Here is a 62,848-nt window from a genome sequence, read left to right as displayed (position 1 = left end):
AAGTGTCCGAAATGTGATTTCGAAAGATATCGAGTAGATCTCCACGGGACAAAAATTCCACAAAAGGTTTTGCGACATTTTCCTCTGCTTCCTCGCATCAAGCATTTCTTCGAATGTAAGTCCATGGCCGCCCTAGCATCATGGCATGAGGAGAATAAATCTTCGGATGGTGTGCTACGAATTCCTGCAGATTGCGTAGCCTGGAAACATATAGATGGAACATGGTCGGATTTTGCCAGGGAAGCTCGAAATTTGCGCTTAGGCTTGGCTATGGATGGCGTAAATCCATTTGGTCAAAGATCAACATCTTATAGTGTATGGCTTGTTGTCATCGTCAACTACAACATTCCCCCGTGGTTGACTACAAAGAAGGGGCACCTATGGCTAAGCTTGATTGTGCCAGGGCGATATAAAGTGGGAAATATGGATGTGTATCTTCATCCACTATTGGAAGAGCTACAACAATTGTGGATTGGCATAGAGGTGGTGGATATGAGCCGACACACAGGACGACGGAATGCTTTGATCAGAGGCATTCTAATGTGGACCATGCATGACTATCCCGGGCTAACAGAATGCTCAGGTGATCTATTGACACTCCTCACTCAGACGCTGTAAATCTTGTTTTTTCCCATAGTTGATCTATTATCATGTGTATACATGCAGGGCTTCAAACAAGCGGATACAGAGCATGTGTCACATGTGGACCTAGACTGAATGCACGTAGGGCACCCTCACTGAAGAAGCAAATCCACGAAGGTCATCAAGCGTATCTTCCAGAGAATCATGTGTTACGCGACAGCTTTTTGGGAAGAGAGCCACCAAGGATGTCTACACAAGCATGGTTAGAGCAGAAGGAGATGTGCGATGACGGATTGCCTCCAGGGATGAAGAGACTATCTCTATGGTACGAGTTACCATACTGGCCCCGACTCATGATCAATCACTTGCTCGATCCAATGCACATATTCAAGAATGTGGGTAATCTACTATGGGACCATCTGACCGGCAAGAAAGATACTTTGGGAGCCAGAGTTGACCTTAGAAATGTGGATCGTATGGAGCAATATTGGCCACAAACAGCGTCTGATGGATCGATAAAACTCCCTAAAGCACCATGGATTTTCACAGGAGCCCAAGAACGCAAAGTAAAAGAGACCATTCGATCTTTGCGGACCCCCACTGGCGTAATGCACTCGCTCCGACCGTGTTTTAATAAAGAAGGAAAGCTTACCGGTTTGAAGTCACACGATTGGCATAAAATTTGTCAGGTACGTCCATAGTGGACTTTAATATCATTGCATAAAATGTGGACTTTAATATCATTGCTGCACATACTTTACAGTTTATTTTACCGGTTGCCATTGAGGGATGTTTGTCTCTCGACATCCGTAACACAATCTACAAACTTGCAAAGCTGGTGCAATGGATCTCACAAAAGGAGATCAACGTAGACTCCATACCATTCGCCAAACTAAATGCTGCGGAGCTTTGTGTGCATGTTTGAGAAACATTTTCCTACTACCATGCTAACCATTCAGGTGCATCTTATTGTTCACATAGTTGATGAGGTGGAAATAGCTGGCACAGTTCATTCCAGATGGATGTTCTTCTTAGAACGTTTCATGAAAACGCTTAAGGGATATGTGCGTCAAAAGGCACGTCCGGAGGGTAGCATGGCAGAAGGTTGGTTGGTATCAGAGTCCCTAGTGTACATTGGAGAGTGGCTAGACGGATTTGATAAAGCCCGGGACACGCTATGGCGAACCATAGATGATGAGCGCATATCTGGGATTGTCATGTGCAATCTCGGTTTTGAGAAGAAGATGACGGAAGATCTAGAGGCTAAAATCAACCGATTTTGCATGCTTCACAATCCAGTGATGCAAAAGTGGATTTCACAATATGAGGATGCAAAGCAAGAGCGACAAAGGGCACGAATCGAGTGGAGACGGGGAAGATGACCACCGATGCACTATCCAGCGGTTCTGGAGAGCCTACCAACCTTCATGAGCTTAAGATGGTTGCACAACCCTCCCCTTCTTTGCCCGCCCCCACACCAGCCACAGCATCGCCATCTACGCCAGGTTTTGCACGGCTGACTGTTCCTAGAAGCTACACACCTCTACCTACTCCGCCAGGAGCCACCCCACTCGACACTCCTCGCTTCGGGGCCCAGACACTGGTGGAGACACCTGATGTCCGTACCCCCATCGACACGCCGCTAGAGACCCCTGCTGGGACACCCAGGTTCACGTGTCACCGGCCAGAGGGCTTGTCTTACTCCGTCGACTTCAGCGGCGGCATCATCATGGATGATGACGGCAAGAAGGTGATCTCGCGCATGCGTGGTCTTTGCTCTCAGCTGTTTAGACACTACATACTAAACAAATGGAGTGAAGTACCAAGTGATTGAAAAAACAGAGTCATCAGCATACTTCATGATGAGTTTCCCGTTCCAACACGGGATCAACGCTTCAATGAAGACCTGATGAAGATTCGAATGCGCGAATACTGCAAACACAAGCGTTCCGAAGTGCAAAAAGCAATCAAGAATGGGTGGAACAGGCCAGATTGACTGGCCAAAGAAGATTGGAAGAATGCGAAGAAAGCAGCACGCGAGAATCCCGACAAGTGGAAGCAACAAAAGGATGCAGCCAGAGCGCGAGTAGAGGCAGGGAGCTCGCACCACTTGGGGAGCGGTGGATGGGCATCATTTGAGGCCGATTTTGTAAGTGTTTTCGCATTGCTCTTTATGTTCGATAGTTTAGGGTTTATGAGTTTTTTAATTCTAACATAATGAAATCTTTGTATGTTTTGACAGTGGTCGATGACAGGACGTGATCCCACACCGTACGAGCGCGAGTACGCAGGCAGGAAGGGCTTAAACGCCCTGGTGGACATTCTCAGTTCTCGCGGCGGCATGGTTAGTATTAGGGTTTACTCTTTTCTATTTTTCGTATTGTTTTATAAATGTTGTTATATGTTTATACTTACTGAAAGCTGTCTTCTTGTCTTTTTTTGCAGAATCCGACAGGTAAGCCGCTTGGACGCGATGAGACGTCTGACTAGACGACGTCAGTTTAGCCGTAGCTAGATAGCGTTAGTTTAGGGTTTCTCATAGCTTATGTATCATGAGACGGATTCTATACGTCTTTTTGAACCATGTATATTATTACATTTGTCACCGCAGTTCCGTTTGCCAATCAATTCTTTATGCCTATGATGTTGTACAATTGTCATTATTACATTTGCCAATCAATTCATTTTGCCTATGATGTGTACAATTGTCAATTTTGCAAACAATGCGTCTTGTGGGTGACTATTTTGGGTCTATTATCTACCCTTGCACTTTTTTTAAAAAGTGAATCAAGTACAATATGGTTGATGGGTGGCAGGGCATTCAATGCCCTGCCACCAAATAAAAATTCTCTCGGGCGTCGCTATAACCGTCGCTATTTATGGCTCTGTAGCGTCGCTATGAGCATCGCTATAGTCTTCTGTGTAAACGTCGCTATAACCGTCGCTATGAGCGTCGCTATATAGCGATGCATATAGCGACGCTTATAGCGACGCTCTCGTAGCGACGCTCGTAGCGACGATTTTAGCGACGTTGGGGGTTATAAAAACCCAGTGTATTTCCGTCGCTAACAGCGTCACAAGAGCACACAACCTCTTGTAGTGTAAACTTAAGCAGGAACATAACTTGAACACATATTGTGGGAGGCTCACTCAAGTTTACTTTTTATATATGTTTATAAACTCGACCATGGGTCACAATGTGCACGTGGATGAGGTGGAATCACCTGTATTCAAGGAACATTTCTAAAACCCCTTAGCGGTGAGTTTTTTACCAATAAGAAAGACCCTTTTCCTAATCAATCTATGAATTTCTTTTGAAGATCATCTTTTCAACACCCTTATGTATGTGAAAATATGACAAAATATAAAATAAAATAACCCCTATTGTTGAACCCACGTGATAGGCATTGTTTTAATAGTGGTGGTAACCTCCCTCGGAGATAGCACAAAAGGATTTTAAGGGCAAGCCATCAGGTTGTGAGGTTCGCATGACCCTGCTCAATCAATGATCCCAACGTGGGGTGATTATAGAATCCTCATAGGAGACTATAGCGATCCCATGGGATTAAGGGCATGTGCGCAAGCACTAGAATGATGATCCCACCTTGGGGTGATTATAGACCCCAAATAGGAGACTAGATTGACCCTTGGATTTACCCCATGGAACATAAGGCTTGTGTGTGTGTGTGTGTGTGTGTGTGAGAGAGAGAGAGAGAGAGAGAGAGAGAGAGAGAGAGAGAGAGTCACTATATTGATCAAAGGCTGTGCACATGGAGAGAAAATTTACAGTGGCAAAAACAAGGAATCTTCCACGGGTTCCTTCAAGCAATTTAAAGTAGGATTTACAACACAATTAGACGATGGGCTAGCTTCAAAGCTATGAATGTGTGTGTGTGTGAAAGAGAGAGAGAGAGAGAGAGAGAGAGAGAGAGAGAGAGAGAGAGAGGGTCCTTATGGTGAGAGGTTCTGTGTGCATAGAAGGATGTGAAACACTTTGCTAAGTTCGGCGGATGTGAAAAATTTGCCACAAAAGAGCCCTCATGTGGGAACCCTTTCAAAGATGTTTTGATTACTTGATTGGGGACCTCATAAAGCCAAGAAGGGACATGATGTCCAAAGCTTGTGTTGTGTTGTGTTGGATGTGTAGTCAAATCAGCTTGTGTAGCCCAACTCATCACGTCTTGTTCTCTATAACTAGTAGATCTAAGGGTTTCTCCAACAAGGCAAAAGCAATACTCGCGAGTCCCTTATAGCTTGCCCTTTGTAACTGTATTGTGAGGAGAGTCCTCCATGTAGCATCATTGATCCCTTGAGGATATGATAAGTTTGTTTAATATGCGAACCTATTTGTTTTACATGCTTGTGTTGACATCCACTACATTTGCACACCCAAGCCCATTTCATAGCGTCCCTCTCTTTCCCTATTTAAGCTTGCCTTGCACTCATTCCCCGAATTCTACTCTCTCTCCTCTCTCTCTCTCTCTCACAGACACACACACACACAGTTGGCTTATACTCTCTACTAGTGGCTTCCACTACTCTCTCTTCTATTACACTCAAATTGACTCAATTATAGTGTCCAAACTCTTAATTTAATGCCCTAAATTGAGCTCTATTGGCCCAATATATAGCCATATTTAATATGTATGCTCTCTTGGTGGGCAATCTTAATATGTATGCTCCACAGCACCCCCTATTGATCGCTCGGCAAATCAATGCTCATAATGTAGCTAGAATTTTCCCATTTCTGATCGATCTCGCCCAAGTTAATGCTCTAAATTGAGTTGTGATTGGCTCTTTTAGGCCCTAAGTAGCTACTCAGCAAATCAATGCTCAAGATTTTTGCGCCATTTGCGGTCGATTTTGTCCCAAATTCTCCCTTGTTATCCTATACATTTCTCTGAGTATATTTGGTGTTGAGCTAATTCCTGTAACACTCAATTCGGCGAGATTTTTTCCCTGCTGTTTTGCATCTAGCAAAGGCTCTGCAATTTTGGTATGAGTATGGCCTCCATGGTCCAAACGTGTGCTCCCCCCAATGTGGATCAGCATATGGAAGGCTCTTCTGCAGCATTCATTTTCCCCGGTCAACTTGCTTTTGATTGCAGCCCTTTACTAATCAACACTACTGATCAAAGCGCAAACTCATTCACATGGCAGCCCACCAAGATCAGCTGCAGCAGTCCTCCACTTGAGGGCCCATTCACACCCATCACCTCCAGCTCGCACGCAGAGCTTCACGGTGATCCTCATGATGATGATACCGACTACTCCCTCATGCACGCCATAGCTAGCGGCATCACTTACTCAGATCTACTTTCGCTCAATGCTAATTCGCAGCTTTCCGCAGATTTGGACATGGATTATATGCCTCAAGCAGAACAAGTGCAGTTGGGTAATTCACTCAGGACACTTAGTATGTGCAGCGGCGGCTATGGTGGCATCGAACAAGCTCTGCAGCCGGCCGCAGCTGCACCTGCAGAAAATAGCCAAATGCAGAAAGCTTGCAACTATCGCGATGACGTTAAGCTCAGTCATCTGACTAGAACACTCACTTTTCCTCTTGCAAGTCGAGCTCGTCCGGCAAGCAGCATTGGCGGCGCAAGGGCGCCATTGCTTCTTGGAGGCTCTGATGCGCAGAAGCCTAATCATACGATTAATCGTGGAAGGTTTTTGGATAATAGAAATACATGCAGGCAGATTATTAGTAGTTCGGCGGCCACGACAACAACGTCTTGCAGTGGTGGGCAACCTGCAGACGGACAAAGTAAAGCAAAGGCAAGTTTTATACTTCAAGAAGATTTAGAAATTTTCTCATGTAGGAAAATGGAGTCTTTGGAAAATGGAGTCTTTTTCAGTGTTTTTCATACAATGCATAACATCATGAGCTTCTGCTCGAAAGGCACCGCATACCTAGCTGGGTACGATTGGGGACAGGGGACCGTCGGCCTGCCCTAGATTGGGGACAGGGACCATTGGCCCGCTAGAGGTGGGCCTGCAGTCCCCAATCATACCCAACTAGGTATGCAGTGCCTCCCTCACATAAGCTCATGATGTTGAGGTAAGTCACAATGTGAGAATCATTGTGAGAATCTGTCCAAAACTTCTCTAAATTTTGTCCTTTCATGCACTTTTCTCATAAGGTCGTGATCATGCCAGGCTTAGTTATGAGTGATTTGAGCTTATAACTAAGCCTCATCCTTGGTGACATGTCACACAAAGCATTAAATGAATAAGTATGCCTACCTATTTTGGCATAGCTGTGAAATTCAAGGCACAATTGGGAGGTTGAATGAATTATAACTAAGCCTCGTGCGATCATACAACCTGCTTAGTTATTCATTTATTACTCTCTCTGAGCATAGTTGGCATAGTTATCTATAATTGATAATAACTAAGCCTCGCATGACCATAGCCTACTAAGGCCATAGAGCTGGGCCGTACTCAAGGTGAGTAGGGGCGGTAGGAACTTTGCTAAATCTTGGTCACACCCAAGGATTGGGGGATGCCTATTCACAAGAGGTTTCCAGTTGAACGTGGAATCCACCATCAAGTGCCAATGACCAAATTAAGCATCCACATGAATATTTTTCTTTCTTTTCTTCTTGAGTAATAGCTTAATACCTTTATTTTTGCACGGAATAGTGTAGCGCTTGCAGGGTTACGAGAAGCCCAATGATTTTGCTACAAGGAAAAAATTCATGTGCTATAAAGAAAAGGGGTAATTTAATTCATGAAAAAAAGTGTAAATCCACATTTTTAAAAATACCTCTTGAACTCAAATGCTATAAATGATTTTGGAAGAGGAGAATAAGAACTTCTCTTGTCAAGTAACTTGATTTCTCTAGAACTTTAGAGAAATCAAGTTTTTATCATTAAATTTCTCTAAATTTTGTATGTTTTCTCACCTTCATATTCAAATACTGGAGGTAAATTTGTAGGTGGGAGTATCAAGTCATAGCTAGAAAGCTTCAATTTTGGGGGGGGGGGGGGGGGGGAGAGAGAGAGAGAGAGAGAACTAATGTTTGAATGCTTTGAGAAATAGCTAAAGATTTTCTTTTTCTTTTTTGTCATAGGGTGTAAAATCAGAGTCATTTGAGATGACACCTTCTCAAAATCAACAAGAACATTCCTTGCCCATAAGCACCACAAAAGGAGCAAAGCAAAGTAGAAAACGTTCTGCAATCGTAGGTTCTTCTATAACAAGCGTAAAAACTCAATGTATAGAGACTCCCCCAGATGTTGTACATGTCAGAGCTCGTCGAGGGCAAGCTACTGATAGCCACAGTCTAGCTGAAAGGGTAAATTTTTATTCTCTAACTTCATTTTGTATTCAACTTTTTAGTTTATGTAATCTGGTTATTAATCTTTGCTAATTAAGGATTGCAACATTGTTTATTTTGTTGTATATAGGGTTACTGTACAAAATGGAAGTTTTATTTGATGTGGTCAATGATTTTCAACCTAAATATAAACCTTACAATCTACAAATAAAGTATTAGGGAGCTTTTTGATAGTTTTATCTCACTTATATCTGCTAAACACTATGTCTCTTATCGTACACGATGAAATTATCTTTTATCTTGTTCGATAGATTGAAAGATAATTTTTTGTTGTATTGGCTTAGGTCCGACGTGAAAAGATAAGCCAACGGATGAAGGTTCTTCAGGAAATTGTTCCAGGATGCCATAAGGTATTAAGTTTCTAGATATTTTGGGTGCAAATGCATTTTCCAGTGTTTATAGTATTTATAAAGAATAAAAAATTTCTTTGCAATTTTCTTTGAAATCTTGGTTAGAATTTAACTTGTGTTATATCTGGGGGGTTCATCGTTCAATACTCTCTTATATAACGTGCATTCGTAAGATATTAAAAGAAACCTTTTTTTTAACATGTTTGAATGAATAAAATGATTTAGTTTTTAAAAAATAAAATTGAATATAAAAATCTCTTATTTTAATGTATCTCTGTTACATTGCCTTAAATTTTTGACTTTAAAACCCCTCCTTTCAAACTCACGTTATACATTCATATGATGAGAAGTGCCCCCCCCCCCCCGCCACCCACACACACACACACACACACACACCCACCCAAAGTGTTATATACCTTTTGATAATAAATATTATATTATAAGTAACAAAGCACTCCATATGATATTTTGAAAATAAGCACTTTCATGATGCTCATGCTTGTCAATATCATGGGATACTCAGGCCTCCACTGTTTTTTTTTAGGTTCTTGGGAAAGCTATGATGCTAGATGAGATCATAAATTATGTCAAATCTTTACAAAGGCAAATAGAGGTAAAGTCTCCCTTTGCTGACTACAACACAATATTTTTGTCCTTTTTATTGTTTTTCACAGGATTTTAGTTTTCATAATCTCCTAAAAAGCTTTGTAATCTACATGTAGCAGTTTCTATCCATGAAGCTAGCGGCCGCAAATCACTCGGGAATAGCATCCATGATTATAGATAAGGTATATCTTTCATTTGCATGTGCATGTGTGTGAGTGTGTGAGTGAGAGAGTGTGTGTGTGAGTGAGAGTGAGTGAGTGAGTGAGTGTGAGAGAGAGAGAGAGAGAGAGAGAGAGAGAGAGATCATTTTCCTATAGGATGATTGCATGTTGAAGAGAAAGATGACAGCGTCTCACTATGCTTGACTTGCTCTCTTTGTAGGGAAACTATAGGTCCTCAAATGTGGAGATTTTTGGAGATCTAAGTACTTCACAACACCAACTCATGCAATTAGAGCCTTTGATTTCATCCTTGATGCAATGAAAAACAAGATAATTCTATGTATTGAGCGAAGCCTAATAAGCATGATTATTCCACCATCATGCATTAATCTTCATAAAATACAACTGAGTGTACATACTTTCGTCATAATGTAAGCAATGAAACAATACTATAAATTCAACAATATTTTCATAGTTCTTGGATCCCAAATAATCAACACCTATTAGAGAGTTTTTTTTTTAAAAAGAAGTTATTTTCTTTTTCTTCAAGAAAAGGCATTTGTTTGAACAAATGGTTCTAAAATCGGGCACGGCAAACCTTTACGACTAATCCATAGCTAATTCACATGTAATATTGAAATATTTTTCTCTCAAATTGGTGGTGCCAATTTTGCACTTGGTGTTTATTAAAAGCAATCAAGGGGAATAAACTGAACTATTTCTATGCATAATGATGTGGTTGCATACGAGCTATTCTGTAAGACTCGACGGTTTTCAAAAGTATCCTATGAGCATTTTCGATAGGAATGAAGCACAAGGCAGCAAGCATGGATTGAAAGTGTGTTGTGAATGCAAAACAAAGTAGTGAGCATTGGTTTGCTTTGTATGGTTTGATGTTTTTTTCGTACTCTAAAACAATGTTGGAATCACCCCAAAAAGAAAGGACTTTTGATATGCATGAACCTTTGGTGAGTTGCTATTAAAAATAAATAAAATTAATTTTGACATGCTTCGAAATACATACTAAGGGCATGGTCATGCGAGGCTTAGTTAGAACTAAGTCCTGACATCCTGTGGCAGGAGCTCAACGCCATGACCGTCTGTAGGTAGAGAGAGGAACAACAAAGTGCAAGCAAGAGAGAGAAAGATGGCACTGACCGACAGTGGGTGGGCATAGTTGTGTGACTATGCCTTTTTAGGCATAGTTAGCCTACTATGCCGATGGATGCATGCGAAAAGCTACCGACTGTTAGACCTTGCCGGCTCAAGTTACAAGAAACTAAGCTCCACGTGACCATAGCCTGATAAACCATTCATTAGCTCGCTCTAGAGTAGCTAGCCTTTATTTTTTCTCTCCTTCCGCCATTTTTCTTCTTTCCTAGAAGGCATCTCACAACTTTTCCCTTAATCAAACTCCATATCCAAAATATGGTCGACCTACCTCTCTCCAACTTTCACTTTTCAATACATAGTATCTTTTCAAAATGCTTCAACATCTCGAGTTAGCTTCAAAAGCACCCCTAATCCCTAGGATTTGACCCTAGCACGTAGACACTAAAAAGACAAGTTTAACCACTAGGTTATTCGCCTTGGCTGCCCTTAGGACTCCCTTAAGCACTAAAAAAAACAAACCCCCCCCCCCCCCCCCCCAAAAAAAAAAAAAAAAGATTAATTAATGGTTTGTAAAAAAGTCGTTTTGGCTAACTACTACTTTGCCTTTCACCTATACGTTTTGATCAATATCTTGTTAGATTCTTACTAAAAGCAATGCATGCAAAAAGATATGTAAATGTCAACAAATGTTAGTTCACTTGGAAGAGTCATAGCCTACGAGTTCAAACGTGGTAGGTTCAACACCCCTTGAGTGCTCGAAGACATGTTATAGTTTGAAGGGGCGTTTTCCATGTGTTTGGTCAACCTTATCGGATCGAAAAGACTCACCTTAAGAGTTGGGTGTGTGTGTTGTGATTTCAAAGTTATAGTTGATTCTCAGGAAAAAAAAAAAAGATATGTAGAGGAAAAAAAAAACATACACAAACATATTTACAGGAGACCAAGACCATCATTTTTTGGATGTTTTGACTTGTCATAAGTCAAGTAGTATGGGTGACTCAACACTTTCTAATCCTACAAGTCATGGAATAGAATTAGGGAAATGGTTTTTGTAACTATTTGTCAGATAGTTCACTGCAGAGTCATGTTAATATACCAAGTGAACTCCATAAGTGGGGTTTTATATTTTTAATAATGTAAGAAATTTAATAGAGATACATTAATAAAATTATTTGTTTGTTTGCAAAACTCATATTTTGTGAGTGAATTGTATTAATCCCAACACCAAAATTACAAGACAACCTTAAGCTCAGGCCGAGCCATGAGGTTCTAACAAATACAAATTGGATGACTACAGCCTCTCACCGAGGCTAATCATAACCAACTTGACAATGTAGGTGAACTATAGATAATGGATTTTACGTGTTGCACGTTGACAACACGGCTTGCCGTGTTACCATATACATGTGGTAGTGATGTGTGTCAACACATTAGGACCGCCAGGGCAATTTTTCCCTCTTTAGGAGGTTTTTTCCCCCGTGCATTGTATATACGCCCATCACTCTAGGGCTATCCATCTTTCCATTGTACACTAAGTAACACACTCTCTATTGTGTTTCTTGAGCTTCCTTCGTCTTCTCCAAGCTGTGTGTGTTTCTCTGCAACCCTAATTCCAACAATTGGTATTAGAGCAGGTCACGCACGTCCTCCCGGGCTTAGTTGCTAGCTGCTCCAGCACACGCCTGCTCACTTTCTCCGATTTCAATGAGCTTTGGCGAGCGCTCTCAATGCCTTGTATGGGTTGAATATATTGACCTCCCTTCATTTTTGTGGCCTTGTATCAAGGAGATCATTGCCACTTTAGGCTAGGTTCTATATGCTCCTACCATCAACTCACCCAACAGGAACAAAGCTTATCTTCTCTGGAACACCCAAAATCCAATTCCTGAAACAATGGACATCACTATACCAAAAATAGGGCGGGTAGTGCTGTACTTGAAATGGAGCTCCCTTGCTGGAGAATGTTTTCATTGCAATAAATTAGGGCACTTATCCAAAAATTGCCCATGTGTCTCTTAAAACACTGCAAATCTAATCCCCTCTTATCCTTGAAGTAAAAGTAAGGCCCCTCGGGAGCAAATATTTGGAAAATCACCCACAACTATCCACAATATCAGTGAAAATCCCTCTCCTCAAGTACCACCCTCAACATCTCCTGCTTATGCACATCCTCAAGGCATGGTTGCTAATAAGGGGATATCTAGACCCCTCTTTAATGCAGGGAGCGAGGCAAGGGATTCTAATGCCAAAAATAATCAAGGGTCTTCATCTGATAATCCTCATGAGTCATGGGGGTGTCAAGATTATGGATAAAGGAAAAAGACCCATAGATGCTGAGGGCTTTCAGTCTGTATCTGCCAGGAAAACATTCAGACCTAGACAACAGTCTTCAGGATCTGCTAGCCCTGATGTTTTTGATATACTGCATGATATGCCATCACCTGACACATTACCTGCAATTAAAGATGCAGGTCATACTACTGAAAAAAATCAACATAAAAAAGATGTACCTGCCATAAACAAATGGATTCAATATGGACGACATTGATGAGGGGTCTCAAGATATAGGCCACACAAAGGGTTCTAAACACTCCATAATGAGAATAGCTACTCTCAATGCTAAAGGCTTGAATTGTCCCACTAGGATGGCAATGTTGCACTTTTGGATCATGCAACAACATTTATATATAGTGCTTGTGCAGGAGCATAAATGGCACAAGAGAGAGGGATAAACCTTTCACTTTAAAATATCCTCATGCTTTTATGGGGGGAAGAAAAACGAGTATTCTGGTCCTCTGCATGTAGTCAATTTTGTATGCTTCTAACAATATGAAAGAGAGGGTCATACTTTGGGAATGGATTGAGGACATGCATCCAGGTAATGGTATTGTGGGTGGTGACTTCAACATGGTCACCAGGGGGATGGCACACAAACACACACACACGCGCACGCGCACGCACAGGCGAGCATGCGCAAACGCACATGAGCTTGCACACGCGCAAACACCCATGCATGATAGTCCGAGTTAGTGTTAGTGTACATGCATACATCACGAGGAGGATTAATGTAATCGTGTATGTGAGCTATGATCAAAGTCAAATTGATAGGTATACACATTCACCCTGCCCAAACAGGCTTCATTGGTGACAGATCTATTTATGATAACCTACTTACAGTCCAATTGGGTATAGAGCATGCTGTAAATTCCAAGGACAGGGTTATGTTTCAAATTGATTTGTCAAATTGATATTTCTTTAATATTTTACACCTTTGGGTCCATCTCCCATTCCACAGAGGCTAGAGAGAGAGAGAGAGAGAGAGAGAGAGAGTGGCGGTACATCGTAGGCTAGAGAGAGAGAAAGATAGAGAGAGGGGCCGTACATCGTGGGCAAGAGAGATGCAATGTTCTATGGTTATCTTGCAATCTGTAACATTTAATGGCCTAAAATCTTATGTGTAGCGGAAATTAGCATGAACATAGTGGGCATTTCATTAGAATAGATTCCTAATGAGAATTACAAGAGTGCTTGGGTGGAGAGAGCAACAAAAAGCATAACACCTAGTTAGATAGCATCGACAATACTTTCAAAAGAGAGAGATATTAAGCTATTGACAACAGTTGAGGACCGGATTTGCATGGAGCCGGTCCCCCCTCCAAAAGGCTTTGTATTATGGTTTCTCCCATCAAGAGAGACATTGTACAATACAATTCTTTGTGTTCCTTCAAGACTAGCTAGTGCAATGAAGATGGAAGCTTCATACACCAAGCAAAACACTTAATCAAACACAACTTGAATTATCCCCGTTCTCAGACCCAAGACCTCACACACCTTCGAAGATGGTGAGAGCTAGCAGGGTATGAGAGTAGATTGAGAGGAAAAAGAAGTATCTTACGAGAAAGATGTACATCTCCTCACATAATCACTCATATTAGCATAGCTTAGCTTAGTAATTAGCTTGGTAGAGAAGATGAGCATGCATTGAAGCTTGGCTCTTGGTTGGATTTGCATCCACATGCCAAGAGAGTGTTGATGTAGGCTTCTATCTCACAAGCTTGGAGTAGGTGATGAGCTCTCCATTAAAGCTTGGGAGGAGATAGAGTATTCTTCCTTCACACATGGTCAAGTGTGAGTGTGTGTGTGTCAATGCCAAGCAAAAATCAGCCCCCCCTCTCTCTTGGGCGAGCCCTAGCTGCTAAATAGGTCTGGCTTTTGCCTCATTGGACCTCCCCAGGTCAAGCCAATAGGAATTAAGCAGCATAAGTGATAGCCTTCTGACATGTGTCCCCCTTTCCCCTTTTGTGAGAGCTTCAGGTAATTAAATAATTAAACTAAACTCTCATTGTTTCCCTTTGCCTCCTGGCCAATAGGAATCAGGCAAGCCATGGGGCTCCTAAATGCTCATTGGACCCCTTGGGAGACTGCCCAATAGTCTTCTAGGAGACTTAATTCTCATTGGTTTCTTTTATTAAATGTTTTTAAATTAATTAAACTAGATTTACTCTAGCTTAATTCTCATTGGTCCACTTCAAGGGTCTTCCAATAGGAATTGGGCACACCTTGTGGGCATCTGGCCTAGGGAGCTGACATGTGTCCCTCATTCCCTTTGTGTAAAGGGAGCCTGTGTGTGTGTGTGTGTGTGTGGCTTTCTCTCTCATCTCCTACCTTTGGGGCTCGCCCCCTCCCATGTAGGGATGTGCAAAGACTTTTAGGGCACACACTAAGCATCCAATTTTCCCTAGGGTTGACCTTTGGACACAACCTTTGAATTTTGGAACCTTAGCATTTTGGAAGTCTTAATGGGCTGAACCTTAGGGTCTTTTTGGCCCATTGTTTCACATGGCTCTTTTGCAGATGGCCCCCCCTTTGGATCCCTATTTTCCCTCCTTTGGATCCCTACTGTGGCCGGTCTGCTAGCTTAACCAATATTCTAGCTTTTTCTCCTTGGCACTTCCCCACATTAAATGATCAGTTTAATATGAGAAAATCATTTAGGAGAATTAGATATTGATTATTATGACATTACCTCTCTCTTGAAATCATAGTCGTCCTCGACTATGGTGTAGAGAAGATAAAGCATATGCATGAGTCCTTTTCTTAGCGGGTAGAGGATCCCTATGTTACCCTACGACATCATTCCATAATGGATGACTAGTCCATTTGGCGCTTGAGAGCCTGAGGCTGCCGCAAGCATGTCTGCACATTAGTCCTATCAGTCTTCCATAGTAGAGTGACAAGCTCTACTTGGTGTTTGGGAGACGTCGTCTCCGCAAACTTGATCTAAGCATGCATACTACTTCATTTTTGTGCACAAATAAAGAAAAAGAGAGTCTTATAAGACAAAAATTTTTGTTCATTTTTAACATTTTGTACATTTGCTTACTCTTGGGAAGCATTGTAAGCATTGACAAGGTTTAGGTTATCCTTTAATTGTATGCCTTGCATCCATCTAGCATCTTCAAAAGGATAATTCTTAAACTTAATAAGATATCGTCGGATAGTCTTACCGCCTCTTAATACCTTGTCTTCATGTCGGAGAATGGACTCGGGCTGCAGCACCTCCTCGTGGTCCTCGATCTCCGGTGGGTCTTCAATAGTTGGTTCTTGAGGTGGCTCTCCTTTGTAAGGCTTTAAGAGGCTCACATGAAAAGCATTGTGTATGAGCCAATGATTGGGCAACTTAAGTTGATAGGCCATCTCATTGATTGGCCTAAGAATCTGGAAGGGACCATAGTACCTTTTTGCTAGTTTAGCATAGTACTTTTGGTGGCCCGTAGGATTCTTGCCCGTCGTGTGCCTTAATCGAGCCTTGGGAAACTTTAACAAGACCCAATCGTTTTCTTTAAAGGCTTGGGCTCTTCTGTGCTTGTCAGCAGCAGCCTTTTGCCTTTGCTGTGAGATAGAGATAGCATCCTTAATCTTTTGGAAAGATTCTTGTAGGTCTCGGCTATACTCATCTGCAGCGAAGATCTTCCCATGTACCTTAAGTAGCAAGGGACTTTTTGATCTTCCCTCAATTACCTCGAAAGGTGCTTTTCCTGTGGAAGTATGTACAGTGTTATTGTAAGCATACTCTACTAAAGGTAAGTACTTCTCCCATTGGGATCTTTGATCTACTTCCGTTACATAGGCTTTTAGTAGATCAAGAATGGTTAGGTTAGCTATTTCACTTTGGCCATCAGTTTGTGGATGATAGGCCGAAGAGAAGTTTAGCCTTGTTCCTAAATTCTCAAAGAGACCCTTCCAGAAATTACTGGTCATTCTAGGATCTCTATCCGACACTATGGACATTGGCAAGCCATGGTACTTGAAAATTTGTGAAATGAAGAGGGTTGCCATTTGATGGGCTTTGATAGTCTTTTTGACAGGTATAAAATGAGCTTGTTTACTGAACCTGTCTACTATTGTCCATATTCCCGTATTCCCATGGATAGACTTAGGCAATCCAAAGATAAAATCCATGGATATGCTCTCCCAAGGTGAATTAGGGATTGGCAAGGGTTGAAGCAATCCAAGTTGCTTCCCTCTATCAAATTTTGTCTTTTGACATACCACACATTTGGAAACATACTCGTGTATGTTCACTCTCATGGTAGGCCAATAGAAATATGTTTCAATTCCCTTTAGGGTAGACTGAATCCCTCTATGCCCCGCATATGGGGGAGCATGAGATTCATACATTACTTTCTCACGTAGTGAGTTAGTAACGCATAGTCTATTGCCATAGAGAAGATAACCATCTTGTAAAGTAAATGGTTCTTCTTTCTTCCCTAATGCAAGGGCTGAAATCACATCTCTAAAATCGGGATCAATAGCATACTCATCTATCATTGAAGATAGATCATTGTGAGTTGCTATGGAAACCGCATTCACTCTCGGTCGTCTTGAGAGTGCATCGGCTACTTGATTATGCTTGCCAGCAATGTGAGCAATATGAAAATGAAATTGCGAAAGGAAATTTGCCCACCTCATTTGTTTGTCGGAGAGCTTGGTCTGCGTCATGAAGTACTTAAGACTTTGGTGATCCGTTCGCAGAATGAAAGGAGTCCCCAATAAATAGTGCTTCCATGAGTCTAAGGCATGTAGAACTGCAAGGAGTTCTTTTTCGTATATGCCTAGAGCTTGCTCAACAGGGTCGAGCCTTCGACTCTCATAGCCTATGGCGTGCCCTTCTTGGAGCAAAACAGCCCCAAGGCAATCACCACAAGCATCACATTGGACCTCAAATGGTTTTGAGAGATTCGGTAGTGTAAGCACAGGTTGAGAGATAAGCTTTTCTTTAAGCTTTTCGAAAGCATTGTTCTCCTTAGCAGACCACGTATACCTAACATTTTTCTTTGTTAGGTCATGTAATGGTCCCGCAATTTGTGAGAACTTTTCTATGAAGCGTCTATAGTATGCACACATACCTATAAAGCTTCTTAGTTCATGAAGATTCCTTGGTTTAGGCCATCCTTTTATTACCTCTAACTTAGATGGATCCATTTCGATTCCATCTTGAGAGATAATGTGACCTAAATATTGAATCTCTTGCAAGAAAAATTCACTTTTCTTTCGATTAACATAAAGTTTATTCTCTCTTAAAACTTGAAATATTACCTGGAGGTGTTGCTTGTGTTCCTCCAATGAATTAGAGTAGATGATAATATCATCAAAGAACACTCCAGTGAAGGTTCGATGAGGCCTGAACAGCTTCTCCATCAAGCGGTTGAATGTGGCTGGTGCATTAGTCAAGCCAAAAGGCATGACAATGTATTCGTAAAGACCAAATGTAGTACGAAATGCGGTCTTTACAATGTCTTGATCAACTATCCTTATTTGATGATAGCCACTTTTTAGGTCAATCCTACTGAAGTAGGTCGATCCTTGTAGCTTATCAAATAGGTCTTCTACCCGTGGAACGGGAAACCTATTCTTGATAGTGATCCTATTTAGTGCTCTATAGTCGACACACATACGATATGTGCCGTCTTTCTTTTGCACTAATAGCACAGGTGAGCAAAATGGAGATGAGCTAGGCCTAACCATGCCCTTCTCAACTAACTCATGCACTTGCCGCATAATCTCCTCTTGTTGAGCTTGAGAAACTCTATAAGGAGGTTTGTTAGGCGGTGAACTTCCTGGAAGAAGTTCAATTGCATGGTCGTCATTACCTCGTTTAGGAGGTAGCTCACAAGGGATGTCGTCAATAAAGACATCTTGAAACCCCTTGAGAAAATTGGATAACTCTAATTCCTTTTGGTTGCTTTTATTTTCTTTTGCTAAAGCATTAGGTTCATTTTGAGAATCTTTAACAAAAATCATGTACACGGAAATAGAGCTCTTTATTGACTTGTTGAAAGCTGGTGTATGTACAATGGGGATGGTGTTACCCATCTCCTTAGCATCTATATACATGTCCTTTTCCCTGAACTTAAAGGAGATTCTCCTTTCAGGAAATTTAACATGGGCAGCCAGGCGGTCAAACCATGGTGCCCCTAGGATTACATCCTCATGCTTGAGAGGAGAGATAAAGAAGTCCTCTTTGTCCACATAGCCTTGGACATGAAGCCTCAATTTCCCGATTAAGGGAGTGACTGAAGCTTCTTGCCCCTTGAAGGCACTGTCTGCGGGTAGGATATCTCCCATCTCGTAGGATTGTATGCCTAGCTTGGTGGCTAACGTAGAAACAGGGTCAAAGAGAATAAAAGCATCATGTTCTCTTACCTTTCCCCAAGCATGGCATAGAGGAGATCCTTTGTGGTGAGTTTGATGAATCTCCTCCTCTTGGATTTCAACCAAAGAAGCTCTAGGAGGATCTTGGCGGTTGTTCTTTTGGGGACAAGCGCGGTACGCATGCCCTTGTTCGCCGCACTTGAAACACCGGTTATCTTTACGATAACGCTCAAGCTCTTCAGGAGAGAGTTTATTCTTTCCTTTGTAAACTCCCTTCTCTTTAGCTTTGTTGGAATTGCCCTTAGGAGACTTTTGGACATTGTCCTTCCCCTTAGGCTCATTGGAACCCTTGTTTTCCGGGGGCTTATTATTTCTTTTACCCCCCGTTTGGAAATTGATTCGCGAGGCCACCATAGTATGGTGTATTACCGCCGATATGGTACGTGGCCTTTGGGAGTTGACATACTCCGCCATTTCTTCGGTTAAGCCCGCACAAAATTGTTGCTTTTGCTCTCCAAAATCCAACTTTTTGAAGACAGTGGCTTTGAGTTGTAGGTCCCAAAACTTGTCTACATATTTGTGGATGGATTCATTGGGAGAGAGCTTTAAGCTTCGCCATTCGGTGAGTACTTTGTCTTTGGCATCGGTGGCCAAAAACTGCTTCATAATGGAAGCTCTTAAAGCCTTCCATGTTCGTGGAGCTTCACCGTTGGCTCGTAGGCTAGACCACCATTGTCTGGCGGACTTTTGAAAGTGCATAGCTACATGGCGTAGCTTAGAGGACTCCGTGAAGCCCTCATCTCCAAACGCCGCATCGAATTGTTGGATAAAGGCCAAAACTTTGTCTGTAGCACCGAAGGTGCCATCATAGGTAAGGAAAGAGATGCTCTTCCCTCCCTCTTTGAATTTCTTCAACTTGGACGACCTCTTCCATGCGGCATAGGATTTCCTATGGCCTCTTCTTTTCGATGGTTCAAAAGTTGCACCATCACTTTCTTCAGAAGATGAAGAATTTGAAGAAGGTGGAGAAGAGGGTGACCTCTTTCTCACCTTTTTCTTGTCTTGATCTTTGTCGTCTTCACGATAGCTTTCATAAGAGGAAGAGGATGAAGAAGATGGAGAAGAGGGTGTCCTCTTTCTCGCCTTTTTCTTCTCTTGCTTTTTATCATCCCTCTTTGAATTATGGCGTGGAGAAGAGTGTGATGGTCTTCTCCGCTTTGGTGGTGATGGAGAGCGTTTAGCCCGCCGTCTTCGTGGAGCCATCTCCGCCGAGGTGGCGGGAGACTCGCTTCTTTCTCGTTCCTTCGGTGGAGGCTCTTGAGTTCTCCTTTGGGAAGGAGATGCATCATCAAGAAGTAAGTTCTTGAGCCCTTCATATGGATTCTCTTCTTCTTCCCGAATCGGAGAGAGACCTCTTTTGGTAGTCTCACAAGGAGGCTTCCTAGGTGTTCTCTCGTCATGGTGATGAGCTTGGAGAATCCCGTGAGCACGGAGCTGCCGTTGCACTTCACTTTGGAGAGATGGATTGCCCATGGCTTGTTGAAGCCTAGAAACAAGATAGTTAACAAGCATTGAAGCATCATTAGTAGCTTGCTCATGAGCAAAATCAAAGTTATCAACATTAATTTCACTCTCTTACTATTGTCAGCCATTCTAACAACTTTTAGGTGTAAACTTTTTAGGTGTACTTTGGCACTTCAAGCCCTAGTTGCTACTCCTCTTTACCCCTTTAGAAAAAGCACTCAAGCTACTGTACCCGCGGCTCGAATACCATTAATTGCAAGGAATAGAAGAGAGGGTCTTTCGACACCAAACAGCACCGGCTCCTGTCAAGCTTCTAATAGCTCAATAGTGGTTAAGCCATAGGCAAGCCCCGTAGGACTCCACTATTAAGACCATAGCTCTCGACGGTGATGCCCCGTTAACTGCACAAAGGCAGGCGCACTGCAAGGCTGAAAAATCCCTATTCTACTTACTCACAGGCAATTAATAATACCAACCATTTGTAGCTAGCTTGAGGACCTCCCTTCTTGAGCAAGAAAAGAGAAACCTTGAGCTCTGATACCAATGTAACATTTAATGGCCTAAAATCTTATGTGTAGCGGAAATTAGCATGAACATAGTGGGCATTTCATTAGAATAGATTCCTAATGAGAATTACAAGAGTGCTTGGGTGGAGAGAGCAACAAAAAGCATAACACCTAGTTAGATAGCATCGACAATACTTTCAAAAGAGAGAGATATTAAGCTATTGACAACAGTTGAGGACCGGATTTGCATGGAGCCGGTCCCCCCTCCAAAAGGCTTTGTATTATGGTTTCTCCCATCAAGAGAGACATTGTACAATACAATTCTTTGTGTTCCTTCAAGACTAGCTAGTGCAATGAAGATGGAAGCTTCATACACCAAGCAAAACACTTAATCAAACACAACTTGAATTATCCCCGTTCTCAGACCCAAGACCTCACACACCTTCGAAGATGGTGAGAGCTAGCAGGGTATGAGAGTAGATTGAGAGGAAAAAGAAGTATCTTACGAGAAAGATGTACATCTCCTCACATAATCACTCATATTAGCATAGCTTAGCTTAGTAATTAGCTTGGTAGAGAAGATGAGCATGCATTGAAGCTTGGCTCTTGGTTGGATTTGCATCCACATGCCAAGAGAGTGTTGATGTAGGCTTCTATCTCACAAGCTTGGAGTAGGTGATGAGCTCTCCATTAAAGCTTGGGAGGAGATAGAGTATTCTTCCTTCACACATGGTCAAGTGTGAGTGTGTGTGTGTCAATGCCAAGCAAAAATCAGCCCCCCCTCTCTCTTGGGCGAGCCCTAGCTGCTAAATAGGTCTGGCTTTTGCCTCATTGGACCTCCCCAGGTCAAGCCAATAGGAATTAAGCAGCATAAGTGATAGCCTTCTGACATGTGTCCCCCTTTCCCCTTTTGTGAGAGCTTCAGGTAATTAAATAATTAAACTAAACTCTCATTGGACCCCTTTGCCTCCTGGCCAATAGGAATCAGGCAAGCCATGGGGCTCCTAAATGCTCATTGGACCCCTTGGGAGACTGCCCAATAGTCTTCTAGGAGACTTAATTCTCATTGGTTTCTTTTATTAAATGTTTTTAAATTAATTAAACTAGATTTACTCTAGCTTAATTCTCATTGGTCCACTTCAAGGGTCTTCCAATAGGAATTGGGCACACCTTGTGGGCATCTGGCCTAGGGAGCTGACATGTGTCCCTCATTCCCTTTGTGTAAAGGGAGCCTGTGTGTGTGTGTGTGTGTGTGGCTTTCTCTCTCATCTCCTACCTTTGGGGCTCGCCCCCTCCCATGTAGGGATGTGCAAAGACTTTTAGGGCACACACTAAGCATCCAATTTTCCCTAGGGTTGACCTTTGGACACAACCTTTGAATTTTGGAACCTTAGCATTTTGGAAGTCTTAATGGGCTGAACCTTAGGGTCTTTTTGGCCCATTGTTTCACATGGCTCTTTTGCAGATGGCCCCCCCTTTGGATCCCTATTTTCCCTCCTTTGGATCCCTACTGTGGCCTGGTCTGCTAGCTTAACCAATATTCTAGCTTTTTCTCCTTGGCACTTCCCCACATTAAATGATCAGTTTAATATGAGAAAATCATTTAGGAGAATTAGATATTGATTATTATGACATTACCTCTCTCTTGAAATCATAGTCGTCCTCGACTATGGTGTAGAGAAGATAAAGCATATGCATGAGTCCTTTTCTTAGCGGGTAGAGGATCCCTATGTTACCCTACGACATCATTCCATAATGGATGACTAGTCCATTTGGCGCTTGAGAGCCTGAGGCTGCCGCAAGCATGTCTGCACATTAGTCCTATCAGTCTTCCATAGTAGAGTGACAAGCTCTACTTGGTGTTTGGGAGACGTCGTCTCCGCAAACTTGATCTAAGCATGCATACTACTTCATTTTTGTGCACAAATAAAGAAAAAGAGAGTCTTATAAGACAAAAATTTTTGTTCATTTTTAACATTTTGTACATTTGCTTACTCTTGGGAAGCATTGTAAGCATTGACAAGGTTTAGGTTATCCTTTAATTGTATGCCTTGCATCCATCTAGCATCTTCAAAAGGATAATTCTTAAACTTAATAAGATATCGTCGGATAGTCTTACCGCCTCTTAATACCTTGTCTTCATGTCGGAGAATGGACTCGGGCTGCAGCACCTCCTCGTGGTCCTCGATCTCCGGTGGGTCTTCAATAGTTGGTTCTTGAGGTGGCTCTCCTTTGTAAGGCTTTAAGAGGCTCACATGAAAAGCATTGTGTATGAGCCAATGATTGGGCAACTTAAGTTGATAGGCCATCTCATTGATTGGCCTAAGAATCTGGAAGGGACCATAGTACCTTTTTGCTAGTTTAGCATAGTACTTTTGGTGGCCCGTAGGATTCTTGCCCGTCGTGTGCCTTAATCGAGCCTTGGGAAACTTTAACAAGACCCAATCGTTTTCTTTAAAGGCTTGGGCTCTTCTGTGCTTGTCAGCAGCAGCCTTTTGCCTTTGCTGTGAGATAGAGATAGCATCCTTAATCTTTTGGAAAGATTCTTGTAGGTCTCGGCTATACTCATCTGCAGCGAAGATCTTCCCATGTACCTTAAGTAGCAAGGGACTTTTTGATCTTCCCTCAATTACCTCGAAAGGTGCTTTTCCTGTGGAAGTATGTACAGTGTTATTGTAAGCATACTCTACTAAAGGTAAGTACTTCTCCCATTGGGATCTTTGATCTACTTCCGTTACATAGGCTTTTAGTAGATCAAGAATGGTTAGGTTAGCTATTTCACTTTGGCCATCAGTTTGTGGATGATAGGCCGAAGAGAAGTTTAGCCTTGTATGAAGAGTGACCCACCGGATTTCTCCCAAGCCGTAATACATTGGCGTTGTAGAAAAGCTTCATTCACTTGAGAGTCAATTGAAGCATCATGTAGCAAGTGTAATGCATCCCAACTCCCAAACCACTTCTTTATGTCTTGTATCCATCCCGTGCTCAAGATCTTGCTTTTATGCGTCTTTTGAGCTTTTTTGCTTGCTTCCCATGCAATTATAGGAAGTTGATGTGAGGGGTTTTGACGCATCTTTATCATGTACTCCACAACCCTTTCCATGCCCATAACCTCAATTGGAAGAGATCCCGACTCAAGAAGTAGGAGCATATATGGTGTTTGTGTCTTAACTTGAAAGTTTGTAAGAAAACGCTTTTGGACATTCTCAAACTCTTTCCAAGTAGACTTTGAGATGCTCCCACCCCACACTTCAACTCCATAAAGAAGAACCGGTGTCACCAATGCATCAAGAAGATACTTCTTGAGAACCCAACACTTGATGTTTCCCGCATTACACATGTTCTCAAATGCATAATATGCTCTCTTTCCCGCTTCCAAATGATGCATAGCACATTCATGCCACTTGTGATTGGATGGAACCTCAAGGCCAAGGTACTTAAAGCTCTCAACAACTTCAAGTGTCTCGTTGTTGTACACAATGAATGGCTTCTCCTTATGGTTGGTTTTCACAAGCATAACCTTTGATTTGGATTCATTTACAATCAGCCCACTATGCAAGCAAAATTTCTCAAGGACAACCATAAGCTTTTGTGCATCTTCTAAAGTGTGTGCTAGAAGCACTACATCATCCGCATACAACAAAAGCATGATTACCGCATTGCAAATAGTGACCTCTTCAATGCCTTCTTCTTGCATAAAGTCAAGTACCATTTGTTCCAATTGATCGATGCATAGACCAAAGAGAGTTGGTGACAATGGACATCCTTGTTTAACCCCAATAGTGCTTACAAAAATTTCTGAAATTTCTCTTCCCATGCGCAATTGACAAATCACCTTCTCATAGATGCATGTGAGAGAGAGAGAGAGAGAGAGAGAGAGAGAGAGAGAGAGGGAAATGACAATCACCGTTACTTGAATGCTTCCAGATTTGATCACTCGAGTCCATACTTACTCTCTTTCCCAATCACTTTGTGGAATGTTAATGGCCACCCTTATATCCACAATCCTCCAACATCGAGTTTCATTAATGAAGCTCAGCATAGACCATACAACATGTTTCATTTTCTACCATGCATGATGTTTGACCTTTAAGACCCCTTATACAATCTATCCATCTCTCTCTCTCTCTCTCTCTAAATGAGAATGCCATGCACCTTATCCTGCTTGGAGACCTTGCCAAACAAATTGCCCCTAAGGATACCAAGACTAACTTACCAACAATATAACCTTTCGTACAAGTGCTTATTTAAACACAATTAGAATCTAGGAAATGTCTCGCCTTTCTCGATGTTGAAACTATTATGTGTCATATGAGAAGATTAGAGAGTGGATGACATCCATGAAAAAAAGAGAGCATTGACTTCTTTAGGACAAAGATTCTGTCGTGCTAGTTAGCAGATGTTAAAGATACCTCCAAGGGTTTTTCTCAGGAACTAAAAGCAAAACACAGCTAGGATGCCATTACAAAATTGATAGCAGATGATCGCTCTGATCTCTCTCTCTCTCTCTCTCTCTCTCACACACACACACACACACACACATACACACATTGAGAGAGTGACGATGATGATTATTCTAGCTTTTAATTTACTTCCCTATACATTTAATTCTATTTTTGTACCTATACATTGTGTCAAATCCACCAAGATTGCCGTGGTTCTCTCTCGTATGTCATTTTGGAATTTTGCAAACGTTCAATATAACATTTCATCTCTCTCTCTCTCTCTCTCTCTCTCTCTCTCTCTCTCTCTCACACACACACACACACACACACACACACACACACACGCATAGGCGATCATGCGCAAATGCACGTGAGCTCGCACAAGCGAGCATGCGCAAATGCACGTGAGCTCGCACACGCACAAATACCCATGCATAATATATACGATGAGTTAGTGTTAGTGTAAAATAGGACTTGGAAAATAATACAATTTCAAAGGTTAGGAGGTTTAGGGTCAGCAATTCACGAACTCTATGCATTTCAAAGGTTAGGAGATGATTCTCACCATTGGGTAGGCGGGACTAATCCAGTTCATACCAGCTATGACCCTTGAATTTGGCGCGCAAACTGAGGGTTTTGGTGAAATAGAGTTTCTATATTCAAAGCCGGCAATGGCTGTAGATGATCTCCAAGCCCAGCTCAAGCGTCTCGAAGCTGCATTAGCTATTTGCGCTATTCGTCTTTTTATATTGATCACTTGCCTGCCGGCCGTCATACTGTGCCTATTGATCATCCACAGCTCCCTGCAGCAAGGTCCGCCATACTGTGCGTACTCCATAGCTGCCTGCAGCAACATGCCCGGCCATCGGGAGTGATTACAACAGCCCGGCCTAGCTGCTAGCTGCATTAGTTACTGTCGAAGGTGGCAAGACAGTCGATGCAGCTGCTCGGGTACACAGCCTAGCTGCGAGCGCCATAACCTTGAGATCTCTCATAGGGTACACATCCTAGCTAGCTGCGGGCGCCATTATTCGATCTGATTTGCAGCAGCACCGTTTTATAGCAGAAGCGCAATCAGAAGTTGAGTTTTACAGCTACGGCTAGTGTAATCAGAAGCGCAGTTTTACAACTACCAGTGCAATCAAAAGCGCACTAGTACTGTACGCGTTCGCTGCTCGACGTACCCGTACTAGAATTTCCATGCTCTAGTGATCTGCAGCACAGTACACGTGCAGAGACGTGGCGCAGTACCTTAGCCGGAGCCCTTCTTGGCAAGTTTCAATTTGGCAGTATAACGTGTGCAACTCCAGAAGCTCCAGCACATAGATCCTTATGAGCGAGCTTAGCAACTAAAGCTACACAAATTTGGTAAATAGCCCAAATAACATTTCTTTTAATATATCTTTAGTTACTGCTTTCCTTTGGTTTTATGGCAATGTGTGACTTTTTATGCTGCTATGTGAAGGATGGCATCCAATATGTTCTCATTGTAGATCATTTTTTTTGTACGCAGAGAATCGACTTACTGCAACGTACATGCATTTTTCAAATTGAGAGAAATGACGACGATTCTAATAGTTCAATCGTGATCAGCGGGTTGTTTCATCGGCCAAGACGAGCTTCTTTGCGCCGTTTTTTTTGTCGGGTAGCTACATTTTAACTATCTACTTTGATCTATGGCTCTCTCCTTTGCACTCATGCACATAGTTTGCACATCGATCTCACATAGTTTTCACAACGATCTCAGTTTAGCAAGAAAATATATGAACGCAAATGTTTTTTTTAAAAAAAACGACTTAGCAAAAAATCATATCGATGTGCAAAATCATTTTAATTTATCATATTATCCTTTTTACCTTTTTAGAAGAGAGACATGGATGGATACAAGTTTATGGAATGGATGAAATCTATCATAGGCTTACACAGTGACGACCATTGGCAATGTTTTTGGGTTTTTCCATATGCTTAGCCCGTATGCCCTATCAACTACCTCATTTTCTGTGCTAATTTTTCCGATTTAATGCAGTGCTAGGCTTCATTATGGCTGAGTCTTAATGTATGCTCATGTGTGTGCGCGTGTGGTGTGTGGTGTGTTTGGGAGCATACATTAGTACCTAGTTCTACTCCCACTATTGGGCATTGACGACGTTAGTGGGGATGTGGTGGTATTTATTCAATATTATGCATGATGTGGTGGTATATAGTCAATACTATGCATGATGTATAGTTTTTTGTCGTATAGCGGACATGCAAACTTCACAATGTGAAGTTTCATTTTAGTTACAATTAGTTGATATTGTGATAATTCTCTGGATCTTTTGTTGCCCTATCAACTACTTCATTTTTGTGCTAATTTTTCCGATTTAATGTTTCTTTTAGTGCTAGGCTTCATTATGGTTGAGCCTGAAAGTATGTGCATGTGTGCGCATGCGCGTGCACGTGTGGTGTGTGTTGTGTTTGGGAGCATATGTTAGTACTTAGTTCTACACACACTATTGGGCACTCACGACACTAGTGGGGATGTCGTGGTATTTAACATATTTTAAGCATCTTTGGTGCTAGGTTGTTGTGAATCATGAAGTATGTGTACGCATGTATAAAACCCTAAACGCAAAACAAATACATGGGGCATAGACATCATGCATTTTGACAACATTTTATTAATAAAATAGTTTTGAATGCACGGTGCTCATTCTTGCAAACATGCATATGTAGGTTATGGCTCGACAGGAAGTAGTAGAAGAACTGGTTGCTGAGTTAGCCTGTCATTTTGAAGGAATGATCGTTTGGCGAGAGAAACACTTTTATGTGTTTGGGAGAGAAAGGCCACAGATACGCATTTCAAGAATAGTTATAGATGACACTAGGTGGTGGCCCGAGAATATGGCTTTAGTGCTTTTGAAAGAAACCTTAAATCCACTTGATTATTACAAAGTAGTTTTCCATGGTGAAAATTGTTTATCTCCAAGGATTTTAAGTGATAGGCTTGCTGTGATTAAAAGCCTTATTCTGAGCAAGAAATTGTGTCTTGCGTGAATGTATTCATCATCTATGTTAAAAGATCCAACAAGTGTGTTCACATCAGTCTTTTATTGTACGTGACTCTCCAACTATTGAAGTTGCACAATGCTGCAAAGTTATATATGATTTGTATCTGCAACTTATAGTACTTGGTACTACGACCTTTGACACTAGCATCATGTACATGCAGTCCATTGCTCTAATTTTCTTGCAAATTATTACTCTGGCAGACATACACGCATATTGGAAATGAAAGCTCATTCGCATATTGACACACACATGTTATTAATAAAATAGTTTTTGAATGCACGGTGCTCATTCTCGTAAATGTCTAATTTGTATCTGTGACTTAAGGGCACATTGTACTACAACCTTTGCCACCAGCATCATGTGCAAATGTGTTTTTTTGGGTCACTATAGTCCGTGTAACCATGGCTCATGACATTTAGGTGATACATGCATACATGGCTTCCACCTCCAAGAATTTCAAGTGTGCATGCACGTATAAATGTGCATTTACACTGGAAGGGTATCAAATACTGAGCACAAGCACATTTTTTCACCATAGAAAATAGGAGGCACTCCATAAAGTTCACCCAGATGTCCATTACGATAGAAATTTTGGAGCCCTTCAGGGTCAATCACCTAATGTGAATGAGCTTGATAGTACACCACCACTCCAGAGTGCATCCGACAATGACACCACACGAAGAATGTGGTGTACATGTTATGCATTTTGCCAGGGTGGAAAATATGTTGGGAAAACGACATTTTTCAGGCATGCACAACTAAGGAGTGTTACAGGCAGTCTAGCAAGTGAGCTTGGGTTTGTAAATCGAGATGATGTGGACGTAAGACACTTTGACGACAATATACCAAACGTGGAACCATCAAATGCTTCTTTGAATGTGGAAGAGGGATTTGAAGAGGGCATAGAGGTGAGATTGACAAGTACAACTGGAGCAGGTGAAGACTGCCAACAACCTTCTTGTCCGGATCATGCACCACTTGCAATTGCAACTTTATCAAAGATCATTCAATTCCAGACATTATGGGATGAATATCAGGTTCCCATTAGTGGTCAAGACGGAATGCTTCGTCTACTATTCGGTGACATGGGTGGGGCAAAAATAGGCAAGCATGACTCCACTAGGGAGGATCCAAGCCTAAGCAAAATCTTGGGTCGACTTGAACATGATTGGGATGGTTTTTTGTCTGATAACTATAGGGTGCCTGCTTGCTGGGAGAAATTGCAATCGCTATTTCAAGGGCTTGGTATGTTACAACCTCTTTGATATAGAGTCTGCATGGGTGAAGAAGGGAATCGCAATGAGCCAGAGCTCCTACGCCCAAGCAAGGAGGACAATTATGAAGGATGTAGTGTGGAAATTTGTGCATGCATCACTAATAGTAGAAAAAGGAAAGCGAAGCGTGATTGCTTGGCATGTTGTGAAAGGTGCCCAAGTTGTCAAAAGCCTCGCAAGGAGACACTAGCCTTTGATTATCTCCCAATTGGAAGACATATTGAGCTTATGTTGAAGAGCATGTCTTTGTGTCATGGCATGCTCTCCATGTGGAGAAACCAAGACAAGTGGTTGGGAAAGCCACCTGAACTACAACCGGAGTTTATCCATGATTTCTAGGATGGTGCAAAATGTCGTATAGTCCAGAACTTTTGGGACCCACATGCCACATTTGAGCTTCCAGTTATCTGTACAACCCCAGGGTGTAAAAAGGTGTACACAACGTTTCCTCCATCATCCCGTCCGCAAGAGATTCAACGAGGGTGGAATGAGCAGACTCAAGAATATATTTTCGTGTGTAGAGATTGCCGACGACGTGTAGTCTCTAATAGGAGATTGATTGAGGTATGGCCCTAGAAATATTGGCATGCTATTTTTATTTATTTGTTGAATATTTTCATATGGCATAATAATTTTCCAGGGAGATCCCCGTAACCTGGCACTTCTACTGCATTGGGATGGGTTCCAATCCTCTCGCACCACACAGAAAGACAGTGGGGTTGTAGAGATAAAATTTTTGAACATGGGCAAGTCTTCCAATGTTAGTGTACTCCCAGTACTGTTCCTCCCATTTAGCTCCAAGAAAGTAGCCCGAAACAATAGTGGTCTATTTGGTGCTTTTCTACGTCCTCTTATGGAGGAATTGCAAGACTTGTTCATGTCCGGAATAAAAGTACACTACAACTATGATGTCAACAAAATATTTGGCATGGGAACTGAACGGCAACAGACATGCATATTACGTGGGATGCTTATGATGGTCAGTGGAGACCATCCTTCCCAGTGCAAAATAGGACTCTTCAAGGACGGTGTCAAGGAGGGTTGTTGAAGAGACAAGCCCAAAGCAACTCTTGATGCTAGTAATCCAATGTATAGAGGGCGATATGTTTATGATGAAAATAGACGACAAGAAAGATATCCACCAACAAAACGCTCCATTTTGGAAATGTCCAATGCAGTAACTCAAGCCACAAGAGCAACCTCTCAAACTCAAAGAGAGACTAATCTTGCACATGCAGGACTATCTGGAGAGTCAGTGTTATGGAAGTTCTTTGACTTATATGGCTTTGACTTGTCACGTGACTTGGTGTATGATACAATGCATGTTCTTCCATTGAATTTGTTCAGTAAATATACATCAACTGTCATGTGAGGATTGCAAAATGAATCAAAAAGAAAGGTGGATGAATGTTTCAAGCTTGTATACAAGCTTGCACCACCATCAATTCGCAATGGCAGGTGGCCACACACTCCTAGCAAGTACTTTGAAGGTTTTAAGGCAGAGGAAAATCAAAAATTTGTTCAGTGGTGTCCGCCATATGTATTGAGTGTCATCAACGAGGTATCAAGACCCATGTATGAGCTTGGTCTTCTCCTAATAGACATTGCCCACACATTTTACAATTTTAGTCGTGAGAAGGGTTGGACAAAGGAGAGTATCAAGATAATGCGATCATTGTTCTCATCTTGGCGAGTAAGGAGCGAGGAATTCTTTGGTCCAAACTCTTCACCATTGGAGCATGTTGCTCGGAATGGGGAATTGCTTGATGACATTATCAGGCATGGATCTCATGATGTATATTGGTGTTACATTTTTGAAAGGATGGTCTCCATATACATGGGAGTCAAGACAATAAAAAAAATAATGAGATAACTTATGTCCACTTTTACAAGCGCGTTTTGTTTACATGGGTTACTCGCATGCTTCAAGAGGAGAAGGATGGATTCCTGCTGCACGAGAGGAATTTGTCATTCTTACACCAAAGGTTGATACTCCTAGATGATTTCACTCTACTGCATCCTATGAGTCCACAATGCTCTATCTTCCATGAAAAAGGGCTCTTGGAACTCTCATCTCTAACAAGAGCCAGGGAGCTATGGCATAAGATTTTGGCAGATTATGAACCGGCTTACTACCTCAACATGATTAGAGCAAAAGGGATCGGTATAACCAAGAAGAAACGCACAAAGAGATGCCTTTCAGATGAGGAGAAAAGGTACTTTCATCAACTCTGGGTGATGACAGTTAGTGAAGGTGAAAATACTCTTGTCACAACCTACCAAAAGATACTTTACCAGGGTGAGGCTTTTAAAGTTGGTGATCATGTGACTGTAAAGCGGGACGATGGTGATACTGATGCTCTTCCTGTAGGGCATTGGAAGGCCAAAATAAAAACATTGTTCTCTATCGAGCACAATGGTCAATATTATTTGTATTTTGGGGCAGAGTATTATAGACAATGCATATCCTCACACAATGGGGTTGACGAACTAATAGTTCATCATGCAACTGGAATGAGCATTGTACAACAACAAACTATGCCGTACACTTGGGATTGTGTAAGACCAATCTCATCTTTGATGCATAAGTTCATACCTCTTCCGTTGACAGGTAACAGGCTAGTAGCATATGAGGTGAAGGATTTGATTCAAACAAAGCGGCTTACAACTCTCGGAGAGGTCGGACATGCACCCCCTTGGTTAGAGGTTGGTGATATCGTTCTAGCAACCAAAAGTGATGGTGAAGATGATCTTGTTAGAGAGATTGACCACTAGGGCAAAAAATGCAAATTAGCTTGGCTAGTACATTATAGTTTTGATCATTGTACATGGAGGATACAAAGCTAGCAGTACGAAGAGAGCGATTGGAACTCATGCAAAGTAGTGATACATGACTTTATTGTAGTTAGTAGGAGGTGCATGTCTTCAAGAAGTGGTGCACAATTAAATTTGCAAGTAGTTTGGAGATGCACAAGTGCTTAGCCTTTGATGTATCAAACATTAAAATACTTTAATTGATTGGAAATAATATTTTGTTGTGGTTTTTAAGTTTTGTTTACACTTTATATGATTTAAGGTATAACTTGTGACATTGTAGCTATTACATGGCTTCTCCATCTGAAACAATGTCTCTCAAAGAGACAATAGCAATGCTAGAGAAAAGGGTAAAAGAGTTAGAATCAAGTGGTGGAGAGTCCTCTAAGGTTGATCATAAGAATAGTAAGGTAGTTGGAATATTGTCTCAACGGCATAGCAAGGCTATACAAGTTGCAAAGGAAGACACAGTTGAAAAACCAGTTCCGACATATGAGCAACTCTTTCACTTCCTACTCAAGAAAAGTGACAGAGATCCAGCACTCTTGTATGGAAAGGAGTTCCTTGCAAAATATTACGCTGACAGTGTACATGCAGTCCATTGCTCCAATCTGAGAACTGTTAGAGGTTGGATGAAAGCATTTGATTCCAAGCTTTGTGACCTACGGCACAATCTAGAGGGGAAGGATGAACTTGTGAGCTTCATTCAAGAGCACCATGATGAAATTGAGGAGGTGACGTTCCGTGGTGCAGAGTACCATTGGAAAGTGGAGGACATCTACACATTTTGCTTGCGTCACATGTAAGCAAAGCGAAAGAATGAAAAGAAAAAATCAAAGCTGGTCAATACCACAAATTTAATATCTGTAAGCCACATTATCATTATTTTTTCATTTTTTTTAGCTATCATAATAAGATTGATTATGTGAAGTTGTGCAATGTAGGGAACCGACTTAGTGAATGCAAAGGTGGAAGACAAAGAAAAACAGCTTGTGGGAGTTTCTACATTCTTTATTTTTTTTGTTTATTTTTAATTAAAGTTATTTAGAAATGTTATACATGAATTGTAGATTGAGGAAAATCATTTACAACCTATCAATGAGGAAGTGTATCATCCTCATATTGACTTTGAGAAAGACCAGAATTATTCAGAGGAAATTTTCACTGGCGTGCAAGTTGAACTCCTTCTAGATGTATGTTTTGTCAACTTATACTATGTCGAATTATTTTGTACACTTTCTTTAATCTAGTTATTTACTATTAGGACGTAGAAGAAGAGGATGAGGCTTTAGCTTCAAATGGTTCTTTCTTGGATCTTATTGAAGATGTCACAAAGGTATGTCTATGTTATTGTCCTTTACAATAATTAAACTAGAAATGAATTTAATGTGTTTTATTATGAGAACATGCAAAGGTTAATCTCATTAAAGAACAAATGGATTTTGAGAGCTCTCATGAGGAAAATCAAGTGGATGTGAGCTCTAGAAAGAGCAAGCGTGCACCTAAGGTTTACTCACATCTTTTAACTTTTATATGCTTCATATCCTTGTATGCTTTGAGCTTTAACTTAACTTTTTTGATGCAGTGGAATCAAAAGATGATGGATATGATGCAAACTAAAAAGGCAAAAAAAGATTGCACCAAGAAAAAGGTAGTTGTTATCTATTGCCCAAAATTTCATAGTCTAGAGCTCTAACTAAACTTTTATGATTTCAATTTTCTATGCATACAGAGTGTACTAAAGAATGTTCTTAATGAGAGTGTTACTCTTCAAAACACAAAGGCCTTCAATGAACTCTCAAATGGGTCTCATGAATATGTAAGGAGATTGACTTTAGTTGTACTCATCTTTTGGCATGGATTAAGCTTTTTCAATTAAGTAGTAACTTTTTACAATTGAACTTTTATTTAGGATATGAACTTTGATAAAGACGACCAAGAGACGATTTTAATCAAGTTTTTAGAGGTTCCAACAGTTGATGCATTGTATATTACGCTAAAGGCTAGTTTCAATCTAGCAAAGCGTAGTACGGATTTCACAGGAGATCGTCAAGAGCAAAGTGTGGATGGAATGCGCTCATCATTTGTAGTGTACCTTTTGGCCACAAACAAAGTTAGAATTTCCAAATGTGACTCTTCTCCACTAAGTGTGGATGATGTAATTGTGGTTGAGTGATGTTATGTTAATTTGTTTATTTTAATGTAACCTTGAGACCAAAAGAAAGGGTGAGCATTCTAGCATCAACTATTTTCAATTGTTAAATTTATGACTTAGATTGAGTTCTTCAAAAAGCTACTGTGAGTTACTCTTATATATTGTTCTTTTCTTATGAGGAAGTATCTGCTCCAAATACCCATGCATAATGAGTTCGATGCAAAGATTTCATTTCTTTGATGCAAGATCTACGACAAATTTGTGAGAGTTGTTATTATAATATTATTATTTTAATTATAAAATCAATAAATTTGTATATAATAAAAAACTTAGGTTTAGGTTATTCACTTATGTGACTCTTTTTGTCTAGCTATTGTATATAAAACTAACGTGAATATTACTATATAGTTTTTCTTTCGTTCCAATTACTATGTAGTTTTTTCTCGTGCATATGTTGCTCAAAAATCTATATAGTTTTCTTTTCGTGTGTGTTGGTCAAAAAGCTATATAGTTTTATTATGTGGGTCATTTTTACTGCATATATATATACAATAAAAGGTTCCGTTTTTACTAGTTTGGACTTTTACTACATATGTTCAAGTTTTATCTAGGAAAGTCTTTTTTTTTGCTATGTAGGAACTGAATTAAAGTTCCTTGTGAGGCGGGAAGGACTACCATGCAGGGCCGCCAACACAAACGGGATCCTTGCCACCAGAAATCATGCACAACACTGCACAACACTTCTATAGTCTATAGCTGTATCAATGTGTTGACACATGGCGTGGCAGTAGAGCAAGCTGTGCCAATCTGCTTAGCTTCTAATTCCTCTCACTTGATGTAGGTTGTGCACCCCCACTCGATCGAGGGGCGATGGCCAGGAACAATGTTCGATGGAAAGGAACACCTGAGATCTCTCTCTCTCTCTCTCTCTCTCTCTCTCTCTCTCTCTCTCTCTCTCTCTCTCTCTCTCTCTCTCTCTCTCTCTCTCTCTCAGACACACACACACACACACACACACACACACACAACTCTCAACAGCTATGGACGATTCACCTCCCCCAAGATTTGATCTCTCGCATACTCTCTCGACTCTTAACTCTGGACACGTGCTCTCCTCTTGGCTCCTTTCTCGACTCTTCAGTCTCCCTCGACCCCCTGTGCAGCACATGTTTGTCTCCCAAACGCAAGGCAAGCTTGCATGTAAGCTAGGTAGGTTCATGAGTATATATCCCCTCCATGATTAAGCGGTGATGTGAATATTGCTTGTATTTGTAATGAGTAACTTGTGCCTCCACCAACCAATCAAAAAATTGTGGATTTTTAAAAATAACTTGCTATTTTTCATTAGCAAAAAGGGAAACCATCACTAAGGCCTCACCCCTTTGGGGTAGGCCAAAAAATGAGGGGTCAATCTATTCATGCCAACTTAGGGGTATTTTCAGTACCCACAAACACTAGCTTGCACAACTCACCCTTGGTGGGTCTGCTCGCTCTTACCAATGGAAGATGTATGTGTGTGTGTGTGTGTCTATCTTTATACATACTCCTGAAAAATTTTAATGAAAAATCTTTCAATGTAGTCAATTTACATATACTACTTGTCATAGGTAGGTTTGCCAACTTTTTTTTTTTCGAACACTACTCTCTCTGTTGCACCTGTTAGGTCATTGGACAACTGGGATTCTCTCTCTCTCTCTCTCTCTCTCAGTTAGCCCCTCAGGTGCACAAAGCTTGCGGCTTTGCCTAGGGGTGAAAGCATGTTAACCTGTCATGCTTTTTCATGTCCCGGACAATGCTAACTAGCACAATTTTGACATATGCTAACTAGTACAATAACTTGATCTACATCTCCAAGATCTATGACATATGATATATCAATAGAAAGCACTTGAAACAAGGAATCCAAATGTACAACCTCCGACGAATTTTGATATTATTTGTAGAAAATTTACCGGACGCCCAACTTTTTGAAGATGTGCTAACTTGAAAATGCTAACTAGCACAAAAAGCGCGATAGGTTAACATGCTTTCACCCCTAGATGCAAAAGACTACTCACCACTATTCAAAAACAATGTGTCTTAGCTTACAATCATGTTGATGGGGGCTTTTCACAAGCAAAGCTCACATACCCCTCTTCTCTCGTCCCCACCCCATGAAAACCTCCTCTTAGGGAGGGAGTGATAAAAGCCATTGGAAAAGTAAGAAAAAAATAATGATTATGTAAATATATGAGAAAGGTATAATAAGCCACCTCATGCCTGCGGGGCAACCCATCCCCACCTTGCCTCCTTTTTCTTCACTGTTGCCCCGCCGTGTGTCCCTTTTCCTCTCCTCCACTCAAAAGGTCAACCCCTCTCTCTTCCCCTTGTCCTGTCTTCTTTCTCTCTCCCCTCAAGCTACCCCACCTCTCACCAATAATACATTCTAACTCACCAATAATACATTCTAACTCACATGCCACCTCTCCTATCTTCCAAAAACAGTATACCCCACCCCCCTTTTCTCTCTCCTATCATATCCCATGACCCAAATATCCCCCCCTCTCTCTAAAGGGTGCCATGTGTCTTCTCTTGTAGCCAGATAACCTCTCACACACTCACACACACTCAGTTTCATTGAAAAAAGGTGCCCACAGACCCATCCCCACCCGGTGGTTACCTGATTTTTCTTGTGTTCACACACATCTGCACACAGATTCACCTCTGAACACACTCCCCTCTCTCCCCTCTTGTAATTACTTTATTCTCCATGTCACCTCTCACTTTTTTTCATCAACCCATCTCTCTCTCTTAGTCTCTCTCTCTCATGAGACTCCTGTTCTGGCACATATACACACAGCCACACAAGTGGGGACCACAGTCACATGGCCTATGTAGATAATCATTTCTTCATTTCTAAATTCTAGAATTTCTCCCTCCTCCTCCCCTATATAAAGAGGGGTCACCATCACACTAAAGACACACACAACATCACCAAGAGTACACTATGCACTGTGTGCACCTAGTGCACACACACACACCCACACCATCACCATCACCGCAATCACCATGCTCGTCTTGAGCATGACCTATACACCCTTGGGCACTACAAGAGGTTGTGTGCTCTTGTGATGCTGTTAGCGACGGAAATACACTGGGTTTTTATAACCCCCGGCGTCGCTAAAACCGTCGCTAATAGCGTCGCTACGAGAGCGTCGCTATATAGAGACGCTCATAGCGACGGTTATAGCGACGTTTACACAGAAGTCTATAGCGACGCTCATAGCGACGCTACAGAGCCATAAATAGCGACGGTTATAGCGACGCCCGAGAGAATTTTTTTTTTGGTGACAAGGCATTGAATGCCTTGCCACCCATCAACCATATTGTACTTGATTCACTTTTTAAAAAAAGTGCAAGGGTAGATAATAGACCCAAAATAGTCACCCATAGGACGCATTGTTTGCAAAATTGACAATTGTACACATCATAGGCAAAATGAATTGATTGGCAAATGTAATAATGACAATTGTACAACATCATAGGCATAAAGAATTGATTGGCAAAATGAACTGCGGTGACAAATGTAATAATATACATGGTTCAAAAAGACGTATAAAATCCGTCTCATGATACATAAGCTATGAGAAACCCTAAACTAATGCTATCTAGCTACGGCTAAACTGACGTCGTCTAGTCAGACGTCTCATCGCGTTGTCGAGAAATTTGCGGTCTTGCCAGGAAAGCACCGGGCTTATGGCTGTGAGAGTTTGTGAGAGAACTCGACAAAAACTATATGAAGGAGTTAAACCATAGATGCCATGAAGACTAGGGTTTGGAAAGAAGTATAATCAAAGAAGCCCACCCATTCTCTCTTGCACTCACACGCACAAAGAAAGAACACAAAAGAAAATGTCAAAATAACACAAAGATGAAAACATCAAGGCTATGGTCATCTCGTATCATGGGTAATATGAAAGGGTTAACAGATGAGTTAATGGCATTCAATCTTGGCTGCCCAAATAGGCTACGAATTGTTCTTTGGAATTGTAGTTTTGTGCTTACCATAATATATATATTTTGTCTAGTGATTGGGATTAATTGTGTGTACAAATCCTCTTGGTTCATAGCAAGATAACTACGCTTACGTCAAAAGAAAAGTTATAGTCTATGAGAGGTAGTATGATGGGATCCGGTGACAGAAGTATTTCATTGAGCCTTTCTGGGCCAAAGAGAAACACTATACGTTGTTGAAAGTGTATTTTACGGCTAATCCATACGTTAATTCTAATAGATCGTACAGAGTGAAAGCGATAGAAATTATCATCATGTGGGTTATTCATCTAGGATAGTATGTGAGAAATGTAGATATGAGAGAAGTGAAGAGATGAGAAGTTTCCCTCCCAAGCCCTATTCTTGCCCGTAAGCAATAAGGATACTGCGGGGAGAGATGTACCTGTAGCAAAGAGAACCTAGAGAGGATGAATTACTAAGAATGAGAGAGATAGGTTTGGTTAAGGAGATGAGATTAGATACATATATATATGTTGGATTAGAGATGAAAATGAAAACAACAAGAAATCAAGAAAACATCAATGTAGAACACATCTTACATGAAACCCTTCGGCACCATTATTGATGGGAGAGAGAAGAAGAGGGGAGAATTCAACGTTGATTGATACGCCAAGTACAACACCTTCTTTGATTAGAGTTGATCCTCCAAGGATGGCGTACAAGAATGGCTAGTTTTCCTCTAGGAGAAAGTGTAGGCTTGGGCTTATGTTAATGGGGCTAAGTACAATTAGGCATTACTACTCACTCCCTCAAGAATTCCTCTCATCAATGGCTTGAATGCTTGAGTTCCTTCCAAGGAAGAAGAGGTGCCCTTTTATAGGTGAAGGGAACCCACAAGGGTTTACACAAGAAGAGAGGAGCCAGTGTGAACAGGAATTGGAAAAGTTGGAAATGAGCTGTCCCTGCATGATGTGGGAAGACTGGGGTCCAGTATTTTGATCATATCTCCTCAACCGTAGCTCCAAATAAAAAAGTAAAAATATGGGCAGAAACTTCAGCTCATTAGCTACGATTTTCATTTTAAAATCATTTTCCAATTCGGATTCGAACCTTGTGTAAAATATTCATCAAAATAGGGTCCATTTCTGGCAGCAAAAGTCTTCATGTGGTCCCCTTAGCCTAGACTTTCATTTGATTCCAAAGGACACCTCATGCCATATGAAAGCATGACATTGCTCCTTGACAAAGTTTTGTAATCATGCTTGCAATAATGCATTAAAATAAGTGTATCTTTGAAATCATGCCACCTAGTGTCCCACTAGGATTTGATTCCCTCCTAGTAGCTATTTAAAAAGAAATATAAGAAAAATATGAAAAATACATAGAATATATATAGATTGAAAATTACTCTAGATATAGGATCTAAATAGGGTGTGAGATAATAATGAGATGGTAGAAAGAAAGAATCAATGCTTTTTGCCCCAAGTTAAAGAGGTGGAGCTATTGACACTTTTCCCATAGTATTTTTTGATGGTAAAGTAAGAATACATTACCCTTGAGATAAATAATAAGATGAGATAGAAAGCTTATTTTTATACTTACATATGTATATGTACATTATAGGAAATATAATTATGTATCTAAAAAGTTACAAGATAACTCTTGTAGCATGTGTTCCCACTATGTACATGTCACAGCACGACAGCGTCCAAGCGGCGTATCTGTCGGATTCTGCAAAAAAAGACAATAAGACAGCTTTTAGTAAGTATAAACATATAACGACATTTATAAAACAATACAAAAAATAGAAAAGAGTAAACCCTAATACTAACCATGCCGCCGCGAAAACTGAGAATGTCCATTAGGGCGTTTAAGCCCTTCCTGCCTGCTTACTCGCGCTCGTACGGTGTGGGATCACGTCCTATCATCGACCACTGTCAAAACATACAAAGAATTCATTATGTTAGAATTAAAAAACTCATAAACCCTAAACTATCGAACATAAAGAGCAATGCGAAAACACTTACAAAATCGGCCTCAAATGATGCTGATCCACTGCTCCCCAAGTGGTGCGAGCTCCCTGCCTCTACTCGCGCTCTGGCTGCATCCTTTTGTTGCTTCCACTTGTCGGGATTCTCGCGCGCTGCTTACTTTGCATTCTTCCAATCTTCTTTGGCCAGCCAATCTGGCCTGTTCCACCCATGCTTGATTGCTTTTTGCACTTCAGAACGCTTGTGTTTGCAGTATTCGCGCATTCGAATCTTCATCAGGTCTTCATTGAAGCGCTGATCCCGTGTTGGAACGGGAAACTCATCATGAAGTATGCTGATGACTCTGTTTTTTAAATCACTTGGTACTTCACTCCATTTGTTTAGTATGTAGTGTCTAAACAGCTGAGAGCAAAGACCACGCATGCGCGAGATCACCTTCTTGCCGTCATCATCCATGATGATGCCGCCGCTGAAGTCGACGAAGTAAGGCAAGCCCTCTGGCCGGTGACGCGTGAACCTGGGTGTCCCGGCAGGGGTCTCTAGCGGCGTGTCGATGGGGGTACGGATGTCAGGTGTCTCCACCGGTGTCTCGGCCCCGAAGCGAGGAGTGTCGAGTGGGGTGGCCCCTGGCGGAGTAGGTAGAGGTGTGTAGCTGCTAGGAACAGTCAGCCGTGCAAAACCTGGCGTAGATGGCGATGTTGTGGCTGGTGTGGGGGCGGGCAAAGAAGGGGAGGGTAAAGAGCCTCATCGAACACGAGGCAGTGTGGAGGCATCGGTGGAGGAATCCCCACAACAACCGCCACCGCCACCACTAGAGCGCCGGTGTCTAGACGAGTGTGAAGCTCGTCTTGTTGACGTCGAAGCTTCGGAGCGCGCCGAATGCTCCGAAATAGAGGGAGATGCAGATGGAGTAGGAACGCGCGATGATGCGCCAGAGCGATGACGCTCCATGTACCACTGTCTCTGCTGCGGTGACAAAGAAGAAAGAAACTCCTCATCATCCATACCTACATTAAACACACGAATATTTTAACTTAATATTGAATGAATAGAGTAGACAATGACTCAAAGACCATTAAATACAATGACGTAATGACGCATATAAATACAATGACGCAATGAATTGAGTGATAGAAGAGGCAAGTCGAAAACTCAGAATTTTCAATCAAAAGATGTGAGCGCCATGGAAGGTACTTAGAGAGCCAAAGCTTTTACAACCCGGAGCAAAATTGTTCAAATACAATATTTGTGGCTTTAAGAGATCTCTTTCTCATCCTCGCATAACTCAGCATAACTTCCTATATCTATATAGAGCTCTCCGTTTAAACACATATCCTCTATTTCATTTTGTAGCTCCTCTGCATGCACCCCATATAGAGTAGTAGCATCTTGATGCTCGTCTGGCACCACCGCAGCGGCTTCTGATTGAGCATCTTCTCTGATCTCCTCCATTGATGCCGTTGTGATTGGCACATGGTAGCCTTCATACTTCCTTGCACTACGAGGGGCTACCTCTATGACGTACCACCAGTTTGATGTAGACTTTGTAGGATGAAATATTACCTGCCAGAGCCACATAACTTACATGAGAGCTTTCAAGCACATAACTTGTAAAAGGGGGATGTTAACTATTTACATACTTACTTGTTCACAATGCTCTGGTAGTACGAAAGTGTCTCTTAGGTCAGTCCATTTCTTAGTAGAATCCACCTCAAGAAAACCAGACTCTCCTCTACGCACAGTAGCGTTGCGACCCTCCATGATTATCTTGAACCATTGCACGTCGAACAAGTCGACAAAAAATTCTCTGTAATCGATCCTCAAAATCTCTTGCAGCGTGCCGAAGTAAGTGAGTTCCGCCACCACAGGATCTGCATCAGAGGAACATCGTCGACTAGACTGTTCAAATTTTGCCATGATTCCACAATCTTGAGTAAAACGCTTTTTGTCGATTCGTTCCACCCTAAAATGTCGACCTTTACACCATGCTGCTGTTTATGACTTATACTACAATGAACAAAGATTATGAGTGGCCGTTCAAACGTTTAGAAATAAAGTCACTAGCATGTCGTACATTGCAAACTTACCTTGGTCGCGCAACTCCGAGAGTACTCCCACTCTTCCTCAGTCACTTCGTCACCGCATTGTTGTGCGCTTTTCAATTGGTTGTGCAACCATCTTAAGCTCATGAAGGTTGGTAGGCTCTCCAGAACCGTCGGATAGTGCATCGGTGGTCGTCTTCCCCGTCTCCACTCGATTCGTGCCCTTTATCGCTCTTGCTTTGCATCCTCATATTGTGAAATCCACTTTTGCATCACTGGATTGTGAAGCATGTAAAATCGGTTGATTTTAGCCTCTAGATCTTCCGTCATCTTCTTCTCAACACCGAGATTGCACATGACAATCCCAGATATGCGCTCATCATCTATGGTTCGCCATAGCGTGTCCCGGGCTTTATCAAATCCGTCTAGCCACTCTCCAATGTACACTACAGACTCTGATACCAACCAACCTTCTGCCATGCTACCCTCCGGACGTGCCTTTTGACGCACATATCCCTTAAGCGTTTTCATGAAACGTTCTAAGAAGAACATCCATCTGGAATGAACTGTGCCAGCTATTTCCACCTCATCAACTATGTGAACAAGAAGATGCACCTGAATGGTTAGCATGGTAGTAGGAAAATGTTTCTCAAACATGCACACAAGGTCCGCAGCATTTTGTTTGGCGAATGGTATGGAGTCTACGTTGATCTCCTTTTGTGAGATCCATTGCACCAGCTTTGCAAGCTTGTAGATTGTGTTACGGATGTCGAGAGACAAACATCCCTCAATGGCAACCGGTAAAATAAACTGTAAAGTATGTGCAACAATGATATTAAAGTCCACATTTTATGCAATGATATTAAAGTCCACTATGAACGTACCTCACACATTTTATGCCAATCGTGTGACTTCAAACCGGTAAGCTTTCCTTCTTTAGTAAAACACGTTCGGAGCGAGTGCATTACGCCAGTGGGGGTCCGCAAAGATCGAATGGTCTCTTTTACTTTGCGTTCTTGGGCTCCTGTGAAAATCCATGGTGCTTTAGGGAGTTTTATCGATCCATCAGATGCTGTTTGCAGCCAATATTGCTCCATACGATCCACATTTCTAAGGTCAACTCTGGCTCCCAAAGTATCTTTCTTACCGGTCAGATGGTCCCATAGTAGATTACCCACATTCTTGAATATGTGCATTGGATCCAGCAAGTGATTGATCATGAGTCGGGGCCAGTATGGTAACTCGTACCATAGAGATAGTCTCTTCATCCCTGGAGGCAATCCGTCATCGCACATCTCCTTCTGCTCTAACCATGCTTGTGTAGACATCCTTGGTGGCTCTCTTCCCAAAAAACCGTCGCGTAACACATGATTCTCTGGAAGATACGCTTGATGACCTTCGTAGATTTGCTTCTTCAGTGAGGACGCTCTACGTGAATTCAGTCTAGGTCCACATGTGACACATGCTCTGTATCCGCTTGTTTGAAGCCCTGCATGTATACACATGATAATAGATCAACTATGGGAAAAAACAAGATTGACAGTGTCTGAGTGAGGAGTGTCAATAGATCACCTGAGCATTCTGTTAGCCCGGGATAGTCATGCATGGTCCACATTAGAATGCCTCTGATCAAAGCATTCTGTCGTCCTGTGTGTCGGCTCATATCCACCACCTCTATGCCAATCCACAATTGTTGTAGCTCTTCCAATAGTGGACGAAGATACACATCCATATTCCCCACTTTCTATCGCCCTGGCACAATCAAGCTTAGCCATAGGTGCCCCTTCTTCGTAGTCAACCACGGGGGAATGTTGTAGTTGACGATGACAACGGGCCATACACTGTAAGATGTTGATCTTTGACCAAATGGATTTACGCCATCCATAGCCAGGCCTAAGCGCAAATTTCGAGCTTCCCTGGCAAAATCCGACCATGTTCCATCTATATGTTTCCAGGCTGCGCAATCTGCAGGAATTCGTAGCACACCATCTGAAGATTTATTCTCCTCATGCCATGATGCTAGGGCGGCCATGGACTTACATTCGAAGAAATGCTTGATGCGAGGAAGCAGAGGAAAATGTCGCAAAACCTTTTGTGGAATTTCTGTCCCATGGAGATCTACTCGATATCTTTCGGAATCACATTTCGGACACTTCTCCATGTCTATGTATTCCCCTCTGAAAAGAATGCAGTCATTAGGACAAGCGTGGATAGAATTGTAATCCATCCCCAAGTTTCGCAAAATCTTTCTTGCTTCATCTCAGGAATCTGGCATCACATTGTCAGCTGGTAGTATGTGCTCTTTCAGCAATCTACACAACATAAAAATATGATACAGTCGTGTAAAAATCTATCAGATCATTATACATTTAGAGTTTTATTAAAGTAAACTAATTGTAATAGATCACCTGAAAAGCGCTGTGACGCTGGTGTCACTCCATCCAAACTTTGCATGCATGTTGAGAAGAACCAGGAGTGCTTTCAATCTAAACATACGTGCTCCATTATACAATGGCGTATCGGCTTCACTTTTCATATCATCATAGATAAGCCTTTCTGAATCCATGATCGTCTCGATCATTTCATCAATCTCGGGCTCAAACATTGCCTCGTTGGGAATGTGCTCTGCATGATCATCCCCCGAGTTGTCAGAGGCTACATCTTGTGGCCTCACATATGCTGCTTGACCAAAGCGCCTGCGAACATGTCTATTGGGTTGCAAGATTGCTGTTTGTTGGCCAGCGTCGTCAGAGTCCGACGAGTTATAATTGGCAACAACTCGATCTATAATAGATGGATCGAACTCCCCAAATTCGCGAACGTGCTGCAAAGAAACACGTCTTGTCCGTTGCACAGCATGCTTGCATTGATTACAAGGACATAAGGCCCTCGTTGAGAGATAGGTGTTTCGGTTGGACGGTCCCACATCCTCGTCACTACTCATAATGAGGATAAAAATCTTATAACCTGGACAGAAAATTTAATATTCTATTGGCATTCTTCGTCTTATCTCTCTCTCTCTCTCTCTCTCTCTCTCTCTCTCTCTCTCTCTCTCTCTCTCTCTCTCTCTTTACCTCACATTCTCTAGTCATGTCCAATCCCCGCACACCCTCGGTCTAGAGGTGCACAGAGATCAGAACCACCGGGTTATAATCTCGTCTTTATTGGTCAATACCTATATTTGTGGGTACAAGAAATCTACAGACCCACGTCTACATGATACTGCATGTAGTGGACAAAACCCCTTTGCCTCTTCTCTAGCTGTAGCACTTCACAGCATCTTAACATCTTTTCACAGTAGATCTTTTCACTGTTCGTCTAACTCTAAACCCTAAACCGTAAGTAATTCTTGCGTGGACTCGATCTAACGTAAATAAGCGTAAATCTAAATAAAGGTAAATCTAACTAAAAATAAACCCAAATCTAATTTAACATAAGTGTACATCTAACCTAATCTTTAACGTCTTTTGGGATAGTTTCCTACGACGTTAAAACTCTCTTCTTCTTGTGTGTGTGTGTGTGTGTGTGTGTGTGTGTGTGGGTAAACCTAAATAAACCTAAGTCTAATCTAATATAACATAAATCTAAATCTAACGTAAATTATGTTATATTAAAAACAAAGAACTAAACTAACAGGGATTATAAGAACCTTAAAACTGATTTAACACATAATTTTTCACATAACTCGGCAAGAGTTGGCATTCTCACCACTAAAGATGTGAGAGTTAACTTCCGGCGGTGACGCTGCCTCATCTTCATCCACATCTGACAACAGCAATTGGCCCTTTAGACCGTTCTTGCTCTTGTTACTAACTTTGAAGTTGCTGTTGAATGACTAGAGGTTGTCTAGATGGTCATTGTGTCGGGGATGTAGTGACTCTTGCCGTCCTGAAGATCCACCTTCTTCCCTATCTTCTGAAGACATTTCACCAGTACTTTTGGATCGACGGAGCCCACCATGAGTGAAGGCAGCAATACCCTATATTCCATTGAGGGCTTTCTTCACCAGCTTCATGCAGGCATCACAGTCTATGGAGACCTAAAGCTAATCTAATATAACGTAAATCTAAATCTAGCGTAAATAAACGTAAATCTAATTAAAAATAAACCTAAATCTAATCTAATTTAACTTAAATAAACCTAAATCTAATTTAACGTAAGTCTACATCTAACCTAATCTTTAACGTCTTTTAGGATAGTTTCCTACGACGTTATAACTCTGTTCTTCTTGTGTGTGTGCGCATGTGTGGATGTGTGTGCCAATAAAAAGAGATAAATGGTATAACCTTTCTATCACCCATGCCAAGTATGATAGATTGGTTATGCCATTTCCCTCTTGAATAATAGGTCTTGAGTTCAACTCCTTGTTGGCTAGATCTTTAGGTCTTTTAATTTTAATTAGTTTCCTACGACGTTAAATTAGTTTCTCTCTCTTTCTCTCTCAGTGTGTGTGCGTTTTTTTGGATCGTATGCATGTTTTCTCACTCTTTTCCTCTCTCAATGTGTGCGTTTTTTGTTTATGCATGTTCTCTCTCTCTTTTTCTCTCTCAATGCGTGCGTTTTTTGTTTATGCATGCTTTCTCTCTCTTTTCCTCTCTCAATGTGTGTGTGCATTCTTTGTTTATGTATGTGTGTGTGTGTTTTTGTTTATGTTTGTACTCTCTCTCTCTCTCTCTCTCTCTCTCTCTCTCTCAAAAACACTATGTGTGTGTGTATGTGTGTGTGTGTGAGAGAGAGAGAGAGGGAGAGAGAAAGAGGGGAAGGGAACATGAGAGTGAGGAGAGGGAAGGAGCATACTTGGCTCTCCTTCCTCTCCTCGTGTGTGTGTGTGTGTGTGTGTGTGTGGAGAAGAAAAAGAGAGAGAGAGAGAGAGAGAGAGGGGCGGAGAGCGTTACCTGCTCCTTGCTTGAGGGCGCCGAAAAACTCAGATCTGAGATCTGAGTTTTTGGGCGCGCTCTGTTATTTCTTTAGCCTAGTCGGCGTCGCTATGAGCGTCGCTATAAGTGTCGCTATGAGCGTCGCAAATTTACAAAGAAATTTGCGACGCTCATAGCGACGCCGGGAATTTTTTTTTTGAGCGTCGCTAATATGAATAGCCTCTTGTAGTGTGGGCAATGGAAGATGAAGGGCAGCTAAATGAAGGATGATGGCCATAACCCTCGTGCGAGTCTTCGTTATCAGCTCCCACCTATCCGCCATGTGCTCTACCACTCTCTCCCTTCTCTTTCCCCTACCCTATGCATTTCATCGCCTTATTCTCTAAATAAAGCTTGAGGTTTCGTGAGTATGTTTCTTGCAATGTTTTGCCCATGTGAGGTGTGCGGAATCGCCACCTAGTCTTGTGTTTGGAGTGAGCTTGTGTATGTGTGAAGGGTGTGCGGATTCGCCATCCTTCTGTGGTGCCTAAGTACTAAGCCGCTATACTCTCTCTCTCTCTCTCTCTCTCTCTCTCTCTCTCTCTCTCTCTCTCTCTCTCTATCTCATTCCCCTTCCTCTTCATCATTACTCCCAAGCATCCATCTCTCTTCGATGAAAAATTTGTTATGGTGGTGTGTTGTTTGCGTCCTAGCCGCTCAAGTTAGGTGGTGCCCCCTGTTTGCTTTACCGTGATAGGCTCAAGGCGCGCCATTCGGTCCCCGGTGTTTTAGAGGCCGCCGGGGGTTCAGGGTTCGCTTTGCTTCCATCATTTGGTGCCCCCATTGAGGATCTTTTCATGAAACCCTTCAGTTTACAAGACTGAAACCCCTAAACTATTGTGAATGGATGAATGGCTAGCAGGATTTGCTAATTGGAGGACAGAAGAAGAAGAACTCCAAGCACAACTAGACAAACTCCGCATCTCCATCGAAGCTGGAGTGCCATGGGTAACGGTAATCGATTTACAGTGGGAGAGTCAACCAACACGCCAAACCCACTGGATATACATAGGCCGAGTGCCAAGAAGAAGAAGGAGATGGTCGAAACCATGTCCGCAACCTACAACCAACCAACAACAACAAGATGGAAGGAGCTCTGCACATTAGAGAATCAACACTACTCTACTTTGAGAATCGGGTAACTCAAGTCACCGAGGTAATTATCACAGTCAGTTTCCAAGTCGCACGTGATGCTGCAGCACAGATAACGGAATCAAATGCTCACACTCTCACTAGAGAAACTAGGGATCTACTAAGTTTGTTTCAGGAAAGAACTCCACCCTCTCCCACAAGCTTGGACAGTGACGAAGCACCTCTAAGCTTCACATGAATTAGTACAACCTACCTCAAGACAGATCACACATACCAACACGTGTACGCTCAATCAAGGTAATACTGGACTTGAAGGCTCACTACCAGCACGTCATTGACACCATGCTGGGTGGGGAGCGGTTTTTTGAGGTTCTGGCATCAGATCAACCATTTGTCTTACCTTTGGTACAAGGCAATGTACCGTTTGAAGTATTAATCTATGTCCTAGTATAAGAGGGTATACACGCCTCCTTGTAAAGAAGAAAAAAACTTTTGCAAGTTAAGTAGTGTGTCTTTTTAGCTCTCTCTCAGTAATCATGGCAAGTGTAGCATTTCCAACATTTAAAGGAAAGAAGGGGGAGGATTTGGTAACAGACTTCCTAGATGACTTTGAAGTAGCATGTGTAGTGAGCAACAAAGATACGGATGAATCCCCGGTTAGAATCTTTAAGCATCTCATGAAGGTAGAAGCTAGATCATGGTACAATGCACTTCCACAAGCAACCAAGGATGACTGGGAACCCTTAAAAACCGCTTTTAAGAGGCGCTTTGGGGGAGGTACCACTTCAGAAAAGTTGTGGGACAAGTTGAGAGACTTGAAGCAGGAGGGTCTTTTAGAATATGCCACCTATGAGTCCAAATTTGTGGATTTGTGGGAACGGTGGGTTGAGTCACAGGCAAGGGGAGAAGCTGGACCTGATTTCCTAAAAAAAGATCGGTTCACGCATGGCTTATGGCCGCTTCTCAAGGAGAAGGTGAAAGGTAGATTCCCGGCTACGTACGAGTTAGCTGTTGAGATTGCTCGCCTTAAGGACAAGAATTTGCGAATGAAAACCAAAGAAATCGAGTCAACAGAAGCAAGAACATCGCGTCGACCAGCAACTACGACAACCACCATTCCACCACCACCACTGGCTCTTGGGATAAGAGATGACCAACAAGATATGTTGGCCCATATTACTAACCAACTGCAGAATTTGTCTGTCCACTTAATACAGCAAGGGAGGAGTCAAGAAAGAGATCAAGACCCTTGAAGAGCACGACGAAAAAACACGGAGTATCATTGCTACAACTGCGGAGAAGACGGTCACGGTATGTACTTCTGTCCCAAACCACGACAAAACTATAATAGAGGAGGTAGGAGGAACCAATTGTCACCCCCTAGAGAAAGAACACCCCCACCTCGAGCACCAGCCCCACCAACACAAATTCTACGTCCAGCCCAGACACCACTACAAGCATCCATTCCACCTCTTCCACCAGCCCCACCACCTGATCGCCCTGTAAACATCATAAGGCTAGAAGAGAAAGGAAAAGCCGTAGTAGTGGATGCACCCAGAGCAAATGAGAGGGACAAGGGTAAGGAGAAGGTAACCTTTTTAGAACCACTTGAATCCATGACTGTGAAAAGAGTTAGGGGGGAGAAATCTACACAATCAGATGATGAGAGAAGCATGAGAGGAGAGACTAGCAAGAGGCCATCCAGGCCACGACAGAAATTGGGCATCACCAACTTCCAGCTAGGGGAAAGTTCTACGGCCTATGATCTAACATTGGATGTGGCAGAGCAAGGACCAAAGATTACATGGCCACAACTACTACATTTTGCACCTAAAGTAAGGCAACAATGGTCCAAAATGGTAAGTACAAGACGCTCCAAAACAAAGGTAGCCGGACCAATTTCGGGTTGCAACATGGATGACATCCTTCCAATTTTCGACGTAAACATAAAAGGAAAGAGGGTTGGAAACACCTACATTGATGCAGGTGCACAAATCTGTGTAATGAGCGAAGCTATGATGCTTCGATTGGGGCTCGAGGTTGACAGGCCTTCTCCATGCAAGGCAAAGATGGCAAACAACGCAAAAGTAAAGTGTGTGGGTGTGGTAAGTGCCGTGAAAATAAAATCCTTCAACACTGAGGTAGAGGTAGATTTTTTTGTAATGCCTACTAAGGGGGAGGGATATCCACTAATCTTGGGAAGGCCATGGTTGATGGCCATGAAGGCAAAACAGGACTGGGGTATTGGCCTTCTACGCATGACCGGTAAGAAAGGGTGGAAAATCTACTACGACATGAGGATTGGCAAGCAGAAGCAAATGAACCTCGAAACATTGGCAGATGAAACCACTAGCGAATCTTCCAGTTCTGAGGAGGAGACCACATCCGCCGACGAAAGTGACAGTTCCATTGATGTGATGGGTATCATTATGAAGGATCCACAAAGGGTAAGCACAACTGGTGATCCATCACCAAAAGGGCAACCCAATGAAGAGGAGAGAAAATCACTTGGCCTAGGAGGAAGTAGGTTGAAGGGTATGTTGTCTACAAAATTAACACTTGAGGAGAAAGATAGTTTTTTGCAAATGTTGATGGGATTTCCTAACTTGTTCATTGACAACTATGAAAGAATCACAGGCATTACAGTGGTGGAACATCATATTGAGCTGAAGGAAGGGGTAAAACCAGTTGTGCAAAAGCTACGACGATTGGGGGTCATACAAGAAAAGGCACTCTTGACAGAGGTACGGAAGCTGCTGGAGGTGGGATTCATCTATCCTATAGAAAACTCAGAATGGGTGTCACCCGTAGTAGTGATACCTAAAGATAATAGTAAGTGGAGGTTCTGTGTTGACTACAAACCACTAAATGCAGCTACAAAGAGAGACCACTTTCCTCTCCCTTTGTTGGATGAAATTCTGAATGAAGTAGCGGGTTTTGAATGCTATACCGTCTGTGATGGTTATTCTAGATACTTTCAAATACACATAGCCTTGGAAGATCAGCTAAAAACCACTTTTATCACGCCATGGGGTTGATTTGCATACAGGGTTATGCCATTTGGTCTCACAAATGCACCTGCCACATTCCAAAGATATGTCACATATGTTTTTCAACCGTTCTTTGGAACATCCATAAGAGTGTTCATTAATGATTTTTGTATATATAGCTCCTGTATTTCACATTTAGAAAAGGTAACTGAAGGTTTGTCCATGTTGCAGAGCCTATGTGGGCAATTAAATGTGGATAAATGCCACATTGGCGAGAGTAAATTCATTCTACTAGGCCATGAAATTTCAGCAAAAGGTATCAACGCTGACCCAGGTAAGGTGTCCGCACTCATAGCCCTACCTTTGATGGAAGCTTTTCACAAGCCAAGCTCCCATACCCCTCTTCTCTCGTCCCCACCCCATGAAAACCCCCTCTTAGGGAGGGAGTGATAAAAGACATTGGAAAAAAGTAAGGAAAAAAATAAAGTATGATTATGTAAATATATGAGAAAGGTAAAATAGGCCACCTCATGCATGCGGGGCAGCCCATCCCCACCTTGCCTCCTTTTTCTTCACTGTTGCCCCGCCGTGTGTCTTTTTTCCTCTCCTCCACTCAAAAGGTCAACCCACTCTCTCTTCCCCTTGTCCTTTATCCTTTCTCTCTCCCCTCAAGCTACCCCACCTCTCACCAATAATGCATTCTAACTCACCAATAATGTACCCTAACTCACATGCAACTTACCCTATCTTCCCAAATAGTATACCCCACCCCCTCTTTCTCTCTCCTATCATATCTCATGACCCAAATACCCCCCCCTCTCTCTAAAGGGCGCCAAGTCTCTTGTCTTGTAGCTAAATAACCTCCCCCACACTCACACACACTCAGTTTCACTGAAAAAGGTGCCCACAGACCCATCCCCACCCGCTGGTTACCTGATTTTTCATGTGTTCACACACATCTGCACACAGATTCACCTCTGAACACACTCCCCTCTCTCCCCTCTTGTAATTACTTTATTCTCCATGTCACCTCTCACTTTTTTTCATCAACCCATCTCTCTCTCTTAGTCTCTCTCTCATGAGACTGCTGTTCTGGCACATATACACACAGCCAGACAAGTGGGGCCCACAGTCACATGGCCTATGTAGATAATGATTTCTTCATTTCTAAATTCTAGAATTTCTCCCCCCCCCCTCCTCCCCTATATAAAGAGGGGTCACCATCACACAAAAACACACAACATCACCAAAGAACACACTATGCACTGTGTGTGCCTAGTGCACGCACACACACACACACCATCGCCATCACCGCAATCACCATGCTTGTCTTGAGCATGACCTCTACACCCTTGGCTATGGAAGATGAAGGGCAACTAAATGAAGGATGATGGCCATAATCCTCGTGCGAGTCTTCTCCATCAACTCCCACCTATCCGCCATGTGCTCTACCACTCTCTCCCTTCTCATTCCCCTACCCTATGCTCCCCATTTCATCGCCTAATTCTCTAAATAAAGCTTGAGGTTTTGTGAGTATGTTTTCTTGCAATGTTTTGCCCATGTGAGGTGTGCGGAATTGCCACCTAGTCTTGTGTTTTGGAGTGAGCTTGTGTATGTGTGAAGGGTGTGCGGATTCGCCATCCTTTTGTGATGCCTAAGTACTAAGCCGCTATACGCCCTCCCTCACTCTCTCTCTCTCTCTCTCTCTCACTTGATCTCATTCCCTTTCCTTTTCATCATTACTCCCAAGCATCCATCTCTCTTGGATGAAAACTTTGTTATGGTGGTGTGTTGTTTGCGTCCTAGCCGCTGAAGCTAGGTGGTGCCCCCTGTTTGCTTTACCATGACAGGATCGAGACGCGCCATTCGGTCCCCGGTGTTTTAGAGGCCGTCGGGGTTTGGGGTTCGCTTTGCTCCCGTCATTTGGTGCCCCCACTGAGGATCTTTTCATGAAACCCTTCAGTTTACAAGACTGAAACCCTTAAACTATTGTGAATGGATGAATGGCTAGCAGGATTTGCTAATTGGACGACAGAAGAAGAAGAGCTCCAAGCACAACTAGACAAACTCCGCATCTCCATCGAAGCTCGAGTGCCAGGAGTAACGGTAATCGATTTGCAGTGGGAGAGGCAACCAACATGCCAAACCCAGTGGATATACATAGGCCAAGTGCCAAGAAGAAGAAGGAGAAGGTCGAAACCTTGTCCGCAACCTACAACCAACCCACAACAACAAAATAGAAGGAGCTCTACACAATAGAGAATCAACACTATTCTACTTTGAGAATCGGGTAACTCAAGTCACCAATTAATAACCACAGTCAGTTTTCAAGTCGCACCTGATGCTGCAGCACAGATAATGTAAGCATTGGCTCACACTCTCACTAGAGAAACTAAGGATCTACTGAGTTTGTTTCAGGAAAGAACACCACCCTCTCCCACAAGCATGGACAGTGACTAAGCACCTCTAAGCTTCACATGAATCAGTACAACCTACCTCAAGACAAATCACACATACCAACACGTGTATGCTCAATCAAGGTAATACTGGACTTGAAGGCTCACTACCAGCACGTCATTGACACCATGCCGGGTGGGGAGCGGTTTTTGGAGGTTCTGGCATCAGATCAACCATTTGTCTTACCTTTGGTACAAGGCAATGTACCGTTTGAAGTTTTAATCTATGTCCTAAACTTTTGCAAGTTAAGTAGTGTGTCTTTCTAGCTCTCTCTCTGTAATCATGGCAAGTGTAACATTTCCAACATTTAAAGGAAAGAAGGGGGAGGATTTGGTAACAGACTTCCTAGATGACTTTGAAGTAGCATGTGTAGTGAGCAACAAAGATACGGATGAGTCCCGGGTTAGAATCTTTAAGCATCTCATGAAGGTAGAAGCTAGATCATGGTACAATGCACTTCCACAAGCAACCAAGGATGACTGCGAACCCTTAAAAACCGCTTTTAAGAGGCGCTTTGGGGGAGGTACCACTTCAGAAAAGTTGTGGGACAAGTTGAGAGACTTGAAGCAGGAGGGTCTTTTAGAATATGCCACCTATGAGTCCAAATTTGTGGATTTGTGGGAACGGTGGGTTGAGTCACTCGCTAGGGGGGAAGCTGCACCCGATTTCCTAAAAAAAAATCGGTTCACGCATGGCTTATGGCCGCTTCTCAAGGAGAAGGTGAAAGGTAGATTCCCGGCTACGTACGAGTTAGCTGTTGAGATTGCTCGCCTTAAAGACAAGAAGCTGCGAATGAAATCCAAAGAAACCGAGTCAACAGAATCAGGAACATCGCGTCGACCAGCAACTACGACAACCACCATTCCACCACCACCACCAGCTCTTGGGGTAAGAGATGACCAACAAGATATGTTGGCCCATATTACTGACCAACTGCAGAATTTGTCTGTCCACTTAATACAACAAGGGAGGAGTCAAGAAAGAGATCAAGACCCTGGAAGATCACGACGACAAAACAGGGAGTATCATTGCTACAACTATGGAGAAGACGGTCACGGTATGTACCACTGTCCCAAACCACGACAAAACTATAATAGAGGAGGTAGGAGGAACCAATTGTCACCCCCTAGAGAAAGAACACCCCCACCCCGAGCACCACCCCCACCAATACAAATTCTACGTCCACCCCAGACACCACTACAAGCATCCATCCCACCTCTTCCACCAGCCCCACCACCTGATCGCCCTGTAAACATCATAAGGCTAGAAGAGAAAGGAAAAGGCATAGTAGTGGATCCACCCAGAGCAAAGGAGAGGGACAAGGGTAAGGAGAAGGTAACCTTTTTAGAACCACTTGAATCCATGACTGTGAAAAGAGTTAGGGGGGAGAAATCTACACAATAAGATGATGAGAGAAGCATGAGAGGAGAGACTAGCAAGAGGCCATCCAGGCCACGACAGAAATTGGGCATCACCAACTTCCAGCTAGGGGAAAGTTCTAAGGCCTATGATCTAACATTGGATGTGGCAGAGCAAGGACCAAAGATAACATGGCCACAACTACTACATTTTGCACCTAAAGTAAGGCAACAATGGTCCAAAATGGTCAGTACAAGACGCTCCAAAACAAAGGTAGCCGGACCAATTTCGGGTTGCAACATGGATGACATCCTTCCAATTTTCGACGTAAACATAAAAGGAAAGAGGGTTGGAAAAACCTACATTGATGGAGGTGCACAAATCTGTGTAATGAGCAAAGCTATGATGCTTCGATTGGGGCTCGAGGTTGACAGGCCTTCTCCATGCAAGGCAAAGATGGCAAACAACGCAAAAGTAAAGTGTGTGGGTGTGGTAAGTGCCGTGAAAATCAAAGCTTTCAACACTAAGGTAGAGGTAGATGTTTTTGTAATGCCTACTAAGGGGGAGGGCTATCCACTAATTTTGGGAAGGCCATGGTTGATGGCCATGAAGGCAAAACAGGACTAGGGTATTGGCCTTCTACGCATGACTGGTAAGATAGGGGAGACAATCTACTACGACATGAGGATTGGCAAGCAGAAGCAAATGAATCTGGAAACATCGGCAGATGAAACCACTAGCGAATCTTCCAGTTCTGAGGAGGAGACCACATCCACCGAAGAAAGTGACAGTTCCATTGATGTGATGGGTATCGTTATGAAGGATCCACAAAGGGTAAGCACAACTGGTGATCTATCACCAAAAGGGAAACCCAATGAAGAGGAGAGAAAATCACCTGGCCTAGGAGGAAGTAGGTTGAAGGGTATATTGACTACGGAATTAACACTTGAGGAGAAATATAGTTTTTTGCAAATGTTGATGGGATTTCCTAACCTGTTCATTGATAACTATAAAAGAATCACAGGCATTACAGTGGTGGAACATCATATTCCTAGGGCCAACTCAGAAAAATTCTACATTATCATGGGGATCGACTACATGACTAGATGGGCAGAGGCTACAGCCACCACTAGAATCACAGCGGTAGAGGTAGCTAAATTTATCTACAAGCAGATATGCTGTAGGTTTGGCACACCTTTAGAGATCATCTTTGATAGAGGGCCAGGTTTCAGAGCAGACTTGGTAGGAGAATTAATGCAAAAACTGGGCATTACAAGGAGGCACTCTTCACCATATTACCCTCAATGTGATGGCCTAGTTGAAAAGGTAAATGGAATGGTTTCTAAAATTATTACCAAGCAGGTAAACAATCATCCTGGAGACTGGGATAAGTATCTACTACCAGCTTTATGGGCCTACAGAACTTCATTTCGTACATCCTTGGGATTCACACCGTATCATCTAGTATTTGGTAAGGAAGCAATCTTGCCCATTGAAGTGCAACTACAAAGTCTCAGAGTAATGGCAAGCCAGCTTAAACAGCCCAACATGCATTTGAAAGATCACATCATCAACTTGGAAAGACTGCAGCTGGAAAGAGAAGAAGCAATAAATTATTATGCGGCACAAGCAGAGCATAGACGGCTTAGCTTTAACGAGCATCTCCGGAAAAAAGAATTGAAGAAAGGAAGGTTGGTGCTCCGTTACGACAATCGCTTCGACACGCGCAAGGATAAGAAACTCCTACTCCGATGGGAAGGTGTTTTCATCGTCAGGAAAAAGTATGCCAATGGAAGCTACCTGCTTATGGAGGCTGATGGAAAAATTCATAAAACCAGGGTAAATGGTTGGCGACTTAAACCTTATTTTCTTCGATTTGACCAGGTTCCACCAATTGACATTCCAGATGAGGACACACCATCAGCCGCCACCTCCGACGATAATGATCAAACAGATGAGCTAGAGACATGAATGCCTCTAGCCAAAAGGGGAGGGCTAATGATGGGGGCTTTTCACAAGCCAAGCTCCCATACTCCTCTTCTCTCGTCCCCACCCCATGAAAACCCCCTCTTAGGGAGGGAGTGATAAAAGACATTGGAAAAAAAGTAAGAAAAAAATAAAGTATGATTATGTAAATATATGAGAAAGATAAAATAGGCCACCTCATGCCTGCGGGGCAGCCCATCCCCGCTTTGCCTCCTTTTTCTTGACTGTTGCCCTGCTGTGTGTCCCTTTTCCTCTCCTCCACTCAAAAGGTCAACCCACTCTCTCTTTCCCTTGTCCTTTATCCTTTCTCTCTCCCCTCAAGCTACCCCACCTCTCACCAATAATGCATTCTAACTCACCAATAATGCACCCTAACTCACATGCAACTTACCCTATCTTCCAAAATAGTATACCCCACCCCCTCTTTCTCTCTCCTATCATATCCCATGACCCAAATATCCCCCTCTCTCTCTAAAGGCGCCATGTCTCTTGTCTTGTAGCTAAAAAACCCCGCCCACACTCACACACACTCAGTTTCACTGAAAAAGGTGCCTACAGACCCATCCCCACCCGGTGGTTACCTGATTTTTCATGTGTTCACACACATCTGCACACAGATTCACCTTTGAACACACTCCCCTCTCTCCCCTCTTGTAATTACTTTATTCTCCATGTCACCTCTCACTTTTTTTCATCAACCCATCTCTCTCTCTTAGTCTCTCTCTCATGAGACTGCTGTTCTGGCACATATACACACAGCCAGACAAGTGGGGCCCACAGTCACATGGCCTATGTAGATAATGATTTCTTCATTTCTAAATTCTAGAATTTCTCCCCCCCCCCTCCTCCCCTATATAAAGAGGGGTCACCATCACACAAAAACACACAACATCACCAAAGAACACACTATGCACTGTGTGTGCCTAGTGCACGCACACACACCCACACCATCGCCATCACCGCAATCACCATACTTGTCTTGAGCATGACCTCTACACCCTTGGCTATGGAAGATGAAGGGCAACTAAATGAAGGATGATGGCCATAATCCTCGTGCGAGTCTTCGCCATCAACTCCCACCTATCCGCCATGTGCTCTACCACTCTCTCCCTTCTCATTGCCCTACCCTATGCTCCCCATTTCATTGCCTAATTCTCTAAATAAAGCTTGAGGTTTTGTGAGTATGTTTTCTTGCAATGTTTTGCCCATGTGAGATGTGCGGAATTGCCACCTAGTCTTGTGTTTTGGAGTGAGCTTGTGTATGTGTGAAGGGTGTGCGGATTCGCCATCCTTTTGTGATGCCTAAGTACTAAGCCGCTATACCCCCTCCCTCACTCTCTCTCTCACTTGATCTCATTCACTTTCCTTTTCATCATTACTCCCAAGCATCCATCTCTCTTGGATGAAAACTTTGTTATGGTGGTGTGTTGTTTGCGTCCTAGTCGCTGAAGCTAGGTGGTGCCCCCTGTTTGCTTTACCATGACAGGATCGAGGCGCGCCATTCGATCCCCGGTGTTTTAGACGCCGTCAGGGTTTGGGGTTTGCTTTGCTCCCGTCACCTTCACCAACGACCGCACGTCAACTGGTCTCTTTTCTACAGAAGGTGAGGTACTTAAGTAGATTCATACATCTACTATCACAACTTGTTCTACCACTACAACAACTCACTCAAAGATCAACTTTCACTTGGGACGAGGAAAGTGAACATCACTACAACAAGGTAAAGGAGGTCTTAGCCACCCTGCCAACTATCTCACCACCTAAGTGGGATGAAAAATTCTATGTCACCTCAAGTGTTGGTGATGAATCATTGGGGGCTGTGCTACTCCAAAAGGATACGAAGACATCTTTCATGAGGCCAATCTTTTTCTCTAGTCGAATGATGACAGTAGGAGAGAAAGGTTTCACCCATGTGGAACACTTAGTCCTAGCTCTTAGATTTGCAACTACAAAGTTTAGGTCATATTTGCTGCCTAAGAAATTTGTGATTCTAACCACGGATGAAATATTTCCCTATGTTGTACAACACATGGATGTGTCTGCTAGGATTACTAAATGGCTAGTTCATCTACAAGAGTTTGACTACACGGTACAGGTAGAAAGCACGACAAGGGCAAGTTTGGGGGGACTCATGACCTACCAAGTCTTTAAAGGGAAGGAGAAGCAATCTAAGGAAGGAGAAGTCTGAGTACCTCCTGTACCACCGATGGTAGAAGGAGCATACTCTCTCTACTTTGATGGAGCCTACAAGCGAGCGTCCGACAAAGCAGCTGCAAGCATAGTGGTCTTTGATGACAAAGGGACAAAGCTATTTTCGTTGGGCCAATTGTTAGATTCACATTCTAACAATGAAGCTGAGTATGCAGCACTAACCAAGGGTCTACAATGGTGCGTCTCGCAAGGTGTACAACGCCTTAATGTATTTGGGGATGCTCTACTTCTGGTAAGGCAAGTAAATGGAGCATGGACATGCAAGAATCCTAGTTTAAGGACTCACTTAAGTGGTGTAAAAACCTTGTTGGGTAAGTTTGAAGAAGTTCAAATACACCATATCCCAAGGGCTCAAAACCAAGAAGCAAATGCCCTAGCAAGTGAAAGACTACATGAAGTGGTGGTTTGAGCAATAAAGCTAAAGCTCCTTCTATCTCAAGGCAGTGACGCCTTGCCTGACATCATGCATTTTTTGGAAACAGGGGAATGCCCATCAGATTTAACAAAGGGACAGAAGCAATGGCTGACGCCGAAGGCCACAAGGTATCGACTCATCAATGACGATTTGTACTGTAAGGGTAAGGACCAAATACTCAGGAAGGTCCCTCTCTCTCAGGAAATCACGGGAGTAATTGCTAGCTGTCATGACGGGGTTTGTGGTGGTCACTTTGCCCTAGACATAACAAGTAGGAAAATTTTACAGGCATGCTTCATATGGCCTAGCCTCAAATGTGATGTACACCACTGGTGCAAAACGTGTAAGTTGTGTCAAAAGGCCAGCACTAGGTCACTTATGCCTGAACCAAAGGCACCTATTCTCTCATATGGCCCATTTGAAAAATGGGGTATCAATGCCATTGGGCCATTACCTATGGGCCATTACCTAGGGCCAACTCAGGAGAATTCTACATTATCATGGGGGTCGACTACATGACTAGATGGACAGAGGCTACAGCCACCACTAGAATCACAGCGGTAGAGGTAGCTAAATTTATCTACGAGCACATATGCTGTAGGTTTGGCACACCTTTAGAGATCATCTTTGATAGAGGGCCGGGTTTCAGAGTAGACTTGGTAGGAGAATTAATGCAGAAACTGGGCATTACAAGGAGGCACTCTTCACCATATTACCCTCAATGTAATGGCTTAGTTGAAAAGGTAAATGGAATGGCTCTAAAATTATTACCAAGCAGGTAAACAGTCATCCTAGAGACTGGGATAAGTATCTACTACCAACTTTATGGGCCTATAGAACTTCATTTTGTACATCCTTGGGATTCACACCGTATCATCTAGTATTTGGTAAGGAAGCAATCTTGCCCATTGAAGTGCAACTACAAAGTCTCAGAGTAATGGCAAGCCAACTTCAACAACCCAACATGAATTTGAGAGATCATATCATCAACTTGGAAAGACTGCAGCTGCACAAAGAAGAACCAATAAATTATTATGCGGAACAAGCAGAGCATAGACGGCTTAGCTTTAACCTGTATCTGCGGAAAAAAGAATTAAAGAAAGGAATGTTGGTGCTCCGCTACGACAATCGCTTCGACACGCGCAAGGATAAGAAACTCCTGCTCCGATGGGAAGGCCCTTTCATCGTCAGGAAAAAGTATGCCAATGGAAGCTACCAGCTTATGGAGGTTGATGGAAAAATTCATAAAACTAGGGTAAATGGTTGGCGACTTAAACACCCCCCTTTTCTCTCTCCTATCATATCCCATGACCCAAATATCCCCCCCTCTCTCTAAAGGGCGCCATGTCTCTTGTCCTGTAGCCAGATAACCTCCCCCACACTCACACACACTCAGTTTCACTGAAAAAAGGTGCCCACAGACCCATCCCCACCCGGTGGTTACTTGATTTTTCTTGTGTTCACACACATCTACACACAGATTCACCTCTGAACACACTCCCCTCTCTCCCCTCTTGTACTTACTTTATTCTCCATGTCACCTTTCACTTTTTTCATCAACCCATCTCTCTCCCTTAGTCTCTCTCTCATGAGACTGCTGTTCTGGCACATATACACACAACCAGACAAGTGGGGCCCACTGTCACATGGCCTATGTAGATAATCATTTCTTCATTTCTAAATTCTAGAATGTCTCCCTCCTCCTCCCCTATATAAAGAGGGGTCACCATCACACTAAAGACACACACAACATCACCAAAGAGTACACTATGCACCGTGTGTGCCTAGTGCACACACACACCCACACCATCACCATCACCGCAATCACCATGCTCGTCTTGAGCATGACCTCTACAACCTTGGGCTATGGAAGATGAAGGGTAGCTAAATGAAGGATGATGGCCATATCCCTTGTGCGAGTCTTCGCCATCAGCTCCCACCTATCGGCCATGTGCTGTACCACTCTCTCCCTTGTCTTTCCCCTACCCTATGCTCCCCATTTCATCGCCTTATTCTCTAAATAAATCTTGAGGTTTCGTGAGTATGTTTCTTGCAATGTTTTGCCCATGTGAGGTGTGCGGAATCGCCACCTAGTCTTGTGTTTGGAGTGAGCTTGTGTATGTGTGAAGGGTGTGCAGATTCGCCATCCTTCTGTGGTGCATAAGTACTAAGCTGCTATACACTCTCTCTCTCTCTCACTTGATCTCATTCCCCTTCCTCTTCATCATTACTCCCAAGCATCCATCTCTCTTGGATGAAAACTTTGTTATAGTGGTGTGTTGTTTGCGTCCTAGCCGCTCAAGCTAGGTGGTGCCCCTTGTTTGCTTTACCGTGACAGGCTCGAGGCGCGCCATTCGGTCCCCGGTGTTTTAGAGGCCTCCGGGGGTTCGGGGTTCTCTTTGCTCCCGTCAATGACAACTTTGAAATTCAAAAATTCTTGTTGAGAGGAAGAAGAAAAGGGTCTGTGAGGTCATTGGACCATTGTGACCCTCTCTCTCTCTCTCTCTCTCTCTCTCTCTCTCTCTCTCTCTCTCTCTCTCACCTGTCAGATAATTCGCCAATTGCCCCCCCCCCCCCCCCCCCCCCTCTTTTTGCCTCTCAACTCTCTCTCTCTCTCTCTCTCTCTCACAGACACACACACACACACACACACACACACACACACACACACACACACACTTTCATTCATGCTTCAATGTCCCTACTTAGTTATCCCCTTAGGTGCATCCTAGTTTGCCAAAGGCTACTCACCAATATTTGAGAAAAATGTTTCTTAGATTACAATTGTGCCATCTTGAATTTCACAAATTCTTGTTG

The 62,848-nt window shown here is 42.6% G+C and overlaps 1 protein-coding gene and 3 pseudogenes across 1 annotated transcript; all 4 read left to right on the top strand.

Moving 5' to 3' along the window:
* The first annotated feature begins 4,799 nt into the window (after positions 1 to 4,799).
* On the top strand, positions 4,800 to 9,525 carry LOC147465303 (uncharacterized). The gene is made up of 6 exons (XM_086519309.1): positions 4,800 to 6,360; positions 7,659 to 7,883; positions 8,210 to 8,275; positions 8,820 to 8,888; positions 9,001 to 9,063; positions 9,263 to 9,525. Exons 1-6 carry the CDS (start codon positions 5,581 to 5,583, stop codon positions 9,362 to 9,364), a joined length of 1,305 nt encoding a protein of 434 aa, XP_086375435.1. The 5' UTR covers positions 4,800 to 5,580; the 3' UTR covers positions 9,365 to 9,525.
* Positions 9,526 to 28,770: 19,245 nt separating this feature from the next.
* On the top strand, positions 28,771 to 30,658 carry LOC147465302 (uncharacterized; annotated as a pseudogene).
* Positions 30,659 to 30,775: 117 nt separating this feature from the next.
* On the top strand, positions 30,776 to 32,314 carry LOC147465301 (uncharacterized; annotated as a pseudogene).
* A 400-nt stretch (positions 32,315 to 32,714) lies between these two features.
* On the top strand, positions 32,715 to 34,247 carry LOC147465300 (uncharacterized; annotated as a pseudogene).
* Positions 34,248 to 62,848: the final 28,601 nt, after the last annotated feature.

This window comes from Adiantum capillus-veneris, chromosome 1 (genome assembly GCF_014529385.1).
Source record: "Adiantum capillus-veneris isolate H3 chromosome 1, ASM1452938v2, whole genome shotgun sequence".
Classification (NCBI taxonomy): Eukaryota; Viridiplantae; Streptophyta; class Polypodiopsida; order Polypodiales; family Pteridaceae; genus Adiantum; species Adiantum capillus-veneris.
The sequence above is the reverse complement of the archived record's forward strand: the minus strand, read 5'-3'. Positions and strand labels throughout refer to the sequence as shown.

Excerpts from the sequence above, each read along its gene's own strand:
- LOC147465303 (XM_086519309.1), top strand. The coding sequence starts at position 5,581 with ATGAGTATGGCCTCCATGGTCCAAACGTGTGCTCCCCCCAATGTGGAT. Across the intron at positions 7,884-8,209 it reads GCCACAGTCTAGCTGAAAGG|GTCCGACGTGAAAAGATAAG; the intron begins GTAAATTTTTAT and ends GTATTGGCTTAG. Across the intron at positions 8,276-8,819 it reads TTGTTCCAGGATGCCATAAG|GTTCTTGGGAAAGCTATGAT; the intron begins GTATTAAGTTTC and ends GTTTTTTTTTAG.